The following is a 72,089-nucleotide window of genomic DNA, read 5'->3' on the forward strand; positions in this document are numbered from 1 at the left end:
TACGGGGGTAGGGGCACCCTAGAACACACAAGTTGACAGTTGTCTTAGCCGTGTGTGCTGCCCCCTCCACAAATTTTCACCTCAGTCATATCGTTGTATTGCTTAGGCGAAGCCCTGTGTTAGTAACTTCATCATCACCGTCATCACGTCGTCGTTCTGACGAAACTCTCCCTCGGCCTCAACTGGATCAAGAGTATGAGGGACGTCACCGAGCTGAACGTGTGCAGATCGCGGAGGTGCCGTGCGTTCGGTACTTGATTGGTTGGATCACGAAGATGTTCGACTACATCAACCGCGTTACTTAACGCTTCCGCTTTCGGTCTACGAGTGTACGTAGACATACTCTCCCCCTCTCGTTGCTATGCATCACCTAGATGGATCTTGCGTGTGTGTAGGAATTTTTTTGAAATTACTACATTCACCAACAATGCTTGCCTATATGGATCATGAGGAGGAGCCGAAGCCCTCTTATACGCCAATCTACTTGGCGCCCGACACGGAGATCATGGGCATGTCTCACAACGAAGCGTAGTAAGGATAGTGTGATTTGCATAGTACGTAGGATTTTTTTTACATGTTTTTGTTGGAAATATGCCCTAGAGGCAATAATAAAATGATTATTATTATATTTCCTTGTTCATGATAATTGTCTATTGTTCATGATATAATTGTATTAATCGGAAACTGTAATACATGTGGGAATACATAGACCACAACATGTCCCTATTAAGCCTTGCTACCTCTTGAGCACTGCGTTGGTTTTTCCCCAAAGAGGAAGGGATGATGCAGCAGAGTAGCGTAAGTATTTCCCTCAGTTTTTTAGAACCAAGGTATCAATCCAGTAGGAGGCTACGCGCGAGTCCCTCGTACCTGCACAAAACAAATAAATCCTCGCAACCAACGCGATAAGGGGTTGTCAATCCCTACACGGCCACTTACGAGAGTGAGATCTGATAGATATGATAAGATAATATTTTTGGTATTTTATGATAAAGATGCAAAAGGAAATAACTAAGTATTGGAAGATTAATATGATGAAGATAGACCTGGGGGGCATAGGTTTCACTAGTGGCTTCTCTCAAGAGCATAAGTATTCTATGGTGGGTGAACGAATTACTGTTGAGCAATTGACAGAATTGAGCATAGTTATGAGAATATGTAGGCATGATCATGTATATAGGCATCACATCCGTGACAAGTAGACCGACTCCTGCCTGCATCTACTACTATTACTCCACTCATCGACCGCTATCCAGCATGCATCTAGAGTATTAAGTTAATGAAAACAAAGTAACGCCTTAAGCAAGATGACATGATGTAGAGGGATAAACTCATGCAATATGATGAAAACCCCATCTTGTTATCCTCGATGGCAACAATACAATACGTGCCTTGCTGCCCCTACTGTCACTGGGAAAGGACACCGCAAGATTGAACCCAAAGCTAAGCACTTCTCCCATTGCAAGAAAAACCAATCTAGTAGGCCAAACCAAATTGATAATTCGAAGAGACTTGCAAAGATAACCAATCATACATAAAAGAATTCAGAGAAGATTCAAATATTGTTCATAGATAGACTTGATCATAAACCCACAATTCATCGATCTCAACAAACACACCGCAAAAATAAGATTACATCGAATAGATCTCCACAAGAGAGGGGGAGAACATTGTATTGAGATGCAAAAAGAGAGAAGAAGCCATCTATCTAATAACTATGGACCTGTAGGTCTGAGGTGAACTACTGACACTTCATCGGAGGGGCTATGCTGATGATGTAGAAGCCCTCCGTGATGGATACCCCCTCCGGCGGAGCTCCGGAACAGGCCCCAAGATGGGATCTCGTGGATACAAAAAGTTGCGGCGCTGGAATTAGGGTTTTTGTTCCGTATCTGATCGTTTGGGGGTACGTAGGTATATATAGGAGGAAGGAGTACATCCGTGGAGCAACAGGGGGCTCGCGAGGGAGGAGGGCACGCCTGGGGGGGTAGGCGTCCCCTACCTCATGGCCTCCTCCTTCGTGTCTTGACGTAGGGTCCAAGTCTCCTAGATCATGTTCGGTGAGAAAATCATGTTCCTGAAGGTTTGTTTGCACTCTGTTTGATATTCCTTTTCTTCAAAGCCCTAAAATAGGCAAAAAAACAGCAATTCTGGGTTGGGCCTCTGGTTAATAGGTTAGTCCCAAAAATAATATAAAAGTGGATAATAAAGCCCAATAATGTCCAAAACAGTAGATAATATAGCATGGAGCAATCAAAAATTATAGATACGTTGGAGACGTATCAAGCCTCTGGTTGACAAGCTCGTTGATCAATAGATGGTTATGGTTTCCTGACCATGGACGTTGGATGTCGTTGATAACGGGATCACATCATTAGGAAAATGATGTGATGGACAAGACCCAATCCTAAGCATAGCACAAGATCGTGTAGTTCGTTTGCTAGAGCTTTTCTAATGTCAAGTATCATTTCTTTAGACCATGAGATAGTGCAACTCCCGGATACCGTAGGAGTGGTTTGGGTGTAGCGAACGTCACAACGTAAATGGGTGGCTATAAAGGTGCACTACAGGTATCTCCAAAAGTGTCTGTTGGGTTGGCACGAATTGAGATTGGGATTTGTCACTCCGTATGATGAAGAGGTATCTTTGGGCCCACTTGGTAATGCATCATCATAATGAACTCAATGTGACTAAGGAGTTAGCCAGGGGATCATGCGTTACGGAACGAGTAAAGAGACTTGCCGGTAACGAGATTGAACGAGGTATGGGGATACCGACAATCGAATCCCGAGCAAGTAACATACCGATGGACAAAGGGAATTGTATACAAGATTGATTGAATCCCCGACATCGTGGTTCATCCGATGAGATCATCACGGAACACGTGGGATCCAATATCGGTATCCATATCCTACTATTGGTTATTGGCCGGAGAGGTGTCTCGGTCATGTCTGCATGGTTCCCGAACCCGTAGGGTGTACACACTTAAGGTTCGGTGATGCTAGAGTTGTAATGGGAATAGTATGTGGTTACCGAAGGTTGTTCGGAGTTCCGGATGAGATCCTGAACATGAAGAGGAACTCCGAAATGGTCCGAAGGTGAAGATCGATATATTGGACGAACGTTATTGGAGTCCGGAATTGTTCTGGGAGTACCGGGTGATGACCAGTGTGACTGAAAGGAGTTTCGGAGGCCCCGACAAGCGTTGGGGGCCTTATGGGCCAAGGGGCTGGGGCATACCAGCCCACTAAGGGGTTGTGCGACCCTCCCACCCCATCTCACATAACCTGGAGAGGTGGGGGCGCCTCCCCTAGGGCAGCCGCCCCTCCCGGCTTGGGGGGCAAGTTTCCTAGGGGTGGGGGCGCCCAAACCCATCTAGGGTTTCCCCTATGGCTGCCGCCCCTCCCCTAGGAAACCCTAGGGCGCCTCCTCCCCCCTTCCCCTATATATAGTGAATGAGAGAGAGGGCAACCGCACCCCCTTCCCTGGCGCAGCCCCTCCCTCCTCCAACACCTCCTCCTCCTCCTCCGTAGTGCTTAGCGAAGCTCTGCCGGAGAACCATGAGCTCCACCGCCACCACGTCGTCGTGTTGCTGGAGTTCTCCCTCAACTTCTCCTCTCCCCTTGCTAGATCGAGAAGGAGGAGACGTCCCCGGGCTATATGTGTGTTGAAAGCGGAGGCGCCGTCCGTTCGGCGCTTGATCGGATCTTCCGCGATTTGAATCGTGATACGCCCATTTTGCATCATGCTTTTATATCGATATTTATACCATTATGGGCTATTATTACACATTATGTCACAATACTTATGCCTATTATCTCTTATTTTACAAGGTTTGCATGAAGAGGGAGAATGCTGGCAGCTGGAATTCTGGGCTGGAAAAGGAGCAAATATTAGAGACCTATTCTGCACACCTCCAAAAGTCCTAAAACTCCACGGGAGTCATTTTTAGAATATATAAAAAATATTGGGCGAAGGAAGCACCAGAGGGGGGCCACCCACCATCCACGAGGGTGGGAGGCGCGCCCGCCTGTCTCGTGGGCCCCCTGGCAGGCCTCCGGTGCCCATCTTTGGCTATATGAAGTCTTTCTCCCTGGAAAAAATAAGAAGGAAGCTCTCGGGACGAAACTCCGCCGCCATGAGGCGGAACCTTGGAGGAACCAATCTAGGGCTCCGGCGAAGCTGTTCTGCAGGGGAAACATCCCTTCGGGAGGGGGAAATCATCACCATCGTCATCACCATTGATCCTCTCATCGGGAGGGGGTCAATCTCCATCAGCATCTTCACCGGCACCATCTCATCTCAAACCCTAGTTCATCTCTTGTATCCAATCTTTGTCTCAAAACCTCAGATTGGTACCTGTGGGATGCTAGTAGTGTTGATTACTCCTTGTAGTTGATGCTAGTTGGTTTATTTGGTGGAAGATCATATGTTCAGATCCTTTATGCATATTATACCCCTCTGATTATGAACATGAATATGATTTGTGAGTAGTTACGTTTGTTCCTGAGGACATGGGAGAAGTCTTGTTATAAGTAGTCATGTGAATTTGGTATTCGTTCGATATTTTGATGAGATGTATGTTGTCTTTCCTCTAGTTGTGTCATGTGAACATCGACTACATGACACTTCACCATTGTTTGGGCCTAGGGGAAGGCATTGGGAAGTAATAAGTAGATGATGGGTCGCTAGAGTGACAGAAGCTTAAACCCTAGTTTATGTGTTGCTTCGTAAGGGGCTGATTTGGATCCATATGTTTCATGCTATGGTTAGGTTTACCTTAATACTTCTTTTGTAGTTGCAGATGCTTGCGAGAGGGGTTAATCATAAGTGGGATGCTTGTCCAAGTAAGGGCAGTACCCAAGCACCGGTCCACCCACATATCAAATTATCAAAGTACCGAACGCGAATCATATGAGCGTGATAAAAACTAGCTTGACGATAATTCCCATGTGTCCTCGGGAGCGTTTTCCTTTATATAAGAGTTTGTCCAGGCTTGTACTTTGCTACAAAAAGGATTGGTCCATCTTGCTGCACCTTATTTACTTTTTTACTTGTTACCCGTTACAAATTACCTTATCATAAAACTATTTGTTACCGATAATTTCAGTGCTTGCAGAGAATACCTTACTGAAAACTGCTTATCTTTTCCTTCTGCTCCTCGTTGGGTTCGACACTCTTACTTATCGAAAGGACTATGATAGATCCCCTATACTTGTGGGTCATCAAGACTCTTTTCCGGCGCCGTTGCCGGGGAGTGAAGCGCCTTTGGTAGGTGGAATTTGGTAAGGAAAAAATATATAGTGTGCTGAAATTTACTGTCACTTGTTACTATGGAAAGCAATCCTTTGAGGGGCTTGTTCGGGGTATCTTCACCCCGACCAGTAGAGCACAGAGTTTCTCCTCAACCTACCGAACCTACTGAAAATGTTTACTTTGAAATTCCTTCAGGTATGATAGAAAAATTGCTAGCTAATCCTTTTACAGGAGATGGAACATTGCATCCCGATTTGCACCTAATCTATGTGGATGAAGTTTGTGGATTATTTAAGCTTGCGGGTATGCCCGAGGATGTTATCAATAAGAAGGTCTTCCCATTATCTTTGAAGGGAAAGGCATTGACATGTTTTAGGCTATGTGATGATATTGGATCATGGAACTACAACCGCTTGAAATTGGAATTTCACCAGAAGTTTTATCCTATGCATCTGGTTCATCGTGATCGTAATTATATATATAATTTTTGGCCTCGTGAAGTAGAAAGCATCGCTCAAGCTTGGGGGAGGCTTAAGGCAATGTTATATTCATGCCCCAATCATGAGCTCTCAAGAGAAATGATTATTCAAAAAAATTATGCTCGGCTTTCTCTCAATAATCGTCCATGCTCGATACTTCTTGTACTGGATCTTTTATGATGAGGACTATTGAATTCAAATGGCATTTATTGGAAGTAATTAAACGCAACTCTGAAGATTGGGAACTCGAGAAGGTAAGGAGTCAGGTATAACACCTAAGTTTGATTGTGTTAAATCTTTTATGGATACCGATGCTTTTCATGAATTTAGCACTAAATATGGACTTGACTCTGAAATAGTAGCTTCTTTCTGTGAATCATTTGCTACTCATGTTGATCTCCCGAAGGAGAAGTGGCTTAAATATCATCCTGCCATTGAAGTAAAAGTAGTTGAACCTATTAAAGTTAAACAAAAGACTATCACTTATAATGTTGATCCTATTGTTCCTACCGCTTATATTGAGAAACAACCTTTCCCTACTAGAATAAAGGATCATGCTAAAGCTTCAACTATGGTTCGTAAGAGTAATACTAGAACACCTACACCATCTGAGCAAATTAAAGCTGAACCTAGTATTGCTATGGTTAAAGATCTCTTGTCCGATAATATTGATGGGCATGTTATTTACTTTTGTGATGAAGCTGCTAAAATTGCTAGACCCGATTCTAAAAATAAACATAGACCTGTTGTAGGCATGCCTGTTATTTCTGTTAAAATAGGAGATCATTGCTACCATGGCTTATGTGATATGGGTGCTAGTGCGTGTGCAATACCTCATTCTTTATATGAAGAAATTATGCATGATATTGCACCTGCTGAGTTAGAAGGTATTGATGTTACAATTAAGCTTGCCAATAGAGATACTATTTCACCAGTTGGGATTGTTAGAGATGTTGAAGTCTTGTGTGGGAAAGTTAAATATCCTGCTGATTTTTTTGTTCTTGGTTCCCCACAAGATGACTTTTGTCCCATTATATTTGGTAGACCCTTCTTGAATACTGTTAATGCTAAGATGGACTGCAAAAAGGATATTGTTTCTGTTGGTTCAGGGGATATGTCTCATGATTCTAATTTTCCTAAATTTCATAGACAACCTCATGATAAAGAATTGCCTAGTAAATATGAAATTATTGGTCTTGCTTCTATTGTCGTGCCTCCTAGGGATCCTTTAGAACAATATTTGCTAGACCATGAAAATGATATGTTTATGAATGAAAGAAGGGAAATAGATGAAGTATTCTTTAAACAAGGACCTATTTTGAAACACAACTTGCCTATCAAAATTCTAGGGGATCCTCCTCCACCCGAGGGTGATCCCGTGTTTGAGCTTAAACCATTGCCTGATACTCTTAAATATGCTTATCTTGATGAAAAAAAGATATATCCTGTTATTATTAGTGCTAACCTTTCAGATCAAGAAGAAGATAAATTATTGAAAACTTTGAAGAAGCATTGTGCTTCTATTGGATATACTCTTGTTGATCTTAAGGGCATTAGTCCCACTCTATGCCAGCACAAAATAAAATTGGAAAAAGATGCTAAACCGGTTGTTGATCACCAACGACGGTTAAATCCTAAGATAAAAGAAGTGGTAAGAAAACAAATACTAAAGCTTCTGGAGGCAGGTATAATTTATCATGTTGCTGATAGTCAGTTGGTAAGTCCTGTCCATTTTGTCCCTAAGAAGGGAGGTATTACTGTTGTTCCTAATGATAAAGATGAATTGACCCCACAAAGAATTGTTACAGGTTATAGAATGGTAATTGATTTCCGCAAATTAAATAAAGCTACTAAAAAGGATCATTACCATCTACCTTTCATTGATCAAATGCTAGAAAGATTATCCAAACATACATATTTTTGTTTTCTAGACGGTTATTTTGTTTTCTCTCAAATACATGTGTCAAAAGAGGATCAGGAAAGGACCACTTTTACTTGTCCTTTTGGTACCTTTGCTTATAGACGCATGCCTTTTGGTTTATGTAATGCACCTGCTACTTTTCAAAGATGTATGACTGCTATATTCTCTGACTTTTGTGAAAAGATTGTTGAGGTTTTCATGGATGATTTCTCCGTATATGGAACTTCTTTTGATGATTGCTTAAGCAACCTTGATCGAGTTTTGCAAAGATGTGAAGAAACTAATCTTGTCTTGAATTGGGAGAAGTGCCACTTTATGGTTAATGAAGGTATTGTCTTGGGGCATAAAATTTCTGAAAGAGGTATTGAAGTTGATAAAGCTAAAGTTGATGCTATTGAAAAGATGTCGTGCCCTAAGGAGATTAAAGGTATAAGAAGTTTCCTTGGTCATGCCGGTTTTTATAGGAGGTTCATTAAAGACTTCTCAAAAATTTCCAGGCCACTGACTATTCTCTTACAAAAAGATGTTCCTTTTGTCTTTGATGATGATTGTGTAGAAGCATTTGAAATACTCAAGAAAGCTTTGATTTCTGCACCCATTGTTCAGCCACCTGATTGGAGTTTACCCTTTGAAATTATGTGTGATGCTAGTGATTATGTTGTAGGCGCTGTTTTAGGACAAAGACTTGATAAGAAATTAAATGTTATCCAATATGCTAGTAAAACTCTAGATAGTGCCCAGAGAAATTATGCTACTACTGAAAAATAATTTTTAGCAGCTGTATTTGCTTGTGATAAGTTCAGACCTTATATTGTTGATTCCAAAGTAATTGTTCACACTGATTGATGCCTACTACACTACCTTCTTCTTGTAGACATTGTTGGGCCTCCAAGTGCAGAGGTTTGTAGGACAGTAGCAAATTTCCCTCAAGTGGATGACCTAAGGTTTATCAATCTGTGGGAGGCATAGGATGAAGATGGTCTCTCTCAAGCAACCCTGCAACCAAATAACAAAGAGTCTCTTGTGCCCCAACACACCCAATACAATGGTGAATTGTATAGGTGCACTAGTTCGGCAAAGAGATGGTGATACAAGTGTAATATGGATAGTAGATAAAGGTTTTTGTAATCTGAAAATATAAAAATAGCAAGGTAGCAAGTGGTAAAAGTGAGCACAAACGGTATTGCAATGCTAGGAAACCAGGCCTAGGGTTCACACTTTCACTAGTGCAAGTTCTCTCAACAATAATAACATAATTGGATCATATAACAATCCCTCAACATGCAACAAAGAGTCACTCCAAAGTCACTAATAGCAGAGAACAAACGAAGAGATCATGGTAGGGTACGAAACCACCTCAAAGTTATCCTTTCTGATCGATCTATTCAAGAGTTCGTAGTAAAATAACACAAAGCTATTCTTTCCGTTCAATCTATCATAGAGTTCGTACTAGAATAACACCTTAAGACACAAATCAACCAAAACCCTAATGTCACCTAGATACTCCATGTCACCTCAAGTATCCGTGGGTATGATTATACGATATGCATCACACAATCTCAGATTCATCTATTCAACCAACACAAAGAACTTCAAAGAGTGCCCCAAAGTTTCTACCGGAGAGTCAAGACGAAAACGTGTGCCAACCCCTATGCATAAGTTCACGAGGTCACGGAACTCGCAAGTTGATCACCAAAACATACATCAAGTGGATCACGTGATATCCCATTGTCACCGTAGATAAGCACATGCAAGACATAAATCAAGTGTTCTCAAATCCTTAAAGACTCAATCCGATAAGATAACTTCAAAGGGAAAACTCAATTCATCACAAGAGAGTAGAGGGGGAGAAACATCATAAGATCCAAATATAATAGCAAAGCTCGTGATACATCAAGATCGTACCACCTCAAGAACACGAGAGAGAGAGAGAGAGAGAGAGATCAAACACATGGCTACTGGTACATACCCTCAGCCCCGAGGGAGGACTACTCCCTCCTCCTCATGGAGAGCGTCGGGATGATGAAGATGGCCACCGGAGAGGGATTCCCCCCTCCTGTAGGGTGCCAGAACGGGTCTAGATTGGTTTTCGGTGGCTACGGAGGTGTCTGGTAGCGGAACTCCCGAACTAGGTTATTTTCTGGAGATTTCTGTATTTATAGGAATTTTTTGCGTCGGTCTCACGTCAAGGAGGTGCCCGAGTCGTCCATGAGGTAGGCCCACACGCCCGGGGGGTGGGCACGCCCCCCACCCTCGTGGACGGCCCGAGACTCTTTTGGCCCAACTCTGTTACTCCGGGGTCTTCTTTTGGTCCATAAAAAATCATCAAAAATTGGCACGTCAATTGGACTCCGTTTGGTATTCCTTTTCTGTAAAACTCAAAAACAAGGAAAAAACAGAAACTGGCACTGGGGTCTAGGTTAATAGGTTAGTCCCAAAAATCATATAAAATAGCATATAAATGCATATAAAACATCCAATGTTGATAATATAATAGCATGGAACAATCAAAAATTATAGATACGTTGGAGACATATCAAGCATCCCCAAGCTTAATTCCTGCTCGTCCTTGAGTAGGTAAATGATAAAAATAGAATTTTTGATGTGGAGTGCTACCTAACATATTTATCCATGTAATTATCTTTATTGTGGCAAGAATATTCAGATCCATAAGATTCAAGACAAAAGTTTAATATTGACATAAAAATAATAATACTTGAAGCATACTGACCAAGCAATTATGTCTTATCAAAATAACGTAGCCAAAGAAAGCTTATCCCTACAAAATCATATAGTTTGGCCATGCTTCATTTTCGTCACACAAAATGCTCCCATCATGCACAACCCCGATGACAAGCCGAGTAATTGGTTCATACTTTTTAACACGCTTCGGCCTTTTCAACCCTTACGCAATACATGAGCGCAAGCCATGGACATAGCACTATGGGTGGAATAGAGTATGATGATATGGGTTATGTGAGAATACAAAAAGGAAGAAAGTCTCACATTGACGCGGCTAATCAATGGGCTAGGAGATGCCCACTGATTAATGTCAATGCAAGGAGTAGGGATTGCCATGCAACGGATGCACTAGAGCTATAAATATGTGAAAGCTCATCAAAGAAACTAAGTGGGTGTGCATCCAACTTGCTTGCTCATGAAGACCTAGGGCATTTGAGGAAGCCCATCATTAGAATATACAAGCCAAGTTATATAATGAAAGATTCCCACTAGTATATGAAAGTGACAACATAGGAGACTCTCTATCATGAAGATCATGGTGCTACTTTGAAGCACAAGTGTGGTAAAAGGATAGTAGCATTGCTCCTTCGCTCTTTTTCTCTCATTTTTTTGTTTTTTTTGTTTTTTGGGCCTTCTCTTTTTTATGGCCTCTTTTTCTCCTTTTTTTATTTTTCGTCCGGAGTCTCATCCCGACTTTTGGGGGATCATAGTCTCCATCATCCTTTCCTCACATGGGATAATGCTCTAATAATGATGATCATCACACTTTTATTTACTTACAACTCAATAATTACAAGTCGATACAAAGAACAAAATATGACTCTATGTGAATGCCTCCGATGGTGTACCGGGATGTGCGATGAAACAAGAGTGGCATGTATGAAAAATTAAGCATGGTGGCTTTGCCACAAATACGATGTCAACTACATGATCATGCAAGGCAATATGACAATGATGATGCGTGTCATAATAAACGGAACGGTGGAAAGTTGCATGGCAATATATCTTGGAATGGCTATGGAAATGCCATAATAGGTAGGTATGGTGGCTATTTTGAGGAAGATATAAGGAGGTTTATGTGTGATAGAGCGTATCGTATCACGGGGTTTGGATGCACCGGCGAAGTTTGCACCAACTCTCAAGGCGAGAGAGGGCAATGCACGGTACCGAAGAGGCTAGCAATGATGGAAGGGTGAGAGTGCGTAATATCCATGGACTCACATTAGTCATGAAGAACTCATATACTTATTGCAAAAATTTATTAGACCATGCTTCAAAGACCATAGCTCGTCCCCGACTGCCACTCATAAGGAAAGCAATCAAAGAACACCCCATGCTTCAAATTTGTCACACAAAGTTTACCATACGTGCATGCTACGGGACTTGCCAACCTCAACACAAGTATTTCTCAATTTCACAATTACTCAACTAGCACAACTCTAATATTACCACCTTTATATCTCAAAACAATTATCAAGTATCAAACTTCTCATAGTATTCAATTCACTTTATATGAAAGTTTTTATTATACCCATCTTGAATGCCTATCATATTAGGACTAATTTTATAGCCAAAGCAAATTACCATGCTGTTCTAAAGGACTCTCAAAATAATATAATTGAAGCATGATAGTTCATCTATTTCTATAAAATAAAACCACCACCTTGCTCTAGAAAGATATAACTGGAGCACTAGAGCAAATGATAAACTACTCCGAAAGATATAAGTGAAGATCAATGAGTAGTCGAATAATTATGAAACTATGTGAAGACTCTATAACATTTAAGAATTTCATATCTTGTATATTATTCAAACAGCAATCAAAACTAAATAAAATAAAATGACGCTCCAAGAAAAACACATATCATGTGGTGAATAAAAATATAGCTCCAAGTAAAGTTACCGATGAACAAAGACGAAAGAGGGGATGCCTTCCGGGGCATCCCCAAGCTTAGGCTCTTGGTTGTCCTTGAATATTACCTTGGGGTGCCTTGGGAATCCCAAAGCTTAGGCTCTTTCCACTCCTTATTCCATAGTCCATCGAATCTTTACCCAAAACTTGAAAACTTCACAACACAAAACTTAACAGAAAACTCGTAAGCTCTGTTAGTATAAGAAAATAAATCACCACTTAGGTGCTGTTGTGAACTCATTATAAATTCATATTGGTGTAATATCTACTGTATTCCAACTTATCTATGGTTCATACCCTCCGATACTACTCATAGATTCATCAAAATAAGCAAACAACACATAGAAAACAGAATCTATCAAAAACATAACAGTCTGTAGTAATGTGGATCAAATGTATACTTATGGAACCCCAAAAATTCTAAAATAAATTGCTGGACGTGAGGAATTTATCTATTAATCATCTTCAAAAAGAATCAACTTAATCTCACTCTCCAGTAAAAAATGGCAGCAAATCTCGTGAGCGCTAAAGTTTCTGTTTTTACAGCAAGATCGCAAAGACTTCACCCAAGTCTTCCCAAAGGTTCTACTTGGCACAAACAATAATTAAAAAATAAAACCACATATAAACAGAGGCTATATGAATTATTTATTACTAAACAGGAACAAAAAGCAAGGAACAAAAATAAAATTGGGTTGCCTCCCAACAAGCGCTATCGTTTAACGCCCCTAGCTAGGCATGATGATTTCAACGATGCTCACATAAAAGATAAGAATTGAAATGTAAAGAGAGCATCATGAAGAATATGATTAGCACATTTAAGTCTAACCCACTTCCTATGCATAGGGATTTTGTAACGCCCCGTATGTAACATGCCATATTTGTATTCCAACTCTTGCCATTTTCAGCACTAAGTTATGATTTTCCTTGTTGTTGGGTTTTTGTCTCCGTGTTGTTTTTTTAATTGTCATGCATCTCATATCATGTCATCATGTGCATCGCATTTGCATCCGCGTTCGTCTCATGCATCCGAGCATTTTCCCCATTGTCCGTTTTGCATTTCGGCACTCCTATGTCCTCCGGTGTCCCCTTTTACCTCTTTTCGTGTGCGGGTGTTAAACGTTCTTGGATTGGACCGAGACTTGCCATGCGGCCTTGGTTTACTACCGGTAGACGGCCTGTCAAGTATCGTGCCATTTGGACTTCGTTTGATACTCCTACGGTTAACCGAGGAACCAAAAAGGCCTCGTGTGTGTCGCAGCCCAACACCTCTCCAAAGTGGCCCAAAGCCCATCCAAACCCCCTCCATCATCTCGGTCGTTCGATCACGATTGCGTGGGCGAAAACCGTGCTCAATTTGGAGCCTCCTAGCTCCCTCTACCTATAAAAAGGCATCTCCCCCGAAATTCTCGCAGTCCAACCCTAACCTCTCCCTCTCCTCGCGCCGCCGGACAAATATCAGCCGGCCGGACGTGTCTGCCCGCGCCACCGCCGCCATGTGGCAACACGCCGTTCGCCCGGCCACCTCCCTCCGTCGCCGTCCTGCCGAGGCCCGGGGCAGGCCCCCAAGGCCCAGCTGCTCCTCTGCGCCGGTCACCGCCCCCGCCGCCGCCGCTTCCCTCGCCCCGCCACGCCTCCGCCACGGGCCGCCTCCGCGGACATCACCGGCGACCGCCCCTGCCGGAGCCCTCTACACCGCCGCGGCCTCCTCCCTGCCGGCGCCCGGCGCCTCTCCTCGCCTACCCCGTTCCGGCCGCTTCTGGCGACCTCCGCAACTCCGGTTGCCGACCTCCGCAACTCCGGCGAGCTTCGTCGAGCTCCGGTCGCCGCAGCCACGGATTCTGGCGAGATCTCGGTGGACCTCGATCCGCGTGCCCGATCTGGATCTGAGATTAGGGTTGACTTTTGCCCTAGTTCCTAATAATTTTAGCATATTTCATCATGCCATAACTTTGCATCTGTGGCTCCGTTTTGGGCGTGTAGCATGTCAAATTGTTCATCTCGATGAGTACTTCATTTCATTCCATTGCACCATGTTCATTTGAGTTCATCTTGATTCCCTAAATGCTGTTGCAAGAGTGGTATGCAATGTTAGTTTCAGATTCTTATTAGAATTTGGACATTTGTCATTTTTGCCATGATTAATGTGTGCCTCCTATGAACTTGAGCCCTTCAGGTGTTTTGAAGTATGCCATGCCATCGTTACAGGGGTGTATGCCATGTATTTTTTGTGATCTTTGTGGTGACTAGCACAAGCATGCAAAGTAGCTCTCGTAATGTTGCTGATTTCAGGGACTTAGAAATCTTCTAAGTCTTTGCCCTATTAATATTTTTATACCATGTATTCTTGTTGCTACAGAGCGATCCATGCCTCTTTTGAGCATGTTCAGTAAGGATGTTTTGGAGATATTGTTATGCTCTATCCATCCATGTATTTGTTTGCAATTATGGAGTGCTCTAGGGTGACTCAATCATGCTCTACTTTTGCTATAAAATGTTCCTGGCAGATTGTTTACATGTTAAGCAATTTTGCCGAGGTTGTTGTAGTTGATCCGTGCATGCTATGAGAGTGTTCTTGCCATGTTTAGCTTCTATGTCATGTCGACTTGCTGGGTGTATGCTTAGTTTGTCATGTAATGCGTTGTGGTGAGTGCATTGAGCTCGTAAACATGCCTATGTGAATCTGTTTTGCCATGTTCCAGTTTTCTGCTAAGTCTGAATCTCTTAACGAAACTTGCTATGTTCACATGGTTGCTATTGTATTTTCTGATCCCTTTTGGCTTATGGTCAGTAAGGGACTTTTGTTGTATGCTTTGTGTGGTTTCATGCCATGCCTTGATTTGCCATGATATGTTCCTGTAGCATGTTGATATCTTGCTCTAAACATTGCTTCCTGATGTTAAATTCCTGACATGTTATTTTCACTAAGTCTGTAACCAGTTATCTTTTGCACTTTTGCCATGCTTGTCTGAACCTGCTATTGAGTGAATTAGGCGTAGCTCAGTGTTCATCTTTTGTCAAGAATCTTGAGTGGATCACTGCCATGTGCTTTGTTGTTATGTTAGAGTGCAGTAGCTTGTTGTTCTTGATGCATTTAGATGGCCTCGTGCTATTAATCGCAGCTTTGTGCCATTATTGTTTCGCTTGCCATTTGCAAACCGTGCATCCGTTTCCGGTGATCTTTATATCGATTTCGACCGAAACCAACTCATCTTTCCAGTGGCACTCTTGGTTTTCCTAGTTGAGTCCAGGTTCAATCTTTCCTTCCCGAAACATGCATATGCATTACATATCACATCTCACACATCATGTCATGTTTTGCATCATGTTGCTTGCACATTGCACCGAGGTTGATTGTGGCTCCCTTTGTTTGTGTTCTTGCATTGGGTAGAGCCGGGAGACAAGTACGTGATCGAGGAACCCGTTGAGAACGTTTACGAGGATCAAGCTTACGTCAACTCGGAGAACTTTGCAGGCAAGATGACCATACCCTCGAAATCACTTCTATCTTTGCTTGCTAGATGCTCGCTCTTTTGCTATGCCTATGCTACGATACCTACCACATGCTTTACCATGCCTCCCATATTGCCATGTCAAACCTCTAACCCACCTTGTCCTAGCAAACCGTTGTTTGGCTATGTTACCGCTTTGCTCAGCCCCTCTTATAGCGTTGCTAGTTGCAGGTGAAGATTGGAGTTTGTTCCTTGTTGGGACATGTTTATTGTTGGGATATAACTATTATATCGTGTCTATTTTAATGCATCTATATACTTGGTAAAGGGTGGAAGGCTCGGCCTTATGCCTGGTGTTTTGTTCCACTCTTGCCGCCCTAGTTTCCGTCATACCGGTGTTATGTTCCTTGATTTTGCGTTCCTTACACGGTTGGGTTATAATGGGAACCCCTTGACAGTTCGCCTTGAATAAAACTCCTCCAGGAAGGCCCAACCTTGGTTTTACCATTCGCCACCTAGTCTCTTTTTACCTTGGGTTCCGCGGACTCAAGGGTCATCTTTATTTTAAACCCCCCCCCCCGGGGGGGGGGGTAGTGCTCCTCTGAGTGTTGGTCCGAAATGGGTAGCCTGCGGGGCCACCTCGGGGCAACTCGAGGGTTGGTTTTACTCGTAGCTTGACCTATTCGGTGTGCCCTGAGAACGAGATACGTGCGACTCCTATCAGGATTTGTCGGCACATCGGGCGGCTTTGCTGGTTTAGTTTTACCATTGTCGAGATGTCTTGTAACCGAGATTCCAAGTCTGATCGGATTGTCTTGGGAGAAGGAATATCCTTCGTTGACTGTGAGAGCTTGTGATGGGCTAAGTTGGGACACCCCTGCAGGGTTTTGAACTTTTGAAAGCCGTGCCCGCGGTTATGGGCAGATGGGAATTTGTTAATGTTCAGTTGTAGAAAACCTAAAACTAAACTTAATTAAAATGAATCAACAGAGTGTGTGGCCGTGATGGTGTCTTTTCGGTGGAGTCCGGGAGGAGAACACGGTCTCGTGTTATGTTTGAATGTAGGTTGTTCTAGGATCACTTCTTGATCATAGTTTATCGATCGTGCCTTTGCCTTCTCTTCTCGCTCTCATTTGCGTATGTTAGCCACCATACATGCTAGTGCTTGCTGCAGCTCCACCTCATACCTTTTTCCTACCTATAAGCTTAAATAGTCTTGATCGCGAGGGTGTGAGATTGCTGAGTCCCCGTGACTCACAGATTACTTCCAAAACCAGATGCAGGGACCGATGATGCCATTCCAGGAGATTCGACTGAGCTAGTGGGAGTTCGATGAGGACTCGGGACGATACTACGTTTCCTTTCCAGACGATCAGTAGTGGAGCCCAGTTGGGATGATCGGGGACATTATGCATTTGGGGTTGTCTTTATTTTGGTTTCGTAGTCGGACCTTGATTGTATCTGGATGATTGTAATGATATACTTATGCTATTGTGTGAAGTGGCAATTGTAAGACAACTATGTACCTCTTTTCTTATTCAGTACATGGGATGTGTAAAGATTACCCCTCTTGCGAAATTGCCTACAATGCGGTTATGCCTCTAAGTCGTGCTCCGACACGTGGGAGATATAGCCGCATCATGGGTGTTACAAGTTGGTAATCGGAGCCTTCCCCGACTTAGGACCCCCTGCTTGATCGAATCGTTGGTGTTGTTGAGTCTAGAAAAATGTTTTGAGTCATTTAGGATTATATATATCGGAGAGTAGGATTCTTTTTACTCCTGAGTCCCTTCGTCGCTTTGGTGAGGCATCCTGATGTAGAGTTTTGACTCTTCTCTTCTCAAATTTCACTAAAAAAATTAGGATCACGCGGGTAATGGAGTCTTGGATTAGGGGGTCTCCGGACAGCCGGACTATATCCTTTGGCCGGATTGTTGGACTATGAAGACACAAGATTGAAGACTTCGTCCCGTGTCCGGATGGGACTCTACTTGGCGTGGAAGGCAAGCTAGGCAATACGGATATGTATATCTCCTCCTTTGTAACCGACCTTGTGTAACCCTAGCCCCCTCCGGTGTCTATATAAACCGGAGGGTTTTAGTCCATAGGACAACATACAACCATACCATAGGCTAGCTTTTAGGGTTTAGCCTCTCTGATCTCGTGGTAGATCTACTCTTGTACTACCCATATCATCAATATTAATCAAGCAGGACGTAGGGTTTTACCTCCATCAAGAGGGCCCGAACCTGGGTAAAACATCGTGTCCCCTGCCTCCTGTTACCATTCGCCTTAGACGCACAGTTCGGGACCCCCTACCCGAGATCCGCCGGTTTTGACACCGACATTGGTGCTTTCATTGAGAGTTCCTCTGTGTCGTCGCCGTTAGGCTTGATGGCTCCTTCTATCATCGATAGCGATGCAGTCCAGGGTGAGACTTTTCTCCTCGGATAGATCTTTGTGTTCGGCGGCTTCGCACTGCGGGCCAACTCGCTTGGCCATCTGGAGCAGATTGAAAGTTACGCCCCTGGCCACCAGGTCAGGTTTGCAAGCTTAAACTACACGGCCGATATCTACGGAGACTAGATCTTCGATGGATTCGAGCCTCTGCCTTGTGCGTCACGCGATCACGATGAGTACGATTTAGCTCTACCATCAGACAGTGTTCAGGAGATCGCACCGGCAGCCGCTCCGACCCTCAATTCGCCAGTTGCACCGTCCATGGACGGGTGGATGGACCCCGCCACGGAGGCCTTACCCTCAGCGGCGATCGAGCCGAACATCGACCTTACCCTGCACAAGAGTCGTGTTGTCAAACTGCCGGATCCTTCTCCGGCCACGGACTCCGAACCGCCTGCGCCCGTTCCTAGCGAATCTGATTGGGCGCCGATCATGGAGTTTACCTCTGTGGATATTTTTCAGCACTCGCCCCTTGGCGACATATTGAACTCATTAAGGTCTCTCTCCTTGTCAGGAGAATCCTGGCCGAACTATGTCTGGTAGGATTGGGATGCGGATGACGAAGAAATTCACCGCCCACCCACCACCCACTTAGTAGCGACTGTCAATGACTTAACCGACATGCTCGACTCCGACTTCAAAGACATCGACGGTATGGACGATGATGCAGGAGACGAACAGGAACCACTGCCCATAGGGCACTGGACGCCCACTTCATCACATGACGTCTACATGGTGGACACACCAAAAGACGACGACGATGAGGAACGGAAGGACGCAATGAAGGGTTGTCCCCTCGAGAAGCAATCAAAGCGGCGGCGTAAGCGCCACTCCAAATCACGCCTCGGCAGAAACAACGATCATATAGACCCAACGTTAGAGCAGGGTGAACCATCGCCGGACCACGGCAACACGGAGAATCAAACCGAACAACCCGACTCTGTCAAAGATAATAATCCAAACGACATCACACCAGATAGACACCCGGAGCAACATAATGCCCGTCAAAGGCTTGTTGCCACCGCGAGGAGTCTAAAAAAGCAGAAGCAAAGGCTCAAAGCTGCGCAAGACACACTCCGAATCAGATGGAGTAAAGTACTCAACTCAGCAGCGAAGTACGACGGTAATCGCCACACCAAGAGCTACCCGAAGCGGAAGTTGCTACCTGAATTCGATGAGGAGGCCTTAGATCCCCCGCAACCAAAAATTAAAATGGCCATCTGGCCGGATAGATGACCTCACGACCAACATAGAGCGGCAAACAACGCCGCACATAAGCCAATACGCGATCCACGCGAGGGCTCGCATCAAAAGGACGGCGCAACTAGATCCATCTATGGACCACGCAAGCGCGCTCCAGCATACGATGCAACACAACAAACATCCGAACAATGCGGTACACCCAGATACAGGGGTGCCTGCACACCCCCTATGTTTCACCGATGAGGTGCTGGACCATGAATTTCCAGAGGGATTCAAACCCGTAAACATAGAGGCATACGACGGAACAACAGACCCTGGGGTCTGGATTGAGGACTATATCCTCCATATCCATATGGCTCGAGGAGATGATCTCCACGCCATCAAGTATTTACCCCTCAAACTCAAAGGGCCAGCTCGGCACTGGCTTAAAAGCCTCCCCGGAAGCTCCATTGGAAGCTGGGAAGAGCTCGAAGACGCTTTTCAGGCAAATTTTCAAGGGACTTATGCCCGACCTCCGGACGCGGATGATTTGAGTCATATAACTCAACAGCCCGGAGAGTCAGCCCGAAAGCTTTGGAACAGGTTTCTTACTAAAAAGAACCAAATAGTCGACTGTCCGGACGCCGAAGCCTTGGCAGCTTTTAAGCATAGCATCCGCGACGAATGGCTTGCCAGACACCTCGGCCAAGAAAAGCCGAGAACAATGGCAGCATTAACAAGCCTCATGACCCGCTTTTGCGCGGGTGAGGATAGCTGGCTAGCCAGATGCAGCACCAGCGACCCCAGTACATCCGAAGTTAGAGATGGAAACGGGAAATCACGGCGCAGCAAAAATAATAAGCGCCGGAATAAAGAAGACAACCCGAAGAGCACGGCGGTAAACGCCGGATTCAGAAGTTCTCGGCCAGGTCAGCAAAAGCCGCCCTCTAAAGGCGCCAGAGATGAACTGTCCAGCCTAAACAAAATTCTGGACCAAATATGTCAGATCCATAGCACCCCTGATAAACCTGCAAATCATACCCACAGAGAATGTTGGGTCTTCAAGCAGTCTCGCAAGCTCAACGCCGTACACAAGGGGGAGGATACACCAAGCGAAGACGAGGATGAGCCTCTCAAGCAAGACACTGGGGAACAAAAGAAATTTCCACCAGAAGTCAAAACAGTGAACGTGTTACACGTGATCAAGGGGAGAAACAAAGCGGCACTCCCAGAGAAATATGCCCAAGGGCCTATCACCGCGGAGTCCTGCCACTGGTCGTCTCAACCGATCACTTTCGACCATCGGGATTACTCAGCAAGTATCCGGCGTGCAGGATGGGCTGCCTTGGTATTAGACCCAATAATTGACGGATACCATTTCACACGAGTCCTGATGGACGGTGGCAGCAGTCTAAACCTGATATATTAGGACACAATCCGCAAAATGGGGATAGACCCAACGAAAATTTGCCACAGCAATACTACCTTTAAAGGAGTAACGCCAGGCCCAGGGGCTCATTGCACGGGCTCCCTGCTACTAGAGGTTATATTCGGCTTCCCCGATAACTTCCGTAGCGAAAATTTAACCTTCCACATTTGCTCCGTTCCAAAGTGGCTATCAAGCACTACTTGGACGCGAAGCTTTCGCTCGCTTTAATGCAATACCTCATTACGCTTCCCTCACGCTTAAGATGCCCAGTCCACGTGGCATCATTACAGTAAATGGAAATATTGAGCGATCCCTGCGCGCCGAAGAGAGTGCGGCTGCCTTGGCAGCCGCACACTAAAACGGCCTCACCAACTAAAGCATTCGATAGGTCGTCAAGACTACGGACACGGTTAGATGAGTCCGACGCAGCTATATGTAATTCATACAGGTTTGATGGCCACACCCCTATTACAAACACAAGGGGCTCAACGCGCGCAGACAAGTGGCAATTTTTACTCATCTTGAATTATACATGGTTTCTTTAAACCTACCTTTTTGCACGACAACTTTTCACCTAAGTTCCTCTCTTTTACAGATGACCATCGTGCTACACCCATCCAGGATACGGCACAACGGACACACAGGCGCAGACGTGCAGTAGGGACCCGTTCCAAGGATTCTTTTTAGATTAAGACCCTGCGTAAACCTTTCTTACTGTCTCTTGTTGATACACATCCCTCGGATTCTCAGTACAATTGAGAAGGATGCTGACGTCTTGGCATGTGGCCACGTCAGAATAATGCACGTACCTGGACACCAGGGGCTTCTTACAAAGGGCACCGTTTAGGCCCGGTTTATACCATAAAGACCGAATACCTTAGGGAGTGTTCGGCGTCGCGAGTTTGGCCTTATATGCATCAGCTCCGAATCATGTCTTTGGTCAAATGTTGGGTTTGCCCGGCTCCTGTGTTTTGCTGCCTTATGTTCCGCTCTATCGGCTAAGGCGGCACCAGGAGAACTACTGCGATTGTGCCGCGGTTCATCCGGACGAGCACCTCAGTAGAGAAAGCCGAAAACTGACTGTCATGATATAGCGTGAGACTGGTCAACCACTCGATGACCTATCGGAATGTTAGAATTCCTCCGCCTTAACGAAGGGCCGTTTCCCGGCCAGGCATGTACGCACCCCGAATTCGGGAGAGTGCGGAGCCACCAGGGGCTATATAGTAGCCCCACCGTCAAACTCCTATGGCTAAGTGAAAGTGTTAAAGCATTATAGTCCGGTTGCCTCGTTCGCTGCGCTATCACCTCCTTAATAGGACCAAGACGTTGGATTAAGTGTGAACACGCGTCTTCTGCGAACACCCCCGCATTATATGCGTGGGGGTTGAAGCCGACGACTGCAATCTTTCAGGTTATATACATATATACATAAACGGCCGCACAGGAGGCATCATATTACTTCCAGGCAAAAGTATAAATACAGCCTTAATAAATTTCATAAAAACATTGTGTTTACAATGGGAATACATGTCACTCAAACATAATATTCTTCGAGCACTAGGCCTCTATCAAACGAGCACCCTCGAGAACTTCTTCGAAATAGTGCTCGGCAGCCACTCGGCCTATGGCCGAACCCTGCGCCGCAACAGTGGTAGCATCCATCTTCGCCCAGTATGCTTTGACACGGGCAAGGTCCATCCGCGAGCCCTCTATACACGCCGACCTCTTCATTGCATTAATGCGCGGCACCGCTCCAAGGAACTGCTGCACTAAGCTGAAATAGCTATTCGGCTTCGGTTTTTCCGGCCACAGATGATCTACGACGGACCTCATGGCGAGTCCGGACAACCTATTGAGTTCGGCCCATTCAGCTAGCTGATCAGTCAATGGAAGAGGACGCTCTGGAACGTTAAACTGCGACCAGAACAGCTTGTCCACTTCATGATCCGTTTGACCTTGAAAGTATTCAGCCGCATCGACAGCGCTCGCCGCCAAGTCCATATATGCGTCTGCCGAACTCCACAGCCGATCCAGAGGGACATATCGCGGATCTCCGAACTTCCTCCGCAGCATAAAGGGCTTCCCAGCCGCAATATCCCTGGCTTCACACAGTTACCCCTTCTTCGCTCTCATAGCAGAGCGGGTGTCTTTGGTCGCCATCGTGGCCTTATCAAGGTCCGTCACCTTCGCTCGGTTTTCTTCTTGAAGGAACTGGCAATGGTCGGCAGTGTCTTTTAACTTTACAGCCATCTTGGCCATTTTCTCTTTGCTCTCACAATGTGCGGCCTTCTCGGCTCTCAACTCTTCGGCCACCTTCAAAGCAGCTGCATTACTACTCCTTGCTTGTTCTTTGGCTCGGGCAAGTTCCGCCCGAAGGGTCTCCACGGTGGCAGCTCCATCTGCGGTCACAACATATTAAACATACTGGCATCATGCTGCTCTTACTATGTGACATTCACCAGAAAACATTACTTACCCTATGCCTCGTCAAGCCGCTTGTTAACAAGCTCGATGTCGGCATCTGCCGCATCCAGTTGCCGCTTTAGATTGGCAAACTCATTAGTCCAGTTAGCCACCGGAGCTTCCACCACTTGCACATAAAGGCAGTTTGGTTATTACCTGGGACTACGATCCTCTGTCCGCCGCCGTTCTTGATGACAACTAGAGTCTCAGGGGCTACTATCTACACAGGGCACACCTAAAAATGTGCGGTACTATCAAAAAGTATATCATTTCACGTACCTCAAAGCCCGTCAGAAGACTCATAAAAGCTTCATGCAATCCGCTTTCGGTGGACGAAATTCTTTCCATCACCGTACCCATCAACGTACGGTGTTCTTCTGAGATGGCCGCCCGCTCCAACAGCTCCCTTAGTACGTCCGACCGCATACCAGACAGTGTCGGACTCTTTTGTTTGCTCTCTTCAAGAGGCGGACGCTGGGGACTTCAGGTGACTATAGGATTATCTTCTGGCCTCACCGGATCCGGAGAGGCCCTCCGTGACGACACTTCAAGGTCGCCCGCTTCTTGAGCGGAGGAGTCCGGGGGAGGCGTTTCGCTCTCCATCATCTCCGTAAGAAGATCCCCCGAAGACGAGCTCTGCTGAGAAGGGCTAAGATCCGAACTGCAAGATAAATGCTTCAGTTATTTTCCTCAGAGGTAAGGTAGTATATCTTCACTATTAAAGTACTTTTTGATTACTTACAGCTCGTTAGAGGGCTGATCCCCGCGCGGACTTTGTGCGGCAAGAGCACCCTCCGAGGCAGGACCCTCTGGTGGAGACTTCTTCTCCCGTTTGGAAGCCTTGGTTTCCGGATCTTCAGAGGCAGTCCTCTTCCTTCCCCGAAGCGAGAGAAGGTCAGATTCTTCCCCTTGGTTATCCTCCTTCACGGAGGCGCTCATTCCCTCGGTTGGAATTGGTAGCGATGGGGGCCCGCTTTCGACCTCATTATTCCCCCCTTTATCTTCCTTTGAGGGCTCCGGGCAAGGTGCTAGCTCGAGCATCTTTTCCAGCACCGGATTCTCCAAACCCTCAGGAAGGGGGGCCGAACACCGAATCATCTTCGCCTTTGTTAGCTAGTCCTGGTCAAAGAGCGATTTCTCAGAATGATGTCATGGTAAATGAAAGACGGTGTGTTCGGCTAGAGGATTACTTACTTGGTCGGCGGTACGGTTGCTGCTCAGGCCCACGTCCTCGATAGTATCCGGACACTCTATTTGGGGTCCGGAGAATGATTTGTACATCTCCTCGTGCGTCAGGCCGAGGAAATTCTGAATGGTGCGCTGCCCTTCTGGGTTGAACTCCCACATGCGGAGGGGCTGGCGTTTGCATGGCTGGATTCATCGAACCACCATGACTTGCACCACCATAACCAGACTGAAATCTCCTTCGAAGATATCTTGAATGCAGCTCTGCAGTACAGGCACGTCCTTGGCTGGACCCCAGCTCAGCCCTCTGCTAATCCATGACATCAGTTGTGGTGGAGGGCCCGAGCGGAAAGCAGGGGCGGCCGCCCACTTGGCACTTCTGGGGGCTGTGATGTAAAACCACTCTCGTTGCCATAATCCGGACACCTCTGGAATGGAACCCTTTGGCCATGAAGCTACAGCGAACTTGCTTATTAATGCGCCTCCGCATGCTACGTGCTGCCCCTCGACCATCTTCGGCTTCACGTCAAAGGTCTTGAGCCACAGGCCGAAGTGAGGGGTAATGCGGAGGAAGGCCTCACATACGACAATAAATGCCGAGATGTGGAGAAAGGATTCCGGGGCTAGATCGTGGAAATCTAGCCCGTAATAGAACATCAAACCCCTAACGAAGGGATCCAGAGTGAGGCCTAGACCTCGGAGGAAGTGGGAGACGAACACAACACTCTCATCGGGTTCGGGAGTAGGGATGACCTGCCCTCGGGTGGGCAGCCTGCGAAATTTCGGCAGTCATGTATCTGGCCTCCCTCAACTTCTTGATATCCTCTTCCGTAACGGAGGAGGGCATCCACCGGCCTTGAAGGCTAGATCCAGACATGATTGAAGGTCCGAAGCACATGACCTGGGCTTTGGGTGTTAGAACTCGAGGAGGGGGAAGGATTCGATTGAGCATGGGAGGGAAAAAAGTAAAAGCCTTGTCCCTTTATAAAGAGGGTGAATATCAAGTGTCCTCTCCGTAGTCGTTTGGGACTTGCCTATAATCTAGGAGTCCTAGACACGGTTGGGTTACCCACGACCGTATTGATAAGAATCCCATAATTAGGGGAACACGATCTCTGCTTTGACAAGACGTGTCAAGAAACCGCCTCGTGTTATGTGTGGAGCTAGTTGAAGCAAAACGGTTTGAATAATCACCGAGCCATGGTATGATGTCATGTTGCCAAAACGTGTCAGCAGATTAAGATTTGTGGAAATATTATTCTCTCTATGGTGGTATGTGGAACTTATTTTGCAGGGTCAGACACTATCCTTGTATTCAAATTCTTCTGAGGAACCCGCCTTGCAATGTCGAAGACAATACTGTGTGCCGGACTCATCGTCATTGAAAGCCTGGTTCAGGGGCTACTAAGGGAGTCCTGGATTAGGGGGTCTCCGGACAGCCGGACTATATCCTTTGGCCGGATTGTTGGACTATGAAGACACAAGATTGAAGACTTCGTCCCGTGTCCGGATGGGACTCTACTTGGCGTGGAAGGCAAGCTAGGAAATACAGATATGTATATCTCCTCCTTTGTAATCGACCTTGTGTAACCATAACCCCTCCGGTGTCTATATAAACCGGAGGGTTTTAGTCCATAGGACAACATACGATCATACCATAGGCTAGCTTCTAGGGTTTAGCCTCTCTGATCTCGTGGTAGATCTACTCTTGTACTACCCATATCATCAATATTAATCAGGCAGGATGTAGGGTTTTACCTCCATCAAGAGGGCCCGAACCTGGGTAAAACATCATGTCCCCTGCCTCCTGTTACCATCCGCCTTAGACGCACAGTTCGGGACCCCCTACCCGAGATCCGCCGGTTTTGACACCGACAGCGGGTATCTTGGAATCGTTCCAATGGTTTTGTGACGAGAACATTGTTCTTGGTGCCTCCTGACATTTAGGGGTTGTGGCAGTGTCCTGGGGAGTTGAGCTCCGAGGTGTTGTCATCACAATTTTATCATTGTAATTCTGGAATACCTGAGTTTCGCCGACATCGAAAATCTCTTTTATGCAGTGGTTGCTAAGATAACCTCGACGCCACACAGTACTAGGGCGGGAGTTCGGGAGTATTGCCATAACTCGTATAATGGATGCTTTTCGAAGGTTGAGGTAAATGATTTCCGAAGATTTCTTGGTTATGTGTTGAAGGATGGATACAGGTGGATGTAGGATTTGCTAGCTTTGGGTGAGATATTATGCTTCCCCTGTATCCCCAACACCTGATTGCATAACCGGGAAAATTTCGGGAGTTTCATAGGTGGGAATTCATGTAGCTCTAGTATTTCCTCCGCGAATATTTGGTTTGCGATTGGGTAATCCTTGAAGGAAATATGCCCTAGAGGCAATAATAATGTTATTATTTTATTTCCTTATATCATGATAAATGTTTATTATTCATGCTAGAATTGTATTATCCGGAAACATAATACTTGTGTGAATACATAGACAAACTAAACGTCACTAGTATGCCTCTACTTGACTAGCTCGTTAATCAAAGATGGTTATGTTTCCTAACCATAGACATGTGTTGTCATTTGATTAATGGGACCACATTATTAGGAGAATAATGTGATTGACTTGACCCATTCTGTTACCTTAGCACTCGATCGTTTAGTATGTTGCTATTGCTTTCTTCATGACTTATACATGTTCCTATGACTATGAGATTATGCAACTCCCGTTTACCGGAGGAACACTTTGTGTGCTACCAAGCGTCACAACGTAACTGGGTGATTATAAAGGAGCTCTACAGGTGTCTCCAAAGGTATATGTTGGGTTGGCGTATTTTGATATTAGGATTTGTCACTCCATTGTCGGAGAGGTATCTCTTGGGCCCTCTCGGTAATGCACATCACTTAAGCCTTGCAAGCAATGTAACTAATGAGTTAGTTGCGAGATGATTTATTATGGAACGAGTAAAGAGACTTGCCGGTAACGAGATTGAACTAGGTATTTAGATACCGACGATCGAATCTCGGGCAAGTAACATACCGATGACAAAGCGAACAACGTATGTTGTTATGCGGTCTGACCGATAAAGATCTTCATAGAATATGTGGGAGCCAATATGAGCATCCAGGTTCCGCTATTGGTTATTGACCGGAGACATGTCTCGGTCATGTCTACATTGTTCTCGAACCCGTAGGGTCCGCACGCTTAAGGTTTCGATGACAGTTATATTATGAGTTTATGAGTTTTGATGTACCGAAGTTAGTTCGGAGTCCCGGATGTGATCACGGACATGATGAGGAGTCTCGAAATAGTCGAGACATAAAGATTGATATATTGGACGACTATATTCGGTCACCGGAAGTGTTCCGGGTGATTTCGGAGAAAACCGGAGTGCCGAAGGGTTACCGGACCCCCCCCCAGGAGAAGTAATGGGCCTTATGGGCCTTAGTGGAGAGAGAGAGAGGGGCGGCCAGGGTGGGCCGCGCGCCCCCTCCCCCTCTGGTCCGAATTGGACTAGGAGAGGGGGGGCGGCGCCCCCCTTTCCTTCTCCCTCTCCCCCTTCCTTTCCCCCTCCTAGTAGCAGTAGGAAAGAGGGGAGTCCTACTCCTACTAGGAGGAGGACTCCTCCTCCTTGGCGCGCCATAGGGCCGGCCGGCCTCCTCCCCTTGCTCCTTTATATACGGGGGCAGGGTGCACCCCTAGACACACAAGTTGATCCTCGTGATCGTTTTCTTAGCCGTGTGTGGTTCCCCCTTCCACCATACTCCTCGATAATATTGTAGTGGTGCTTAGGCGAAGCCCTACGACGGTAGAACATCAAGATCATCACCACGCCGTCGTGCTGACGGAACTCTTCCCCGACACTTTGCTAGATCAGAGTCCGGGGATCGTCATCGAGCTGAACGTGTGCTAAAACTCGGAGGTGCCGTAGTTTCGGTGCTTGACCGGTCGGGCCGTGAAGATGTACGACTACATCAACCGTGTTGTCATAACGCTTCCGCTGTCGGTCTACGAGGGTACGTAGACTACACTCTCCCCTCTTGTTGCTATGCATCACCATGATCTTGCGTGTGCGTAGGAATTTTTTTGAAATTACTACGTTCCCCATCAGTGGTATCAGAGCCTAGGTTTTATGTGTTGATGTTATATGCACGAGTAGAACACAAGTGAGTTGTGGGCGATATAAGTCATACTGCTTACCAGCATGTCATACTTTGGTTCGGTGGTATTGTTGGATGAAGCGGCCCAGACCGACATTACGCGTACGCTTACGCGAGACTGGTGGCTGGCGGGTGTCAGTTTCTCCAACTTTAGTTGAACCAAGTGTGGCTACGCCCGGTCCTTGCGAAGGTTAAAACAACACCAACTTGACAAACTATCGTTGTGGTTTTGATGCGTAGGTAAGATTGGTTCTTGCTTAAGCCCGTAGCAGCCATGTAAAACTTGCAACAAACAAAGTAGAGGACGTCTAACTTGTTTTTGCAGGGCATGTTGTGATGTGATATGGTCAAGACATGATACTAAATTTTATTGTATGAGATGGTCATGTTTTGTAACCGAGTTATCGGCAACTGGCAGGAGCCATATGGTTGTCGCTTTATTGTATGCAATGCAATTGCGCTGTAATGCTTTACTTTATCACTAAATGGTAGCGATAGTCGTGGAAGCATAAGATTGGCGAGACGACAATGATGCTACGATGGTGATCAAAGTATCGCGCTGGTGACGATGGTGATCATGACGGTGCTTCAAAGATGGAGATCGCAAGCACAAGATGATGATGGTCATATCATATCACTTATATTGATTGCATGTGATGTTTATCTTTTATGCATCTTATCTTGCTTTGATTGACGGTAGCATTTTAAGATGATCTCTCACTAATTATCAAGAAGTGTTCTCCCTGAGTATGCACTGTTGCGAAAGTTCTTCGTGGTGAGACACCACGTGATGATCGGGTGTGATAGGCTCTACGTTCAAATACAACGAGTGCAAAACAGTTGCACACGCGGAATACTCAGGTTATACTTGAGAGCCAAGCATATACATATATGGCCTCAAAACACGGAGACCGAAAGGTCGAGCATGAATCATATAGTAGATATGATCAACATAGTGATGTTCGCCATTGAAAACTACTCCATCTCACCTGATGATCGGACATGGTTTAGTTGATTTGGATCACGTGATCACTTAGAGGATTAGAGGGATGTCTATCTAAGTGGGAGTTCTTTAGTAATATGATTAATTGAACTTAAATTTATCATGAACTTAGTCCTGGTAGTATTTTGCAAATCATGTTGTAGATCAATAGCTCGCGTTGTTGCTTCCCTGTGTTTATTTTGATATGTTCCTAGAGAAAATTGTGTTGAAAGATGTTAGTAGCAATGATGCGGATTGGATCCGTGATCTGAGGTTTATCCTCATTGCTGCACAGAAGAATTATGTCCTTGATGCACCGCTAGGTGACAGACCTATTGCAGGAGCAGATGTAGACGTTATGAACGTTTGGCTAGCTAAATATGATGACTACTTGATAGTTTAGGGCACCATGCTTAACAGCTTAGAATCGGGACTTCAAAGACGTTTTGAACGTCATGGACCGTATGAGATGTTCCAGGAGTTGAAGTTAATATTTCAAGCAAATACCCGAGTTGAGAGATATGAAGTCTCCAACAAGTTCTATAGCTAAAAGATGGAGGAGAATCGCTCAACTAGTGAGCATGTGCTCAGATTGTCTGGGTACTACAATCTCTTGAATCAAGTGGGAGTTAATCTTCCAGATAAGATAGTGATTGACAGAATTCTCTAGTCACCATCACCAAGTTAGTAGAACTTCGTGATGAACTATAGTATGCAAGGGATGACGAAAACGACTCCCGAGTTTTTCATGACGATGAAATCGATGAAGGTAGAAATCAAGAAAAGTATCAAGTGTTGATGGTAAACAAAACCACTAGTTTCAAGTAAAGGGACAAAGGGGAGAAAGGGGAACTTCAAGAAGAACAGCAAGCAAGTTGCTGCTCAAGTGAAAAACCCAAGTCTGGTCCTAAGCCTGAGACTAAGTGCTTCTACTGCAAAGGGACTGGTCACTGGAAGCGGAACTACCCCAAGTGATTGGTGGATAAGAAGGATGGCAAAGAGAACATAAGTATATTTGATATACATGTTATTGATGTGTACTTTACTAGTGTTTATAGCAACCCCTCAGTATTTGATACTAGTTCAGTTGCTAAGATTAGTAACTCGAAACGGGAGTTGCAGAATAAACAGAAACTAGTTAAGAGTGAAGTGACGATGTGTGTTGAAAGTGGTTCCAAGATTGATATGATCATCATCGTACACTCCCTGTACTTTCGGGATTAGTGTTGAACATAAATAAGTGTTATTTGGTGTTTGCGTTGAGCATGAATATGATTTGATCATGTTTATTGTAATATGGTTATTCATTTAAGTAAGAGAATAAATTGTTGTTCTGTTTACATGAATAAAACCTTATATGGTTACACACCCAATGAAAATAGTTCATTGGATCTCGATCGTAGTGATACACATATTCATAATATTTAAACCAAAAGATGTGAAGTTAATAATGATAGTGCAACTTATTTGTGGCACTGCCGTTTAGGTCATATTTGTGTAAAGCGCATGAAGAAACTCCATGCTGATGGGATTTTGGAATCACTTGATTATGAATCAGTTGATGCTTGCGAACCATGCCTCATGGACAAGATGACTAAGACCCCGTTCTCCGGAACAATGGAGCGAGCAACACATTTGTTGGAAATCATACATATTGATGTATGTGGTCCGATGAATATTGAGGCTCGCAGCAGGTATCATGATTTTCTGATCTTCACAGATGATATGAGCAGATATGAGTATATCTACTTGATGAAACACAAGTCTGAAACATTTGAAAAGTTCAAAGAATTTCAGAGTGAAGTGGAGAATCATCGTAACAAAAATAAAAGTTTCTACGATATGATCGCAGAAGTAAAATATTTGAGTTACGAGTTTGGCCTTCAGTTAAAAACAATGTGAAATAGTTTCACTACTCACACCACCTGCAACACCACAGTGTAATGGTGTGTCCGAATGTTATAACCATACTTTATTGGATATAGTACAATCTATGATGTTTCTTACCGATTTACCAATATCGTTTTGGGATCATGCATTAGAGACAGCTGCATTCACGTTAAAAAGGGGCACCATCTAAGTCCGTTGAGACGACACAATCTGAACTGTGGTTTGGCAAGAAACCAAAGTTGTCGTTTCTTAAAGTTTGGGATTGTGATGCTTATATGAAAAAGTTTCATCCTGATAAGCTCAAACCCAAATCGGAGAAATATATCTTCATAGGATACCCAAAGGAGACTATTGGGTACACCTTCTATCACAGATCCGAAGGCAAGACTTTTGTTGCTAAATTCGGAAACTTTCTAGAGAAGGAGTTTCTCTCGAAAGAAGTGAGTGGGAGGAAAGTAGAAAACTTGATAAGGTAATTGTACCTTCTCCCTTATTGGGAAGTAGTTCATCACAGAAATCTGTTCCTATGACTACTACACCAATTAGTGAGGAAGCTAATGATGATGATCATGTAACTTCAGATCAAGTTACCACCGAATCTCGTAGGTAAACCAGAGTGAGATCCGCACCAGAGTGGTACGGTAATCATGTTATGGAAGTCATGTTACTATACCATGACGAACTTGCGAACTATGAGGAAGTGATGATGAGCTCAGATTCCGCGAAATGGTTTGAGGCCATGAAATCTGAGATATGATCCATGTATGAGAACAAAGTATGGACTTTGATGGATTTGCCCGATGATCGGCAGGCCATAGAAAATAAATGGATCTTCAAGAGGAAGAAGGACGCTGATAGTAGTGTTACTATCTATAAAGCTAGAATTCTCGCAAAAGGTTTTTGACAAGTTCAAGGTGTTGACTATGATGAGAGTTTCTCACTCGTATCTATGCTTAAGTCCGTCCGAATCATGTTAGCAATTGTCGCATTTTATGAAATCTAGCAAATGGATAAACAAAACTGCATTCCTTAATGGATTTATTAAAGAAGAGTTGTATACGATGCAACTAGAAGGTTTTGTCGATCCTAAAGGTGTTAACTAAATATGCAAGCTCCAGCGATCCATCTATGGACTGGTGCAAGCATTTTGGAGTTGGAATATACACTTTGATAAGTTGATCAAAGCATATAGTTTTATACAGACTTGCGGTGAAGCCTGTATTTACAAGAAAGTGAGTGGGAGCTCTGTAGCATTTCTGATATTATATGTAGATGACATATTACTAATTGGAAATGATATAGAATTTCTGGATAGCATAAAGGGATACTTGAATAAGAGTTTTTCAATGGAAGACCTCGGTGAAGCTGCTTACATATTGGGCATTAAGATCTATAGAGATAGATCAAGACGCTTAATTGGACTTTCACAAAGCACATACCTTAACAAATTTTTGAAGTAGTTCAAAATGGAACAGTCAAAGAAAGAGTTCTTGCCTGTGTTACAAGGTGTGAAATTGAGTAAGACTCAAAGCCCGACCACGACAGAAGATAGAAAGAGAATGAAAGTCATTCCCTATCCATAGGTTCTATAAATTATGCCATGCTGTGTACCAGATCTATTGTATACCCTACACTGATGTTCGCAAGGGAGTACAATAGTGATCTAGGAGTAGATCACTGGACAGCGGTCAAAATTATCCTTAGTGGAATAAGGATATGTTTCTCGATTATGGAGGTGACAAAAGGTTCATCGTAAAGGGTTACGTTGATGCAAACTTTGACACTGATCCAGATGATTCTAAGTCTCAATCTGGATGCATATTGAAAGTGGGAGCAATTAGCAAGAGTAGCTCCGTGCAGAGCATTGTTGACATAGAAATTTGCAAAATACATACGGATCTGAATATGGCAGACCCGTTGACTAAACTTCTCTCACAGGCAAAACATGATCACACCTTAGTACTCTTTGGGTGTTAATCACATAGCGATGTGAACTAGATTATTAACTCTAGTAAACCCTTTGAGTGTTGGTCACATAATGATGTGAACTATTGGTGTTAAATCACATGGTAATGTGAACTAGATTATTGACTCTAGTGCAAGTGGGAGACTGAAGGAAATATGCCCTAGAGGCAATAATAATGTTATTATTTTATTTCCTTATATCATGATAAATGTTTTTTATTCATGCTAGAATTGTATTATCCGGAAACATAATACTTGTGTGAATACATAGACAAACTAAACGTCACTAGTATGCCTCTACTTGACTAGCTCATTAATCAAAGATGGTTATGTTTCCTAACCATAGACATGTGTTGTAATTTGATTAACGGGACCACATTATTAGGAGAATAATGTGATTGACTTGACCCGTTCCGTTAGCTTAGCACTCGATCGTTTAGTATGTTGCTATTGCTTTCTTCATGACTTATACATGTTCCTATGACTATGAGATTATGCAACTCCCGTTTATCGGAGGAACACTTTGTGTGCTACCAAACGTCACAACATAACTGGGTGATTATAAAGGAGCTCTACAGGTGTCTCCAAAGGTACATGTTGGGTTGGCGTATTTCAAGATTAGGATTTGTCACTCCGATTGTCGGAGAGGTATCTCTTGGGCCCTCTCGGTAATGCACATCACTTAAGCCTTGCAAGCAATGCAACTAATGAGTTAGTTGCGATATGATGTATTATGGAACGAGTAAAGAGACTTGCCGGTAACGAGATTGAACTAGGTATTTAGATACCGACGATCGAATCTCGGGCAAGTAACATACCGATGACAAAGGGAACAACGTATGTTGTTATGCGGTCTGACCGATAAAGATCTTCGTAGAATATGTGGGAGACAATATGAGCATCCAGGTTCCGCTATTGGTTATTGACCGGAGACATGTCTCGGTCATGTCTACATTGTTCTCGAACCCGTAGGGTCCGCACGCTTAAGGTTTCGATGACAGTTATATTATGAGTTTATGAGTTTTGATGTACCGAAGTTAGTTCGGAGTCCCGGATGTGACCATGGACATGACGAGGAGTCTCAAAATAGTAGAGACATAAAGATTGATATATTGGACGACTATATTCGGACACCGGAAGTGTTCCGGGTGATTTCGGAGAAAACCAGAGTGCCGGAGGGTTACCGGAACCCCCCCGGGAGAAGTAATGGGCCTTATGGGCCTTAGTGGACAGAGAGAGGGGCGGCCAGGGTGGGCCGCACACCCCCTCCCCCTCTGGTCCGAATTGGACTAGGAGAGGGGGGCGGCGCCCCCCTTTCCTTCTCCCTCTCCCCCTTCCTTTCCCCCTCCTAGTAGGAGTAGGAAAGAGGGGAGTCCTACTCCTACTAGGAGGAGGACTCCTCCTCCTTGGCACGCCATAGGGCCGGCCGGACTCCTCCCCTTGCTCCTTTATATACGGGGGCAGGGGGCACCCCTAGACACACAAGTTGATCCTCGTGATCGTTTTCGTAGCCGTGTGCGGTGCCCCCTTCCACCATACTCCTCGATAATATTGTAGCGGTGCTTAGGCGAAGCCCTGCGACAGTAGAACATCAAGATCGTCACCACGCCGTCGTGCTGACGGAACTCTTCCCCGACACTTTGCTGGATCAGAGTCCGGGGATCGTCATCGAGCTGAATGTGTGCTAAAACTTGGAGGTGTCGTAGTTTCGGTGCTTGATCGGTCGGGCCGTGAAGACGTACGACTACATCAACCGCGTTGTCATAACGCTTCCGCTGTCGGTCTACGAGGGTACGTAGACTACACTCTCCCCTCTCATTGCTATGCATCACCATGATCTTGCGTGTGCGTAGGAAATTTTTTGATATTACTACGTTCCCCATCAATCCTTACCAAGTATTTGTTCATATCCGTACCTTGTTGTTTTATTCTTCTACCTCTATCTAAGTGGCTTCTCAATTTATGGAAGTGTGACCATTTAATTTGGAATGCATTCGTTCATTCTTCTTCGGATGTTAAGACTATAAGTTGCAATTTTGATCCATTTGATTCAGCTTGAATATATGTCTTTCAAGATGCTAACGGATGTCACCCTCTTCAGGATGGCTCCTCCTACGCGTCAGAATCCTGAACCGCCGCCACCACCTCCACCTCCGGAGGCATGGCAAGCTGTGATGGCCGCTACCAATGCCAACACGCAGATGCTTATGCAACTCTTGCAAGAGTGCAACCAAGGAAATCAAGGCCATGGCAATAATCAGAATCAGTTTGCTACACTCAGCCAGTTCATCACAAACCAGCCAAAGACCTTTAGTAACTATGTCGAGGCAACAGACGCTGATGATTGGCTCGTGGATATCTGCAAGCATTTCGAGTGCAGCAACGTCAGACCTGAGGACTTTGTCAAGTTTGCCTCATTCCAACTCAAAGACCAAGCTGCTGAATGGTATCAGCAATACAAAGATTCCAGAGGAGGTCATGTGATTACCTGGGATGACTTCCGTTGAGACTTCAAAGCTCACCACATTCCTCAGAGTGTTGTTGAGAGCAAGCGTGAGGAGTTCCGCAATCTGAAGCAAGGCAGCTTGTCTGTTTACCAGTATAACATCATGTTCCAGAAGATCGCTCGTTTCACTAAGCAAGACATCCCTGACGAGAATAGCATGATTTATCAGTTCAGAGGTGGCCTTAGAGAAGATCTCCAACTAGCTCTTGTGCTTTTTGAGCCAAAGAAGTACGATGAGTTTTACAACATGGCACTGAAACAAGAGATGGCTCAGCTCAAGTGCGATGCTTCCAAGAAATGAGTCAGGGATGCAACTCCTTCTTCCTCAACTCAAGTGGCAACTAAGCAGCAAAAGTATTGGTTGCCTCCTCCTCTGTTCCGTCAGCCTTATCAACAGAAGAGCAAAGGTGGCAATGGATCTTCCCACCCACCCAACCCAGGCTTTCAGAACAAGACTTCGTCTCAAGCTCCAAGATCAAGTGCTCCGTATCACCGTCCACTTTTAGAGGTCATGTGCAACAAGTGTCAGCAGAAGGGTCACTATGCAAACAAATGCTTCAATTAGAGGTGTATTCCTCCTCCTCCTGTGAGATCTGCCAGTACTGCAGTGGTCAAGCATAATCCCAAGCATGCCAAGGTCAACTTGTTGAACACAGCTCAGGCAGAGGACTCGTCAGATGTGATCATGGGTAACCTTCCTGTTAACGATATTTCTGCAGAAGTCCTTTTTGATACTGGTGCATCGCATTGTTTCATGTCAAAACCATTTTTTGCCAAGAATGAATTCGCTTCTTCTCATTTGGGCAAATCAATGGATATCGTTTCTCCGGGTAAATGGTTGAGTGCCAGTTTGGTGGTTCCAGATGTTTCTATCACGTTGGGCGACTATAAGTTTCTGTCTTCTCCAATGGTCCTTGGTAACTTAGATATTGATCTTATTCTCGGAATGGACTGGCTTTCTAAGCACAAGGCTCAGCTTGATTGTGCTGCCAGGCAGATTCAATTAACACATTCGTCTGAGGATGTAATCGTCTTTGCCGCTCATGATGATACCATTCGACTATTTTCTCTCAATGAGAAGGGCGAGTTGGTTGCCATCTCTCAAATTCCAGACATTTGTGAATATCAAGACGTCTTTCCAGAAGAGCTTCCAGGAATGCCTCCTCACCGGCCAGTTGAATTTGTCATCGATCTTGAGCCTGGCACGGAACCTGTTTGCAAACGTCCTTACAAGCTTGGACCTGAAGAGTTGAAGGAGCTGAAGAAACAACTCGATATTCAAGAGCGTATGGGTCTCATCCGACCAAGTTCTTCTCCATGGGGTTGTGGTGTTCTTTTTGTCAAGAAGAAGGATGGAACGGACCGACTTTGTGTCGACTACTGTCCATTGAACAAGAAGACCATAAAGAACAAGTACCCACTTCCCAACATCAATGAGCTTTTCGAACAACTCAAAGGTGCTCAAGTATTCTCCAAGCTTGATCTCCGTATGGACTATCATCAGATTCGCATTCGTGAAGAAGATATCCCCAAGACAACGTTCAGAACAAGCTATGGTTCATATGAATACACTGTCATGTCTTTCGGCCTCGTCAACGCTCCGCCAACTTTCTCCCGCATGATGAACTTCATCTTCAGCGCCTACACAAATGAATTCGTCTTGGTCTATCTCAGTGACATTTTGGTATTTTCCAAGAACAAGGAGGATCATGCCAAGCACTTGAGATTGGTGCTGGATAAACTCAGAGAACATCAGTTCTATGCGAAGTTTTCAAAGTGCGAGTTTTGGCTCGATGAGGTTCTCTACCTTGGGCATATCATCTCTGCCAAGGGCATAGCGGTTAATCCTGAGAAGGTGTCTGCAATTGTGAATTGGGAACAACCTCAGAATGTGAAGCAACTCCGCGGCTTCCTTGGGCTCGCAAGCTATTGTCGAAGGTTTGTTGAGAACTTCTCTAACATCGCGAAGCCTCTTTCCAACCTTCTCCAGAAGCATGTGAAGTATGTCTGGTCGCCTGAATGTGACATCGCTTTCAACACCCTCAAAGAGAAGTTAGTCACTGCTCTAGTTCTGACTCCTCCTGATGAATCCAAACCGTTCGAGGTCTTTTGTGATGCTTCCCTTCAAGGTCTCGGTGCAGTGTTGATGCAAGAGAAGAAAGTTGTGGCCTATACCTCTCGCCAGTTGAAGCCCAATGAAAAGAACTACCCCACTCATGACCTCGAGTTGGCGGCAGTTGTCCATGCTCTTTTAACTTGGAGACATCTCTTATTGGGAAGAAAAGTGGACATCTTCACTGATCATAAGAGTCTCGAGTATATCTTCACTCAGCCTAACCTCAACCTCAGGCAGACTCGTTGGGTCGAAATGATTCAAGAGTGTAATCCGAGTATCGAATATACTCCAGGCAAGGCCAATGTAATTGTTGACGCATTGAGCAGGAAGGCTTACTGCAACAGTATGATTCTCAAGCCCTACCAACCAGAGCTTTGTGAAGCTTTCCGCAGACTTAATCTCCAAGTTGTTCCTCAAGGATTCCTTGCCAACCTCCAAGTCTCTCCTACTTTGGAAGATCAGATTCGTGAGGCTCAGCTTCTTGATGTTATGGTGAAGAAGGTGAAGATTGGGATTGCCAAGAGTCAACCCAAGTACAAGTGCTATCATCTTGATGACAAGGATACTCTATTCTTCGAGGATCGCATTGTTGTTCCTAAGGGTGACCTTCGTAAAGTCATTATGAATGAGGCTCACAATTCACTTCTCTCTATTCACCCTAGAAGTACAAAGATGTACCATGACCTCAAGCAGTCGTATTGGTGGACTCGAATGAAGCGCGAGATTGCTCAATTCGTGAATGAATGTGATGTCTGCAAAAGAGTGAAAGCAGAACACCAACGACCAGCTGGTCTCCTCCAACCTCTTGCCATTCCAGAATGGAAGTTTGACCATATTGAGATGGACTTCGTGACTGGATTTCCCAAGTCCAAGCATGGCAATGATGTTATCTTCGTTGTCATAGACAAGCTCACTAAAGTGGCTCATTTTCTTCCTATCAAAGAATATATCATAGCAGCTTAGTTGGCAGAGCTATATACCTCCAGGATTGTCTCTCTGCACGGCATTCCGCAGTTGATATCTTCAGATCGTGGGAGCATCTTTACCTCTAAGTTCTGGGATTCCTTTCAGAAGGCCATGGGCACCAGCATTCGCTTCAGCACAGCTTTTCATCCTCAAACCAGTGGCCAAGTCCAGAGGGTCAATCAAATTCTTGAAGATATGCTCAGGGCATGTGTCATTTCTTTTGATATGAAGTGGGAAGATTGTCTTCCATATGCCGAGTTCTCCTACAACAACAACTTCCAAGCGAGTTTGGGCAAGGCCCCATTCGAGATTCTCTATGGCAGGAAGTGCAGTACTCCGCTAAACTAGTCAGAGACTGGTTAAGCCAACTTCTTGGAAATGACTTGATCACCGAGGCTGAAGAAATGTGCAAAGTCATTCGTGAAAATCTCAAAGCCGCGCAATCGCGCCAGAAGAGTTACTATGATAGCAAGCATCGTGACTTGGCTTTCGAGATCGGAGACCATGTCTACCTCCGCGTCTCTCCAATGAAAGGTACTCGTTGCTTTGGTATCAAAGGTAAGCTTGCCCCTAGATACATGGGTCCTTTCAAGATCATCGACAAAAGAGGTGATCTCGCCTATCAACTTGAGCTTCCATCCAACTTTGCAAATGTGCACGATGTGTTTCATGTTTCTCAACTCCGCAAGTGTTTCAAGACTCTTGACGGCACCATCAACTTCGAAGAGATTGATCTCCAAGAAGACCTGACTTATCATGAGCACCCCATTGCTATTCTTGAAGAAACTGGGCGCAAGACTCACAACAAGTCTATTAAATTCTTGAAAGTGAAGTGGTCACATCATTCCGACCGTGAAGCCACCTGGGAATGCGACGACCACCTCCGTTCCGAATATCCAGAGTTTTACCAGTCCTAGATCTCGGGACGAGATCCTTTCGTAGTGGTGGAGTGTTGTAACGCCCCGTATGTAACATGCCATATTTGTATTCCAACTCTTGCCATTTTCGGCACTAAGTTATGATTTTCCTCGTTGTTGGGTTTTTGTCTCCGTGTTGTTTTTGTCCTTGTCATGCATCTCATATCATGTCATCATGTGCATCGCATTTGCATACATGTTCGTCTCATGCCTTCGAGCATTTTCCCCGTTGTCCGTTTTGCATTCCGGCGCTCCTATGTCCTCCGGTGTCCCCTTTTACCTATTTTCGTGTGCGGGTGTTAAACATTCTTGGATTGGACCTAGACTTGCCATGCGGCCTTGGTTTACTACCGGTAGACCACCTGTCAAGTTTCCTACCATTTGGGCTTCATTATACTCCTATGGTTAACCGAGGAACCGAAAAGGCCTCGTGTGTGTCGCAGCCCAACACCTCTCCAAAGTGGCCCAAAGCCCAGCCAAACCCCCTCCATCATCTCAGTCGTTCGATCACGACCGTGTGGCCAAAAACCATGCTCAATTTGGAGCCTCCTAGCTCCCTCTACCTATAAAAAGGCATCTCCCCCGAAATTCTCGCAGTCCAACCCTAACCACTCCCTCTCCTCGTGCCGCCGGACAAATATCAGCCGGCCGGACGTGTCCGCCCGCACCGCCGCTGCCACGTGGCAACACGCCATTCGCACGGCCGCCTCCCTTCGCCGCTGGCCCGCCGAGGCTTGGGGCAGGCCCCCGAGGCCCAGCCGCTCCTCTGCGCCGATCACCGCCCCGCCACCGCCGCTTCCCTCGCCCCGTCGCGCCTCCGCCGCGGGCCGCCTCCGCGGCCATCGCCGGTGACCGCCCCTGCCGGAGCCCGCTACACCGCCGCGGCCTCCTCCCCGCCGGCGCCCGGCGCCTCTCCTCACCGACCCCGTTCCCGGCCGCTTCCGGTGACCTCCGCAACTCCGGCGAGCTTCATCGAGCTCCGGATGCCGCAACCATGGATTCCGGCGAGATCTCGGTAGACCTCGATCCGCATGCCCGATCTGGATCTGAGATTAGGGTTGACTTTTGCCCTAGTTCCTAATAATTTTCGCATATTTCATCATGCCATAACTTTGCATCCGTGGCTCCATTTTGGGCGTGTAGCATGTCAAATTGTTCGTCTCGATGAGTACTTCATTTCATTCCATTGCGCCATGTTCATTTGAGTTCATCTTGATTCCCTAAATGCCGTTGCAAGAGTACTATGCAATGTTAGTTTCAGATTCTTATTAGAATTTGGACATTTGTCATTTTTGCCATGATTAATGTGTGCCTCCTACGAACTTGAGCCCTTCATGTGTTTTGAAGTATGCCATGCCATCGTTACAGGGGTGTATGCCATGTATTTTTTGTGATCTTTGTGGTGACTAGCACAAGCATGCAAAGTAGCTCTCGTAATGTTGCTGATTTCAGGGACTTAGAAATCTTCTAAGTCTTTGCCCTATTAATATTTTTATACCATGTATTCTTGTTGCTACAGAGCGATCCATGCCTCTTTTCAGCATGTTCAATAAGGATGTTTTGGAGATATTGTTATGCTCTATCCATCCATGTCTTTGTTTGCAATTATGGAGTGCTCTAGTGTGACTCAATCGTGCTCTACTTTTGCTATAAAATGTTCCTGGCAGATTGTTTACATGTTAAGCAATTTTGCCGAGGTTGTTGTAGTTGATCTGTGCATGCTATGAGAGTGTTCTTGCCATGTTTAGCTTCTATGTCATGTCTACTTGCTGGGTGTATGCTTAGTTTGTCATGTAATGCGTTGTGGTGAGTGCATTGAGATCGTAAACATGCCTACGTGAATCTGTTTTGCCATGTTCCAGTTTTCTGCTAAGTCTGAATCTGTTAACGAAACTTGCTATGTTCACATGGTTGCCATTGTATTTTCTGATCCCTTTTGGCTTATGGTCAGTAAGGGACTTTTGTTGTATGCTTTGTGTAGTTTCATGCCATGCCTTGATTTGCCATGATATGTTCCTGTAGCATGTTGATATGTTGCTCTAAACATTGCTTCCTGATGTTAAATTCCTGACATGTTGTTATTTTCACTAAGTCTGTAACCTGTTATCTTTTGCACTTTTGCCATGCTTGTTTGAACCTGCTATTGAGTGAATTAGGCATAGCTCAGTGTTCATCTTTTGTCAAGAATCTTGAGTGGATCACTGCCATGTGCTTTGTTGTTATGTTAGAGTGCAGTAGCTTGTTGTTCTTGATGCATTTAGATGGCCTCGTGCTGTTAATCGCAGCTTTGTGCCATTATTGTTTCGCTTGCCATTTGCAAACCGTGCATCCGTTTCCGGTGATCTTTATATCGATTTCGACCGAAATCAATTCATCTTTCCAGCGGCACTCTTGGTTTTCCAAGTTGAGGCCAGGTTCAATCTTTCCTTCCCGAAACATGCATAGGCATTGCATATCACATCCCGCACATCATGTCATGTTTTGCATCATGTTGCTTGCGCATTGCACCGAGGTTGATTGTGGTTCCCTTTGTTTGTGTTCTTGCTTTGGGTAGAGCCAGGAGACGAGTACGTGATCGAGGAACCCGTTGAGAACGTTTACGAGGATCAAGCTTACATCAACTCGGAGAACTTTGCAGGCAAGATGACCATACCCTCGAAATCACTTCTATCTTTGCTTGCTAGATGCTCGCTCTTTTGCTATGCCTATGCTATGATACCTACCACATGCTTTACCATGCCTCCCATATTCCCATGTCAAACCTCTAACCTACCTTGTCCTAGCAAACTATTGTTTGGCTATGTTACCGCTTTGCTCAGCCCCTCTTATAGCGTTGCTAGTTGCAGGTGAAGATTGGAGTTTGTTCCTTGTTGGGACATGTTTATTGTTGGGATATCACTATTATATCGTGTCTATTTTAATGCATCTATATACTTGGTAAAGGGTGGAAGGCTCGGCCTTATGCCTGGTGTTTTGTTCCACTCTTGCCGCCCTAGTTTCCGTCATACCGGTGTTATGTTCCTTGATTTTGTGTTCCTTACACGTTTGGGTTATAATGGGAACCCCTTGACAGTTCGCCTTGAATAAAACTCCTCCAGCAAGGCCCAACCTTGGTTTTACCATTCGCCACCTAGCCTCTTTTTCCCTTGGGTTCCGTGGACTCAAGGGTCATCTTTATTTTAACCCCCCCCCCGGCCAGTGCTCCTCTGAGTGTTGGTCCGAAATGGGCAGCCTGCGGGGCCACCTCGGGGCAACTTGAGGGTTGGTTTTACTCGTATCTTGACCTATCCAGTGTGCCCTGAGAACGAGATACATGCGACTCCTATCGGGATTTGTCAGCACATCGGGTGGCTTTGCTGGTTTAGTTTTACCATTGTCGAGATGTCTTGTAACCGAGATTCCGAGTCTGATCGGATTGTCTTGGGAGAAGGAATATCCTCCGTTGACCATGAGAGCTTGTGATGGGCTAAGTTGGGACACCCCTACAGGGTTTTGAACTTTCGAAAGACGTGCCCGCGGTTATGGGTAGATGGGAATTTGTTAATGTCCGGTTGTAGAAAACCTGAAACTAAACTTAATTCAAATGAATCAACAGAGTGTGTGGCCGTGATGGTCTCTTTTCGGCGGAGTCCGAGAGGAGAATACGGTCTCGTGTTATGTTTGAACGTAGGTTGTTCTAGGATCACTTCTTGATCATAGTTTATCGATCGTGTCTTTGCCTTCTCTTCTCGCTCTCATTTGCGTATGTTAGCCACCATACATGCTAGTGCTTGCTGCAGCTCCACCTCATACCTTTTACCTACCTATAAGCTTAAATAGTCTTGATCGCGAGGGTGTGAGATTGCTGAGTCCCCATGACTCGCAGATTACTTCCAAAACTAGATGCAGGGACCGATGATGCCATTCCAGGAGATTCGACTGAGCTCAAGTGGGAGTTTGATGAGGACTCGGGACGATACTACGTTTCCTTTCCAGACGATCAGTAGTGGAGCCCAGTTGGGACGATCGGGGACATTATGCATTTGGGGTTGTCTTTATTTTGGTTTCGTAGTCGGACCTTGATTGTATCTGGATGATTGTAATGATATACTTATGCTATTGTGTGAAGTGGCGATTGTAAGCCAACTATGTACCTCTTTTCTTATTCAGTACATGGGATGTGTAAAGATTACCCCTCTTGCGACATTGCCTACAATACGGTTATGCCTCTAAGTCGTGCTCCGATACGTGGGAGATATAGCCGCATCATGGGTGTTACAGATTTTATGAGCAAACAACTTGTGGGAACAAGAATCAACTTGCATAGGAAGGTAAAACAAGGATAACTTCAAGATTTTCAACACATAGAGAGGAAACTTGATATTATTGCAACTCCTACAAGCATATATTCCTCCCTCCAAAATATGCAAAGTTGACACTCTTCCAAAATAGTGGGATTAATATTAACTAAAGTCATGACCTCTCCAAACCCACTTTCATAACTATCACAATAAGATTCAACACCCTCCAAAATAGTGGGATCATTACTTCCTAAAGTTGACACTCTTCCAAACCCACTTTCATCAATATAATCATCATAAATAGGAGGCATGCTATCATCCAAATAAATTTTCTCATCAAAACTTGGGGAACAAAAAATATCATCTTCATCAAACATAGCATCCCCAAGCTTGTGGCTTTGCATATCATTAGCATCATGGATATTCAAATAATTCATACTAACAACATTGCAATCATGCTCATCATTCAAATATTTAGTGCCAAACATTCTAATGCATTCTTCTTCTAGAACTTGAGCACAATTATCGGAATCCTTATTCTCATGAAAGATATTAAAAGGATGAAGCATATGAGGTATCCTCAATTCCATTTTTTATAATTTTCTTTTATAAACTAAACTAGTGATAAAATAAGAAACAAAAAGATTCGATTGCAAGATATAAAGATATACCTTCAAGCGCTAACCTCCCCGGCAATGGCGCCAGAAAAGAGCTTGATGCCTACTACACAACCTTCTTCTTGTAGACGTTGTTGGGCCTCCAAGTGCAGAGGTTTGTAGGACAGTAGAAAATTTCCCTCAAGTGGATGACCTAAGGTGTATCAATCCGTGGGAGGCCTAGGATGAAGATGGTCTCTCTCAAGCAACCCTGCAACCAAATAACAAAGAGTCTCTTGTGCCCCAACACACCCAATACAATGGTAAATTGTATAGGTGCACTAGTTCGGCGAAGAGATGGTGATACAAGTGCAATATGGATAGTAGATAAAGGTTTTTGTAATCTTAAAATATAAAAACAGCAAGGTAGCAAGTGGTAAAAGTGAGCACAAACGGTATTGCAATGCTAGGAAACCAGGCCTAGCGTTCATACTTTCACTAGTGCAAGTTCTCTCAACAATAATAACATAATTGGATCATATAACAATCCCTCAACATGCAACAAAGAGTCACTCCAAAGTCACTAATAGTGGCGAACAAACGAAGAGATTATGGTAGGGTACGAAACCACCTCAAAGTTATCCTTTTTGATCGATCTATTCAAGAGTTCGTAGTAAAATAACACAAAGCTATTCTTTCCGTTCAATCTATCATAGAGTTCGTACTAGAATAACACCTTAAGACACAAATCAACCAAAACCCTAATGTCACCTAGATACTCCAATGTCACCTCAAGTATCTGTGGGTATGATTATATGATATGCATCACACAATCTCAGATTCATCTATTCAACCAACACAAAGAACTTCAAAGAGTGCCCCGAAGTTTCTACCGGAGAGTCAAGACGAAAACATGTGCCAACCCCTATTCATAAGTTCACGTGGTCACGGAACTCGCAAGTTGATCACCAAAACATACATCAAGTGGATCACGTGATATCACATTGTCACCATAGATAAGCACATGCAAGACATACATCAAGTGTTCTCAAATCCTTAAAGACTCAATCCGATAAGATAACTTCAAAGGGAAAACTCAATTCATCACAAGAGAGTAGAGGGGGAGAAACATCATAAGATCCAAGTATAATAGCAAAGCTCGTGATACATCAAGATCGTACCACCCCAAGAACACGAGAAAGAGAGATCAAACACATGGCTACTGGTACATACCCTCAGCCCCGATGGAGAACTACTCCCTCCTCGTCATGGAGAGCGCCGGGATGATGAAGATGGCCACCGGAGAGGGATTCCCCCCTCCGGTAGGGTGCTGGAATAGGTCTAGATTGATTTTCAGTGGCTACAGAGGCTTCTGGCGGCGGAACTCCCGATCTAGGTTATTTTTTGGAGGTTTCTGTATTTATAGGAATTTTTGGCGTCGGTCTCACGTCAAGGAGGTGCCCGAGTCGTCCACGAGGTAGGCCCACGTGCCCAGGGGGTGGGCGCGCCCCCACCCTCGTGGACGGCCCGGGACTCTTCTGGCCCAACTCTTTTACTCCGGGGTCTTCTTTTGGTCCATAAAAAATCGTCAAAAATTGGCATGTCAATTGGACTCCGTTTGATATTCCTTTTCTATAAAACTCAAAAACAAGGAAAAAACAGAAACTGGCACTGGGCTCTAGGTTAATAGGTTAGTCCCAAAAATCATATAAAATAGCATATAAATGCATATAAAACATCCAAGGTTGATAATATAATAGCATGGAACAATCAAAAATTATAGATACGTTGGAGACGTATCACTGATCATGCTACTATTAAATATCTTATGGAAAAGAAAGATGCTAAATGTAGACTTATTACATGGGTTCTCGTACTACTAGAATTTGATTTGCATATTATTGATAGAAAAGGAGCTGAGAACCCCGTTACGGACAACTTGTCTAAGTTAGAGAATGTTCTTGATGACCCACTACCTATTGATGATAGCTTTCCTGTTGAACAAATAGCTATCATAAATGCTTCTCGTACTGCTCCATGGTATGCTGATTATGCCAATTACATTGTTGCTAAATTTATACCACCTAGTTTCTCATACTAGCAAAAGAAAAAAGTTTTTCTATGATTTAAGACATTACTTCTGGGATGACCCACACCTTTATAAAGGAGTAGATGGTGTTATTAGACATTGTGTACCAGAGCATGAACAGGAACAGATCATACGCAAGTGTTAGTCCGAGGCTTACGGAGGACACCATACTGGAGATAGAACTGCACATAAGGTATTGCAATCTGGTTTTATTGGCCTACTCTCTTCAAAGATGCCCGTAAGTTTGTCTTGTCTTGTGATGAATGTCAAAGAATTGGTAATATTAGTAGACATCAATAAATGCCTATGAATTATTCACTTGTCATTGAACCATTTGATGTTTGGGGCTTTGATTATATGGGACTGTTTCCTTCCTCTAATGGGTATACACATATTTTAGTTGATGTTGATTACGTTACTAAGTGGGTAGAAGCTATTCCAACTAGTAGTGCTGATCACAACACCTCTATTAAGATGCTTAAATAAGTTATTTTTCCGAGGTTTGGAGTCCCAAGATACTTAATGACTGATGGTGGCTCACATTTTATTCATGGTGCTCTTCATAAAATGCTTGCTAAGTATGATGTTAATCATAGAATTGCATCTCCATATCATCCACGGTCTAGTGGTCAAGTAGAACTGAGCAATAGAAAGCTTAAATTAATTTTGCGAAAGACTGTTAATATATCTAGAAATAATTGGTCCAAAAAACTTGATGATGCATTATGGGCCTATAGAACTGTATATAAAAATCCTATGGGTATGTCTCCATATAAAATGGTTTATGGAAAAGCATGTCACTTACCTCTCGAATGAGAACATGAGGCATATTGGGCCATTAAAGAGCTCAATTATGATTTCAAACTTGCCGGTGAGAAGAGACTATTTGACATTAGCTCACTTGATGAGTGGAGAACCCAGGCCTATGAGAATGCCAAACTGTTTAAAGAAAAAGCTAAAAGATGGCATGACAAAAGGATACAAAAACGTGAGTTTAATGTAGGTGATTACGTATTGTTATACAACTCTCATTTAAGATTTTTTGCAGGAAAACTCCTCTCTAAATGGGAAGGTCCTTACGTTATCGAGGAGGTCTATCGTTCCGGTGCCATAAAAATCAACAACTTCGAAGGCACAAACCCGAGGGTGGTGAACGGTCAAAGAATCAAACATTATATCTCAGGTAATCCTATAAATATTGAAACTAATGTTATTGAAACCGTAACCTCGGAGGAGTATATAAGGGACACCTTCCAGAATGTTTCAGCCTCTGAAAAGGAAGAGGTATGTGGTACGGTAAGTTAACCGACTCCAAAACAGTTCTAATAGCAATTTTCCTCCGTTTTGGAATATTTAAGAAAATAGGAAAATAAGAAGCAGTCCGAAAAGGACACGAGGCGTCCACGAGGGTGGAGGGCGTGCCCTACCCCTGGGCGCGCCCCCTGCCTCATGGGCACCTCGTGTGCCCTCCGGACTCTGTTTTCTTGCATGATACTTCTTTTGGTCGGTAAAAATTCATTATATAATCTCCCGAAGGTTTTGACCACCGTACCACACAAATATCCTCTATTTTTGTTTTGAGTTGTTTCTGCTATAGATTTAGATCGAGATGTCTTCTCAAGAGTCAATTGGGGAGAGCCGGGTATCCCACCCGACACCGGGACCAGGAGCAAACAGTGATGATGACCACTTTGGGCCATCAATGGAGGAAGAGATGGAGGCCGAATTGAAAAGGATAGATGCCATGGAAGAGGATCAAGAAGTTACTTCTCGTTTCCGAGCCGGATTCACGATGTGGGAACTACAGAGCTCAGCTATTCCAAACTCGGTCATCCCTTCCAATGTTAGATTTCTTTCTTATGAAAATATGAAAAAGAGTGTTACTTGTTCCCCCGCAGCTATGCAACATCCATGGGTGAAAGGAGCTTTAGCCATCACGGGCAAGCTCCGTAAGGAAATAATGGACCTCAAGCAGCAAGTCAATAAGCTCGAGGAAGAGAATCGTATCCTGAGGGGCATCATCGCCAAGAATATCACGTCACCACCTCCGAAGAAAGAGACATAAATACATGGGTATGGGCACTCCCCTTGGCAACTGCCAAGATTGGGGGAGTGCCCCGGTATCGTATCACTATCACACTTTTATCTTTATTGTTTTTCTTAGTTCAATCCTTTTGGTAATATCTTGATCTAGTAGAATAAAGTTTTAGTATGATTTAGTTTTGAGTTTTGTTTTATGATCCTTCTATGTAATCGAGTCCGTGAGCTATATATAACAAAGAGTAGTTTTGAGTCAAGGGCTTGGTTATCTTGCTATGGTCTTGAGGGAATAAAAGTAAGAATAAAAAGAAATAAAGAGATATATGGATCTTATGGAGAGTAATGACTGATACGTCTCCAACGTATCTATAAATTTTTATTGTTCCATGCTATTATATTATCTGTTTTGGATGTTTAATGGGCTTTACTATGCACTTTTATGTTATTTTTGGGACTAACCTATTAACCGAAAGCCCAGTGCAAATTGCTTTTTTTGCCTATTTCAGTGTTTTGCAGAAAAGGAATATCAAACAAAACGAAACCTTCACGAGGATATTTTTTGGAACAGATGCAATCCAGGAGACTTGGAGTGGATGTCAAGGAAGCAACGAGGAAGCCACGAGGAAGGAGGGCGCGCCCAGGGGGGCCAGGCGCGCCCCCCACCCTCGTGGGACCCTCGCAGCTCCACCGACCTACTTCTTTTGCCTATATATACTCTTATACCCTGAAACCATCTGGGAGAGCCACGAAACACCTTTTCCACCGCCGCAACATTCTGTACCCATGAGATCCCATCTTGGGGCCTTTTCCGGCGCTCTGTTGGAGGGGGATTCGATCATGGAGGGCTTCTACATCAACACCATAGCCTCCCCGGTGATGTGTGAGTAGTTTACCACAGACCTTCGGGTCCATAGTTATTAGCTAGATGGCTTCTTCTCTCTCTTTGGATCTTAATACAAAGTTCTCCTCGATCTTCTTGGACATCTAATCGATGTAATTCCTTTTGCGGTCTGTTTGTCGAGATTCGGTGAATTGTGGATTTATGATCACGATTATCTATGAACAATATTTGATTCTTCTCTGAATTCTTATATGCATGATTTAATATCTTTGCAAGTCTCTTCGAATTATCAGTTTGGTTTGGCCGACTAGATTTATCTTTCTTGCAATGGGAGAAGTGCTTAGCTTTGGGTCAATCTTGCGGTGTCCTTTCCAAGTGAAAACAGGGGCAGCAAGGCACGTATTGTATTGTTGCCATCGAGGGTAAAAAGATGGGGTTTAGATCATATTGCTTGAGTTTATCCCTCTACATCATGTCATCTTGCCTAATGCATTACTCTGTTCTTATGAACTTAATACTCTAGATGCATGGTGGATAGCGGTCGATGTGTGGAGTAATAGTAGTAGATGCAGAATCATTTCGGTTTACTTGTCACGGACGTGATGCCTATGTTTATGATCATGCCTAGATATTCTCATAACTATGCGCTTTTCTATCAATTCCTCGACAATAATTTGTTCACCCACCATAATATTTGCTATCTTGAGAGAAGCCACTAGTGAAACCTATGACCCCCGGGTCTATTTTACATCATATTAGTCTCCCGTCAACTAGCTATCTCTGTCGCCATTTACTTTGCAATCTTTACTTTCCAATCTATACAACAAAAATACCAAAAATATTGATCTTATTATCTTTATCGGATCTCACTTTTGCAAATGGCCATGAAGGGATTGACAACCCCTTTATTGCATTGGTTGCAAGGCTCTTGATTGTTTGTGCAGGTACTAGGCGACTTGCCTGTAGTCTCCTACTAGATTGATACCTTGGTTCTCAAAAACTGAGGGAAATACTTATGCTACTTTGCTGCATCACCCTTTCCTCTTCAAGGGAAAACCAACACATGCTCAAGAGGTAGCAAGAAGGATTTCTGGTGCCGTTGCCGGGGAGATCTACCCAAGTCAAGACACACCAAGTACCCATCACAAATTCTTATCCCTCGCATTACATTATTTGCCATTTGCCTCTCGTTTTCCTCTCCCCCACTTCACCTTTGCCGTTTTATTCGCCCTTTTTCCGTTCGCCTCTTTTTGCTTGCTTCTTGTTTGCTCGTGTGTTAGACCGTTTGTTTCGCCCTCATGGCGAATCCTTTATCTCTCCCTTTGTCCCCCGAGTTTGAAGTTCTTCATTTTAAACAAAGGGAGGGAGAAAATCTAAAAGATGCTTGGTATAGAATTTGCAATGCTTAGAATAGATCCACTAGGAAGCAATCTACTTCTATTCTTCTTCGCAATTTTTATGTAGCCATAATCCTTGGAACAGATATATTCTTGATACCATTACCGGAGGAAATTTCTTGGGTAGCCATACTTTTGATTCTTATAATGCTATGATAGATTTGTTTGGCCCACCACCTCTTTTGGTTAATGGAACTATTTTAACTTTGGAACATGCGATGCAAAGGCTTGAAATTATCGAAAATAAAGTTTCCACTGTAAAGTTGATCAAGAATTTGGATAAAAAGATCCATAATCAAATTACTCAATATGGATCTAAGGTAGGAGTTACTCTGAAATTTTTTCAAGAGAAAGAACCCATAGTTAATGAAAAGATTGGTCAAGATTCTACTAGAATTGATAAACTTGAGGATATTATTACCAACTTAGGGTATGCCTTTTCTGCCGTAAGAAACACTTCAAACCCTCCAACTACCAAAGTTGCCAAGTTTATGTATGTTCCTAAAAATAAGGGTGAATCTTATAGTAAGGAAAATGCAAATCTCAAATCAATAAGTGTTCACCCCAACTTTTTCACTATCATTAAGGAACCTTTTACTACAAATGAATTTTTTGATTTCTTGCCTAGGAGTTTGATCATTAATAAAAATAAGGAAGCTCCTAAGGGTTATAAGTGTTCAATTGAAGAATTTCCTACCAAAGATGATGATACCTAGATCTATTCTTGTTTTTATGCCTAGCTAGGGGCGTTAAACGATAACGCTTGTTGGGAGGCAACCCAGTTTTATTTTTGTTTCTTGTTTTTTGTTCCTGTTTAGCAATAAATAATTCATCATGCTACTGCTATGATTGTGTTTTTTGTGTTTTAATAAGTGCCTTTTCCAAGTAAAGCCTTTAGGATTTTCTTGGATGATTGTTGTTTGATCTTGCTGAAAAAAACAGAAAATATGCGCTCACGAGAATAATTTTCATTTTTTTACCAGAGAGCGATAAAATGCTAATTCCAACTGCAGAAGATAAATATACAAATTATTTAGGACTTCCTAATTTCTCAGGATGTTTGGAGTTATATAAGTATTCAAAACCTACAGATTACTACACACTATTCTGTTTTTGACAGATTCTGTTTTTCGTGTGTTGTTTGCTTATTTTGATGAATCTATGGCTAGTATCGGGGGGTATGAACCATAGAGAAGTTGGAATACAGTAGGTTTAACACCAATATAAATAAAAAATGAGTTCATTACAGTACCTTAAAGTGGTGATTTGTTTTCTTATACTAACGGAGCCCATGAGATTTTCTGTTGAGTTTTGTGTTGTGAAGTTTTCAAGTTCTGGGGTAAAGATTTGATGGATTTGGGAATAAGGAGTGGCAAGAGCCTAAGATTTGGGATTCCCAAGGCACCCCAAGGTAAAATTCAAGGACAACCAAAAGCCTAAGCTTGGGGATGCCCCAGAAGGCATCCCCTCTTTCGTCTTCGTCCATCGGTAACTTTACTTGAGGCTATATTTTTATTCACCACATGATATGTGTTTTGCTTGGAGCGTCTTGTATGATTTGAGCCTTTGATTTTTTTTATTTTACCACAATCATCCTTGCTGTACACACCTTTTGGAGAGACACACATGAATCGGAATTTATTAGAATACTCTTTGCGCTTCACTTATATCTTTTGAGCTAGATAATTTTGCTCTAGTGCTTCACTTATATCTTTTAGAGCACGGTGGTGGTTTTCTTTTATAGAAAATATTGATCTCTCGTGCTTCACTTATATTATTCTGAGAGTCCTTTATAACAGCATGGTAATTTGCTTTGGCTATAAATTTAATCTTAATATGATAGTCATCCAAGATGGGTATAATAAAAACTTTCATATAGAGTGCATTGAATACTATGAGAAGTTTAATACTTGATGATTGTTTTGAGATATGAAGATAGTAATATTAGAGTCATGCTAGTTGAGTAGTTGTGAATTTGAGAAATACTTGAGTTAGAGTTTGCAAGTCCCGTAGCATGCACGTATGGTAAACATTGTGCGACAAATTTGAAGCACGAGGTGTTTCTTTGATTGTCCTCCTTATGAGTGGTGGTCGGGGACGAGCGATGGTCTTTTCCTACCAATCTATCCCCCTAGGAGCATGCGCGTAATGCTTGATTTTTGATGACTTGTAGATTTTTGCAATAAGTATGTGAGTTCTTTATGACTAATGTTGAGTCCGTGGATTATACACACTCTCACCTTCCCATCATTGCTAGCCTCTTCGGTACCGTGCATTGCCCTTTCTCACCTTGAGAGTTGGTGCAAACTTCGCTGGTGCATCCAACCCCCGTGATATGATACGCTCTATCACACTAAACCTCCTTATATCTTCCTCAAAACAACCACCATACCTACCTATTATGGCATTTCCATAGCCATTCTGAGATATATAGCCATGCAACTTTCCACTGTTATGTTTATTATGACACGCTTCATCATTGTCATATTGCCTTGCATGATCGTGTAGTTGACATCATATTTGTGGCAAAGCCACCATGCATAATTTCATACATGTTACTCTTGATTCATTGCCCATCCCGGTACACCGCCGGAGGCATTCATATAGAGTCATACTTTGTTCTAGTATCAGGTTGTAATCTTTGAGTTGTAATTAAATAGAAGTGTGATGATCATCATTAATAGAGAATTGTCCCAAAAGAAAAAAAGGGAAGGCCAAATTAAAAAAAGGTCAAATAAAAAAATAAAATAAAAGGGACAATGTTACTATCCTTTTTCCACACTTGTGCTTTAAAGTAGCACCATGATCTTCATGATAGAGAGTCTCTTATATTGTCATTTTCATATACTAGTGGGAATTTTTCATTATAGAACTTGGCTTGTATATTCCAACAATGGGCTTCCTCAAATGCCCTAGTTCTTAGTGAGCAAGCAAGTTGGATGCACGCCCACTTAGTTTCTTTTTTTGAGCTTTCATACATTTATAGCTCTAGTGCATCCGTTGCATGGCAATCCCTACTCCTCGCATTGACATCAATTGATAGGCATCTCCATAGCCCGTTGATTAGCTACGTCAATGTGAGACTTTATCTTTTTTTGTCTTCTCCACACAACCCCCATCATTATATTCTATTCCACCCATAGTGCTATATTGTCCATGGCTCATGCTCATGTATTGCGTGAAAGTTGAAAAAAGTTTGAGATTACTAAAGTATGAAACAATTGCTTGGCTTGTCATCGGGGTTGTGCATGATGAGAGCATTTTTGTGTGACAAAAACGAAGCATAGCCAAACTATATGATTTTGTAGGGATAAGCTTTCTTTGACCATGTTATTTTGAGAAGACATAATTGCTTAGTTAGTATGCTTGAAGTATTAGTATTATTATGTCAATATTAAACTTTTGTCTTGAATATTTCGGATATGAACATCATGTCACAATAAATAAAATTACATTGAAAATTATGTTAGGTAGCATTCCACATCAAAAATTCTATTTTTATCATTTACCTACTCGAGGACGAGCAGGAATTAAGCTTGGGGATGCTTGATACGTCTCCAACGTATCTATAATTTTTGATTATTCCATGCTATTATATTATCTGTTTTGGATGTTTAATGGGATTTACTATGCACTTTTATATTATTTTTGGGACTAACTATTAACCGAAAGCCCAGTGCAAAATGTTGTTTTTTTTTGCATATTTCAGTGTTTCGTAGAAAAGGAATATCAAATAGAATCCAAACGGAACGAAACCTTCACGAGGATCTTTTTTGGAACAGATGTAATCCAGGAGACTTGGAGTGGACATCAAGGAAGCAACGAGGAAGCCACGAGGCAGGAGGGCGCACCTAGGGGGCCAGGCGCGCCCCTACCCTCGTGGGCCCCTCGCAGCTCCCCCGACCTACTTCTTTCGCCTATATATACTCTTATACCCCAAAACCATCGGGGAGAGCCACAAAACACCTTTTCCACCGCCGCAACCTTCTGTACCCGTGAGATCCCATCTTGGGGCCTTTTCCGGTGCTCCACTGGAGGGGGATTCGATCACGGAGGGCTTCTACATCAACACCATAGCCTCTTCGATGATGTGTGAGTAGTTTACCACAGACCTTCGGGTCCATAGTTATTAGCTAGATGGCTTCTTCTCTCTCTTTGGATCTCAATACAAAGTTCTCCTCGATCTTCTTGGAGATCTATTCGATGTAATTCTTTTTGCGGTGTGTTTGTCGAGATCCGATGAATTGTGGATTTATGATCAAGATTATCTATGAACAATATTTGATTCTTCTCTGAATTCTTATATGCATGATTTAATATCTTTGCAAGTCTCTTCGAATTATCAGTTTGGTTTGGCCTATAGATTGATCTTTGTTGCAATGGGAGAAGTGCTTAGCTTTGGGTTCAATCTTGCGGTGTCCTTTCCTAGTGACAGTAGGGGCAGCAAGGCACGTATTGTATTGTTTCCATCGAGGGTAAAAAGATGGGGTTTATATCATATTGCTTGAGTTTATCCCTCTACATCATGTCATCTTGCCTAATGTGTTACTCTGTTCTTATGAACTTAATACTCTAGATGCATGGTGGATAGCGGTCGATGTGTGGAGTAATAGTAGTAGATGTAGAATCGTTTCGGTCTACTTGTCACGGACGTGATGCCTATGTTTATGATCATGCCCAGATATTCTCATAACTATGTGCTTTTCTATCAATTGGTCGACAGTAATTTGTTCACCCAACGTAATATTTGCTATCTTGAGAGAAGCCACTAGTGAAACCTATGGCCCCCGGGTCTATTTTACATCATATTAGTCTCCCGTCAACTAGCTATCTCTGTCGTCGTTTACTTTGCAATCTTTACTTTCCAATCTATACAACAAAAATACCAAAAATATTTATCTTATTATCTTTATCAGATCTCACTTTTGCAAATGGTCGTGAAGGGAATGACAACCCCTTGATCACGTTGGTTGCAAGATTCTTGATTGTTTGTGCAGGTACTAGGCGACTTGCGTGTAGTCTCCTACTAGATTGATACCTTGGTTCTCAAAAACTGAGGGAAATACTTATGCTACTTTGCTGCATCACCCTTTCCTCTTCAAGGAAAACCAACGCATGCTCAAGAGGTAGCAATGACTTCACACATAAGGAGTATGATGAATAAAAGTTGTTGAGAGTTGACAAACATAGTTTTGGTCATCGTTGCAATTGATAGGAAGTAATAAAGAAAGAGAGGTTTTCACATATAAATATACTATCTTGGACATCTTTTATGATTGTGAGCACTCATTAAAATATGACAAGCTAAAAAGTTGATGTTGGACAAGGAAGACAACGTAACGGGTTATGCTTTCTTACATCCTAAATAAATTATATTGTCATGGATCATCCAACATGTTGAGCTTGTCTTTCCTCTCATGATCGCCAAATTCCTTGCACCAAGTAGAGATACTACTTGTGCTTCCAAATATCCTTAAACCCAATTTTTCCATGAGAGTCCACCATATCTACCTATGGATTGAGTAAGATCCTTCAAGTAAGTTGTCATTGTTGCAAGCAATAAAAATTGCTCTTTAAATATGTATGACTTATTAGTGTGGAGAAAATAAGCTTTATATGATCTTGTGATGTGGAAGAAATAAAAGCGACAAACTGCATAATAAAGGTCCATATCACAAGTGGCAATATATAAAGTGACGTTCTTTTGCATTAAGATTTCGTGGATCCATCCATAAAAACACATGAGAACCTCTGATTCCCTCTGCGAAGGGCCAATCTTTTATTCTTGTCTTATACTTCATACAAGAGTCATGGTGATCTTCACCTTTCCTTTTTACATTTTATCCTTTGGCGAGCACTGTGTGTTGGAAAGATCCTGATATATATATATATATATATATATATATATATATATATATATATATATACTTGGATGTGAGTTTTCATGAACTATTATTGTTGACATTACCCTTGAGGTAAAAGGTTGGGAGACAAAACTATAAGCCCCTATCTTTCTCTGTGTCCGATTAAAACTTCATACCCATAAGTATTGCGTAAGTGTTAGAAATTGTGAAAGACTAAATGATAGTTGAGTATGTGGACTTGCTGAAAAGCTCTTATATTGACTCTTTCCGATGTTATGATAAATTGCAATTGCTTCAATGACTGAGGTTATAGTTTGTTAGTTTTAATGAAGTTTCTGATTCATACTTGAAATTGTGAATGAATTGTTACTTTAGCATAAGAAATCATATGACAATATATATGTATGTTGTTGTTATAAGAATGGTCATGATGCCCTCTAATACGTCCATTTTGCATCATGCTTTTATATCGATATTTATTGCATTATGGACTGTTATTACACATTATGTCACAATACTTATGCCTATTCTCTCTTATTTTACAAGGTTTCCATAAAGAGGGAGAATGCTGTCAGCTGGGATTCTAGGCTGGAAAAGGAGCAAATATTAGAGACCTATTCTGCACAGCTCCAAAAGTCCTGAAACTTCATGGAAGACGTTTTCCGAATATATAAAAAATACTGAGAGCAAGAAGTTCACCACACTACAAAAAAATACACTTCTGTAATGATACGTGTTTGTCATAGTAGGTCGTTTTTTTTGTCATGCATGTACATCCATGACAAATTTATGACAGAATCAAGATAGTCATACCTGTGTTGTCATAGAAGTGTTCCATGACATTACCAAAATTATCATCACGGAAGTGTCCACTTCCATGACGATAAATCGTGCGCCATAGAAGTGCTTTCGTCAAGGGTGACCGACACGTGGCATCCACCGTAACAGAATGCCGTTAAGCTATCGGAGCGGGTTTTGGATCCGATAACCCGTTAACAGCCCCGACCAATGGGAAATTTCCACGTGTAAAATTCTTATTGGCCGGACGAAACATGTGTCAGCTCGTCAGTGGGTCAGATAGGCTCCTATGATACGTCGACACGTGGCACGACCCAACAAAGGCCCATTCCTGTGAAAAGGTTGGCCCGTTTGACTTGGTCAAAAGGTGGCGGGCCGGCCCATGGAAAGCCTGTTAACGGCCTGTTCGCATATAGCCCATTTACATCCTGCTAACCCAAGGCCCGTTACGCCCTATCCGAATTAGGCCCAGTACCGTCATCTGGGCCATCCAATATGATTCCAGCCCGTTTTCACTTTTGGCCCATGTATGGCCCATGACGTCTTTCGGCCCATATGAGGCCCTATGTAACTCTTGGCCTATTAACGGCCCGTGGTGAAACTAGCTCGTAATGAACAGTGTATCACTTTACACCCATTAATGGCCCGTGGTGAAACTGGCCCGTAATGAACAGTGTATCACTTTATACCCATTAACGGCCCGTTATTCCGTTGGGCCATTTCCAGCCCATGTTATCTTTCGGCCTTCTCAGAGCCCATTTATTCTTGGGCTCATTTCCAGCATTCATTTACTTACGGCCCGTTACTGCTTGTGGGCCAAATTCAGCCTGTGGTTACAGTCGGCCCGTTTGTGGTCCGTTAATACGTTGGGCCGTTTTCATAGCGTCATCAAATACGGCCTATTAACGATGGCCCATTACGGTCGGCCCATGAATGGACGATTCCAACTCTAGCCTGTTTACGGCCATAATGTGGCCTGTTATTGGCTCATGTTTGGTCAATCGATCATACGGCCCGTATAAGGCCCATTGATGATACGGCCCGTAAAAGGCCTACTGTTTCTACGGCCCGTAGAAGGCCCACTATTTCTACGGCCCGTAGGAGGCCCAGTGTCACTACAGTAAATATTAGCCCATGGTTATTGTGGCCTAGTTTTAAAAAATAGGTTATTGCAACCACTAGTTAACCGCGGAAAAAGAACTGCAATGACTACAAGCAAACAAATAAACAAGACAACAAGGAAATAAATAAGCAAGCAACTAACGCTAGGCTATCACGGCTATTACACATATTACATCCACTGGGCATCAAAGTTTGCCACCAGTGCAAATATAGGGAACAAAGCAGCATATCATATACATTGGCCGTCAAAATTGGCCACCAGTGCAGATAAACGCGGCAGCAAAACAAGAGCATAATTGAAACAACTTCAAATGAGCTCAAGAAACGTTATCCTGGGTATCCACCATGCTGGCAATAAGCTTAGCAAGCTGATTAGCTTTGTCCTGTTTAGCGCTAAAATCCTCCAATGCTTGTTGTTGCACCAGAAAGTATGCATCTGAATGCTCCAGGGACTTCCGCAGTCCTTCCGCTTCTTGTCGCAGCACAGCTGATCGATGTCTTTCAGCTTGTAGTTGAGACTCAAGAAACTGAACTGATTCAGACAGTGAGTTTGAATAGCTTGCGCAAGCGGTAGTGGCCAGTAACTCCAACACTAAACCAAGACAGGATGTGTCACTATCCTGAACCTTATCTGCATTACTTCCTTTACCATTGCTTAATAAGGCACTCTTCCCCAATATTCTGTCAGCATTCTAAAAGAAGAAACAAGCAGACACATAACAAGTTTAGCATGTACTAGTATATGAAACTCATTTCGGTGAACCAGTTCATTAGTAAGGTGGACAGGATTAAACTACCAAGTCTTCTATTGCCAAGTACTAGTACATAATAAAAGCATCAAACAAACATATATCTATGTCCTATGGTAGCAATGGAATCTTAAATTAGAACAGTTGTTCTTCAGGTTTAGGCACTTGTTCTACATGAACAGAGTACAGTAAGACGCAAGAATATAATACTTAAAATAGAAAATGAGCTCATAGACCTTACCACATTCTTGTTTCGGGACCAGTGCAGAACAAGGCGTTCCCAGTCATCGTCCAGTAAATGTGTCTCAGGAGAACGTAAGGGAATTTTATGAGTTTCTTTGCCGGTGAAGTACGTTTTCTTTAGGTAATTCCGATACTGTCACCAAGCATTCTTGAAGATAGCAGAGGCATTAGCACAGGTTATCTCATCCTGAGTTTCCAAATCGATCCTTCTCTATAGAGAAAAATGGGAAAATTTGCTCTATTATAACCATCATGGAGGTAGGATGTATGGGACGAAGCAAAGTAATTGCCATGAACAGCATTACTTACACATAACTCCTGGACAAACACCTGCAACTGGCATTTTCCTTCATCTTTAGTATAATATTTCCAAGATGGGAAGATACGCACATACGATTTAACAACATCAAATGCGATAGATGCTAAACTACGACTAGCTGGTTGTGCTTCCTCCACAGGAATAGGCGTACTAACTGGTGGAGTTGGGGTTCGCTGTGATAGTACTAGCCCTTTGGGCACTGGAGCTGCCTTACTAACTGCTCTTGTTTGGGAGCTCTATAGTGGAGATGGTGTTGTGTCAACAGGAACTGGGTTACTATCGGCTGGGGTTGGGGTTAGATTGGGTGAAGCTGGTTCTCTGTCCATCATAGTAGGGGTACAATCTGCGAGAGTTTGGGTTATGTGTGGTAGGGCTGGTTCTTGTGCATGTACAACCAGGGTGCTATCTCCACCAAGAGGTAGCACTGTTTTATTTAAAGACCGTGTTTTTAGTCCTCTAGATACTGGCATCACCCGCTCCAATTCAAATGGCTGATAAACAGGAAACATAGTTGAATGTACAGACATTGTATGAGAGACAGATGCAATAGATAGTGTGGAAAAAAGAGGGCATGTAATAGTTGACATGTATATTGTTTAACTAAAACGGATAGCATGACATAATTTCACATATATGACGTCTATCTAAACTGGATAGCATAGCATAACATAATTCAAAGATATGATGAATAACTAAATAGGATCGCATGACATAATTCACCTACATGTTATCTAAGTAATCAGGATCGCATCATTTAATTCACATATCTGATTTATATGCTAAACAGAGGGCATTCGATATGATGTCTGAACTAAGAACATGGTGTTGAATATTGTGTATATGATGTCTAAACTATGCAATGCAAGACACCGTATGCATGATATGAGCAGTATAACCGTGCCAAGTTAGAGCATACACCTCAGTGGGGGAATAGGACTGGTCATCTGTCTCTGAATCCATCTCTGAGGAGCTATCGGGACCCAACAAGAGATCTGCTTCGACAGGTAGCACTGTCTACTCTGAAGGCCTTGTTTTCACTCCAGATTTTTCCATCTCCCACCCAAATGGTTGATTCACAGGAAGAGTAGTTTAATGTACAAACATTGTCGACAAATGGAAATGTAATAAAGAAAAGGATGGGCAAGATATCATTCAAATATATGATGCCTGGTTAAACAGGATGGCATTGCACATTTCACATATATTATGGCTGGCTAAAAGACATGAGACTGCATAATTCCCATATATGATATAGAAACTAAACAAGTGGCATTACAGAACATGTCTAAACTAAGCAGATGACATATATGATGTAAAAAGTAGGCATTGCAAGGCAACATATGCATGATATGACTAACATCATCATGCAAAGGTAGAGCAAACACCTTGGGGGTAAATAGGAGTGGTCAGCGACGTCCAAATCCGCCTCAGAACAGATATCTTCCTCTGGATTACAATCTGGAGAGGGGTGGGGAGGGTTTGCCATTGAACCCATCATGGAGCGATGTTTGCATGACATTGTATTGTCGCGCAAAACTCTTCTCTTTTTCTCTACATGTTCAGCATGACTGTGTACAATATCTGGCATGCATACGAAAAAAAATATGGTGAGATTATGTAAAGAGAGCATGCAGAAATTTAGAGTGATGGTAACAACCAGTGGATCGATGTTTTTCCGTTGAACCAAAATAGCCCTAATGGATCAATGTGAATGTATAGTAATAAGTGATGCAACAAGTGTACAACCTCTTTGCCGTAGCCGTGTCGACCTCAGCATCATTGGGTTGGTCGCTGAAGCAGTTGAGGCAGAGGTGGCTGTCGGAGGTGTGGAGGAAGATCTGAGGAATCTGTAGACGACGTCCAGGGCACTGCTCTGTTGTGATGGATCGTTCTGTCGTTGGAGCAGCTTCGGTGAGCCGTAAGACGTCAAGGCTGAAGCAGCACAAGACAGACATCGTCAATCTCAAGTGGGATTCTAATAGCATCTCCAATAGATGATGTAAACTAGATGTAAAATTAACATCACCAAAAACCACCTGACTACAACAGATGAGGTAAAAACTGTTGACTCTGAACTTAACTATCGAAACTGAAATTTACTGTGGAATCTGAATGCTACTGTCGAAACTGAACGCAATGGTAGCAGAGAGGCACTTGACATGTAGTTTAGGGAGGGCCTGCAGTTCATCTTCAACCTGCACCCCCCTGAGCTGCCAACCACCACCGGCCAAACCTCCGGCCCCAGCACCGCCTCGCCACCCCAAAACAACTCGCCAACGCCGCCCCGGCCAGCCCTCTAGGCCCCCCGCCCCCCACCCTGAACCCTAAGATAGATAGTGGGGTACCTCTCCGGCGAGCCCTCGTCCCCGCTACGGGTGGTTCTTCCTTAACTCCGGTGAGCCCCCCCAACCCCTGAAAATCGACTGACCCAAAAGTCGATTCAGTCGACTGAAGTGTGGCTTAATCGGAGCAGAGCAGCAGCACGAGCGAGGGGAAGAGCAGCAGCAGCAGCTGGGCGAGCGAGCGATTGAGCGAGAGCCGGAGCAGCAGCAACAGATCCGGCTGGTATGGACGCCGCCGCCGAAGGGGCCTCGCACTGGGGGAGAGCCGCCGTGGAGATGTCGCCCGCGGCACCGGCTTCAAGGTAGCCTCTCCATGGGGGTGCGGGATGGAGCGCCGTCGGCGCCGGGAGGTCGAGTTAAGGAGAAGGTGCGATGCGATGAGTGTACAACCTCTTTGGTGGCGCCGAGTAGGCCTCGGCTTCGTCCGAGGAGTCGGTGAGGATGTTGCGGTTCCGGTGGAGCAGGTTAAGGCGGCGCTATGGGGATGGAGCAGTCGCGGTAGACGAGGCAATCGTCAGAGCAGCTCCTTGGAGGTGGAGGACGGGGCGGCTGAACCGGCGGGACAGTGAGATGGACGACGAATCCTCATCCGGGGAGGTGGACGAGGGACGTCGAGCTGTTGCGGTGGACGACATCGTCGGGGAAGAGGCTCCGGCTGGGCAGCGGTGACGTGGCGGATGGAGGAGGGTGGGGTTTCGCGGCTGGAGCGAAGAGGTTATGGCGGCCTGGGATTTCGAATGGCGAAAAGGGGGCGATGGGAGGGGGTGAAGCATGACTTAGGAACGTGCTTGTCCAAAATGTAGGGTGTGTTACAAAAGTACCCCCCCCACCGATTTGAACTAGTGGCCCTTTCGGCTCAGGGTTAGAAGGGGGATTTCGCGTGTCGAGATTTGGCAGCTGGAGGGAGTTTTCACGCGCATCGTAATTTCGGGATAGCAAGGTGCGGGTTGTGAAGGCGCCAGTTTGGGAGCACGATATCTGAATTTTCGGGATATAACAAGACGCGGGTTGAATTTTAGGGACAAGCCTAACATGTAGTAATATTGTACTTGTACGTACCAAATCAATTCGCACTTCCCTCAACCAAAAAGAAAACAAAAAAATAAAACTATTCACACCACACAAAGAGAGAGTCTTGCCCCGTTTTACTATACAAATGCTATTCAAAGCTAGTACTCCCTCCTTCCATCTATATAGAGCCTAATGCGTTTTTCGATGCTAACTTTGACCAAATATTAGAGCAATGATATATGACATGCAACTTACACAAAGCACACTGTTAAATTCTTCTGTGAAAGGTTCTTTCAATGATATAATTTTCACATTGTGCATGTCATGTACTATTAATCTTGTCAATAGTCAAAGGCGGTCTTAAAAATCTCATTACGCCCTATATAGATGGAAGGAGGGAGTATGAATCCATGTTATGTCCGATTAAATTTTTTTGCTTGTTGTATAATGCATGTAAGCTACTCATACCAACATTTTAGTGCATTCCAAATGTCTATACTACCGCTGCAATTCGAACTAAATTTGAATTTGTTTCTCTATTTCAATAAGAATCTACAATCATGATTGTTGCCAACTTCAACCATCATAGTTTCCTTGCTATCCGCCAGATATAAATTAGACAGCCTATAATGCAGGATGGCAGGCACACCATCATCAACAACTCCATTTTTTATAAGAGTAGAGATAAAATATATTAAATGTAGTATACCATGTTCATAACCACACCATGTGTATCACCGTTATATATATTCACACATCCGTCGGTTTGAAACACTATGATAAATTCTTCAAATATCCGAATTCGCTTTTTATAATGAAGTATATATGATCTCTATTCGTCTTTTACACCCACACAACCCTCTTATCTTTGTAGCTAGCGCTAACTTTCTCTTGTGCATGCACACGCCCGCATCCCTCTCACCCGCCCTCAGCATTCTCTAGCTCCATCGCGCAAATTTGTCTTTTCACTTTAGGTCGTTCACCCACGGTGTGTGTAGGCCCCCAGCTCCTTCTTTACGGCACACATCGATCGATATGCCTCTCTAGCCAGGTGTGCCTAGCACAAACACAAGCTTCCCCTCTTCTCTTGTCACCGTCCATGCCTCACTCCCACCACTCTTTTCATCGTTCTCGTACTCGCACACTCCTCCCCCTCGATATAGTATGCCTCTCGTACCACCTCCTACATGCATCCATCTCTCTCTATCCTTCTCCTCGTGCCTCATTTGCTTCTAACACACACATGCATGTATACCGATCGATCTCCCAACATATACCTAGATCGACTTTAACTACCCCCCCCATCGATCGACGTACCTCACAAGGTATGTCTCTCCTTTCTCTTACAAAGGGCGATTGATCTTCCTATATGTAGTTACGTCTACTTACCACAGCCACATCGTCCCCCCTCATCATTCGTGCATGCCTCCTGACCCGTCTCTCACACGCACGTGCATAGACAACAAGCAGCCATCTCCTCTCTTATTGATATTGCGGGCGTGCCCTCCGTTTGTCTAGCAAGCCTATCCCACCATTTGTTAGAAGCAACTCCACTACCACCCCCTCCAACACTCTAGCTCTGTCTCTCTCCCAACCTTATTCATCTCCTACACATATGCATGGATGCCGATCGATCTCCCTTAATACATGAGGCAGATCGATCTCCTTAATACATGAGGTAGGCCTTTCTCCTCCTCCACACATGTACCAGCCATTGTACCTCTATAGTTAATTGGGCCTCCGTCTTCCCCCACCACACACCGATAGTCGAGCGATGCAGGTAGGTATCCATGCCACAGAGACAAACTGCACATGTCCCATCTCATGTTCCAATAGGCCAGCCACTCTATATCTTTGACGTGGGCACACACAAATTCGATGGCACTCTTTATCGATCACGCGTGCACACACACAGACACACATCATCATCCCTCTCTTCAATTCTATGGACACCTCAAGCCGATGATACCTCCACTCTCTTCTCGTGGATCGCCCCCTCTATATATATGTTATATCGAGGACTCTATTTCACACACATTGCATATGTTAAATATTTTGATTGACCCCCCCAAAAGAACTCTCAAGAACCCACACACTATATCTCTCTAGGTTTGTATCTCTCTCACACAACCCCACGTAGGTGGTGTACGTATACAAGAAGAGAATAGGTGCACCGTGCACATACTCATGCTTCGTGCCCAGCCACACCCGCGCGGGTACACGGTGGAGCTCATTTCTTTACGAAATGGCTGCCCACGTGCTAATTTGAACGCCTGTAGCGGTTGTTTACCTTGGGAGGTCGTGTACCACGCGTGCACGAAACAAAGTTCAACTTGACGCGTTGCTGCGTTATTTTTAAATAAAGTTATAGCGCTCAATGGCACGTACACAGAATATAAAACGATTTTTATGGAGGAAAAGGTAGTCCGCTCTTCAGAGTATCTCACACAAGGCTCCGGTGGTCTCTCTCTCTCTCACTCTCTCTCTCTCTCTCACCGTTGGTCACTGGTCCAGCCGCATCCCATCCGCCGGGGGAAAGGGAGTGCGGTGGCCTCTCTCTCTCACCGTTGGTCACTGATCCGGCCGCATCCCGTCCGCCGGGGGAAAGGGAGTCCGGTGGCCTCTCTCTCACACACCGTTGGTCACTGATCCGGCCGCATCTCGTCCGCCAGGGGAAAGGGAGGAAGTGCATCATTTCTCCGTTCGACGGTGCCGAGGCAACACGTCCCGATCTATGGTACACGTCGTTCTCTCTGACCAAGCTCTGGCGCGGCAGGGCCTACGCCACCTACTCGCAGATTCCGCCCGCCGCCGCTCACCTAGTTACACCCCGACGACCTCCAGGTATCCCCTCCGGCCTTTCTCCACTGCCCGTTTTCCCACGTTGCTGCATGTGGATCTTCCATAGTTCTTTGCCCAAAACGTAGCTCGTCTGGCGTACTTTCCATATTGCATTCTTGTCCTCACACCGTTTTAGACAAACACAACCATGTTGTTATCTTCCCTTAGGACAAGGAATATGCTTCTTTTTTGTCGTCGCATGTGTCATCAACTGTTATTGGCTAGTAATTGTTTCCTTTCTACCTCTTTTTTGCAAACAGGGCTATCCATTTCACCTCGTTGCTATTGCAACCTTTTGGTGAACTGCACAAATCACTTTTTTCTTAAGAGTGTTTTGTGCAGTTGTACTAAAATGTCACACGGGCAACATCTCTACATTTCAGTGCGACTGCACAAAGGGAGATTGGTTTTGCTCTATCCTCCTCATCCAACTCCGAGCCTAATCTTCTCCAACTAGTTAGTCTTAAGAGAGACTGCAAAGGTGACCGGCTTCTATTTGTGTGTTTATTGTTTCATCAGCAGTCCTCTATTATCGTAATCACACTTGATATCTTTGGAACAGGGACGCTCAGCTCTATTTTAGTGCAACTGCACAAAATGATCGGAATGTTGCATGCTCCAGACAGCTACTTTTTTCCCAACATGCCTTCTTGATTTAGACAGAGCTGGGGGGGGGACTTTGCTGCCAATGAAAGCATGGATCAATTTTAATTTAACACCTTCTCACAACTTTGTCTTCAGTTGTGATGTAATTATTAGCTCTGATCTGCTAATAATTGACATGCATTAGCAAGGAAGTTAGTTTTTTATTGTTCCGAAAGAGCATCGATGGCAAGACATGCGAAACAAAAACTGAAAGCTCACACCATTGTACAATTTCATGTCGCTGGAAAATTATTTGTATAGTACGTCAATTATGTAAATAAATGATGGAAGCTTGATAGCATTGCCAGAAGCCTCTTCATCATCCGGGTCCATGTGCCATGCACAAAATTATACTCCTTCATTCCTAAATATTTGTCTTTTTACAAATTTCAAACAGGAATATTTTAGAGTGTAGATTCACTCATTTTGCTTCGTATGTGTACTCCCTCCATTCCTAAATATTCTATTTGTCTTAACAGAGATTTCAACAAGTGACTACATACGGAGCAAAATGAGTGAATCTACACTGTAAAATATGTCTATATACATCCGTATGTGCCAGTCCATTTGAAATCTCTAAAAAGACAAATATTTGAGTAGTCACTCGTTGAAATCTCTAGAAAGACAAATACTCCGGAGTATATTTAAGAACCGAGGGGGTAGTGCACAACTGCATGGGAGGCTCAGCCCGGTCGTTGCGCCGCATTAATAGTGAGTAATGAGCAGTCAAATCATAAGCCCCACCTTTCCCACTGTAAGTTGCTCTGAAGAAGCAACCATGAATACGCTCTTCTTTGAATCCGTTCATACTACTCCATCTGTCACTGTTTATACAGCGCGCTTCAGAAAAAAGAAAAAAAACTGTGGGACCAAGGCGACTAGCGATCGGCCTGAAAAATAGCATTGGTAGTTATAGCACGGCGTCTATTACTAGTGGGAATAATGCGTACACACATGCATGCAGTGCTTCCACCCCGGGTACACACATGCATGCACTCCGTAGTAGTACAGTACATGGAGAGAAAATTGTGGACTTGATTGCGGTTACCACGCCCTAATTAATTGAGCATTAAACCAAACGCGTCTAAAGTCTCTCTGGTGGTGGAAATGCATTGAGAGAAATGCATCATAATGAAGCGCGCCCTGTAAAATGTGACGGAGGGTGGAGTAGCATGAAGGTGCAAAACCAAGTACGCGTACTACTGCGCTTGGCTCTTCGCCCCTTCGTGAAGTCGAACAATCATGGTACTCCGCATGTTGGGTACTACAGTGTATGCCTCTGACAATCTGACACCGAATGGACTGATGCATGTCCACCGAGGGTAGGTTGCATTAGTCAAAAGGCGTAAGCGAGCTTCACCTTGTCCTGCAAGCTTCTCCTCGTTCTGCGAGTTGACGGGACACACCAAAAAGTAGTGCTAGTCCATACTCCCTCCTTTCCGGTTAATATGGCTTAATCTTTTTGGCGGGTAAATGAGAGAGCTTTATTCATATATAAGCATTCTTAGGACGATCAGTCAAGACACTGGTCACTAGGAAGCGAGGTACCCCACAAAAAAAGAAGTAGGAAGCGAGGTGTTTCATCAAGCCAGCTCTCGGCCACATTCAAAGTGCAGCAAGCACGGTTCGCATGAAGATGCGATGCAAGGTTTGCTGACCTATTTACATGTTGAATAACAAAAAAAGAGGAAATATTACTGAGCGCTACTATTTGTAACAGGATATGAGCCAGAATTAAGCGAGAATTGTGGCGAGTGTTCCATGCAATCAACTTCCATTATCACATGCGAGAACCCTCGAAGAGAACCAAATGTGTTGAAGATTGCTTTATCACATTTTAAAATTATAATAAGAGTGCAGACGCTCCTCCATCCGGTTCCTAGTACTAGTATAGTATGTGATACGTCTCCAACATATCTATAATTTTTGATTGCTCCATGCTATATTATCTATTGTTTTGGACTATATTGGGCTTTATTTTCCACTTTTATATTATTTTGGGACTAACCTATTAACCGGAGGCCCAGCCCGGAATTGCTTTTTTTGCCTATTTCAGTGTTTCGGATAAACAGAATATCAAACGGAGTCCAAACGGAATAAAATCTTTGGAAACGTGATTTTCTTACCGAACGTGATCCAGGAGACTTGGACCCTACTGCAAGGGATCAAAGAGGTGGTCACGAGGGTGGGGGCGCCCCCCTAGGGCGCGCCCCCTGCCTCGTGGGCCCCTCAGTGCTCCACCGACATACTCCTTCCTCTTATATATACACACGTACCCCCAAACAATCAGAACAGGAGCCAAAACCCTAATTCCACCGCCGCAACTTTCTGTATCCATGAGATCCCATCTTAGGGCCTGTTCCGGAGCTCCGCCGGAAGAGGGCCGTCATCACGGAGGGCTAAAACATCATCCTAGCCCCTCCGATGAAGTGTGAGTAGTTTTAATTTAGACCTTCGGGTCCATAGTTAGTAGCTAGATGGCTTCTTCTCTCTCTTTGAATCTCAATACAAAGTTCTCCCCCTCTCTTGTGGAGATCTATTCGATGTAATCTTCTTTTTGCAGTGTGTTTGTTGAGACCGATGAATTGTGGGTTTATGATCAAGTCTATCTATGAATAATATTTGAATCTTCTCTGAATTCTTTTATGCATGATTGGTTATCTTTGCAAGTCTCTTCAAATTATCCGTTTGGTTTGGCCAACTAGATTGGTAGTTCTTGCCATGGGAGAAGTGCTTAGCTTTGGGTTCGATCTTGCGGTGTCCTTACCCAGTGACAGAAGGGGCAGCAATGCACGTATTGTATCGTTGCCATCGAGGATAACAAGATGGGGTTTATTTCATATTGCATGAATTTATCTCTCTACATCATGTCATCTTGCTTAAGGCGTTACTCTGTTTTTAACTTAATACTCTAGATGCATGCTGGATAGCGGTCGATGAGTGGAGTAATAGTAGTAGATGCAGAATCATTTCGATCTACTTGTCACGGACGTGATGCCTATATATATGATCATGCCTAGATATTCTCATAATTATGCACAATTCTATCAATTGCTCAACAGTAATTTGTTCACCCATCGTAGAATACTTATGCTCTTGAGAGAAGCCACTAGTGAAACCTATGACCCCCAGGTCTATTCTCATCATATCAATCTCCATCACTTTTATATTGTTTTGCTATTTACTTTGCTTTTACTTTTTACTTTGCATCCTTATATCAAAAATACCAAAAATATTCTATCTATCAGATCTCACTCTCGTAAGTGACCGTGAAGAGCTTGACAAACGTTGGTTGCGAGTAGCTATCGCTTTGTGCAGGTACGAGGGACTTGAGCGTGGGCTCCTACTGGATTGATACCTTGGTTCTCAAAAACTGAGGGAAATACTTACGCTACTCTGCTGCATCATCCCTTCCTCTTCAGGGAAAACCAACGCAAGCTCAAGACGTAGCAAGAAGGATTTCTAGCGCCGTTGCCGGGGAGTCTACGCAAAAAGTCAACATACCAAGTACCCATCACAATCCCTATCTCTCGCATTACATTATTTGCCATTTGTCTCTCATTTTCCTCTCCCCCCAATTCACCCTTGTCGTTTTTCGCCCTCTCTTTATTTATCCTCCCTCTCTATTTGCCTCTTTTGCCCGTTTGCTCTTGTTTGCTCGTATGGTTAGAATAGTTGTTTATTTATTACTAAACAGAGAACCTAAGATCTATGGATCCTCATCCGCTTGCCAATCTTTTTAAGAGATCCAATGATGATGAACCAATTCCTAGTGATTTGGATGCACTAGATTATCTTTATAAGCTTTTGCCTAAAATCCGTAAATCAGAAAATTGTGATGAAATACCTTATGGAGTGATTCACGATAGATCTTTGAATAAAAAGCATGATTGCAATGATTTTACTATAAACTCTCTTGATGTCAATTGTGCTAATAATATGCAAAACCCTAAGCTTGGGGATGCTAGTTTTGCTATGTCTACTACTTGTTGTAATGATCATGATTGGGGTGATTCTTCTTATGATATTGAAAATTTATTTAAACCCCATGATGAATATGAGATTGATTATAATGTTTGCAATAATATTGAAAGTGGGTTTGTAAGAATGTCAACTTTAGATCCCACATATTTAGAGAATGTTCAATCTTATGAAGTTTTGATAAAAGTGTGTTTGGGAAGGTCATGACTTTAGTTAATGTTAATCCCACTATTTCGGAAAAGTGCCAACTTTGCATGCATGTGGATCATGTTGAGAATATTTTATGTGATAGCTATATTGTTGAATTTGCTTATGATCCTACATGTAATTACTATGAGAGAGGAAAATATGGTTGTAGAAATTTTCATGTTACTAAATTACCTCTCGTTATGTTGAGATTGCTATTGTTTCTTTCCTCTTCCTTGCATATGCTAGTTTTTGATTGCCTTGATAATTTGTTTGCCTATAAGATGCCTATGCATAGGAAGTATGTTAGACTTATATGTGTTTGTCACATGCTTTATGATGCTCCTTTTGTGCTTCAATTCTTGTCTTACATGTGAGCATCATTAAAATTATCAATGCCTAGCTGTAAGGCTTTAAAGAAAAGCGCTTGTTGGGAGACATCCCAATATTTTTCCTTGCTGTTATTTAATAAATAAATTATTTAGCCTCTGTTTTGGTTGTGTTATTTGTGTTTAATTAGTGTTTGTGCCAAGTAGAACCGTTGGGAAGACTTGGGGGGAGTCTTGTTGAACTTGCTGTAAAAAACAGAAACTTTAGCGCTCACGAGAACTGCTGCCATTTTTATTTGAAGAGTGCTATTTAGTTAATTCTTTTTGAAGATGATTAACAGATAAATTACTCACGTCCAGCAATTTATTTTAGAATTTTTTGGGTTCCAGATTTTGCGCTAGCTACAGATTACTACAGACTATTCTGTTTTT

The sequence above is a fragment of the Triticum aestivum genome, chromosome 1A (genome assembly GCF_018294505.1).
Source record: "Triticum aestivum cultivar Chinese Spring chromosome 1A, IWGSC CS RefSeq v2.1, whole genome shotgun sequence".
Taxonomy (NCBI): Eukaryota; Viridiplantae; Streptophyta; class Magnoliopsida; order Poales; family Poaceae; genus Triticum; species Triticum aestivum.